This window comes from Diadema setosum, chromosome 15 (assembly GCF_964275005.1).
Source record: "Diadema setosum chromosome 15, eeDiaSeto1, whole genome shotgun sequence".
Taxonomy (NCBI): domain Eukaryota; kingdom Metazoa; phylum Echinodermata; class Echinoidea; order Diadematoida; family Diadematidae; genus Diadema; species Diadema setosum.
Window position 1 is genome coordinate 29971872 of NC_092699.1, and position 60948 is coordinate 30032819.

At 37.6% G+C, this 60948-nt stretch overlaps 4 protein-coding genes across 4 annotated transcripts; 3 read left to right on the forward strand and 1 right to left on the reverse strand.

Moving 5' to 3' along the window:
- The first annotated feature begins 8831 nt into the window (after positions 1-8831).
- LOC140239224 (uncharacterized) lies at positions 8832-12835 on the forward strand. Its single transcript, XM_072319104.1, has 5 exons — positions 8832-8852; positions 9293-9523; positions 10576-10722; positions 11376-11486; positions 12593-12835. Exons 1-5 carry the CDS (start codon positions 8832-8834, stop codon positions 12833-12835), a joined length of 753 nt encoding a protein of 250 aa, XP_072175205.1.
- Positions 12836-19278: 6443 nt separating this feature from the next.
- Positions 19279-23958, forward strand: LOC140238661 (uncharacterized). Its single transcript, XM_072318560.1, has one exon. The coding sequence runs from the start codon at positions 19279-19281 to the stop codon at positions 23956-23958; it is 4680 nt and encodes a 1559-aa protein (XP_072174661.1).
- Positions 23959-28214: 4256 nt separating this feature from the next.
- On the forward strand, positions 28215-48972 carry LOC140238958 (uncharacterized). The gene is made up of 6 exons (XM_072318852.1): positions 28215-28905; positions 44175-44304; positions 44767-44997; positions 46032-46178; positions 46921-47031; positions 47473-48972. The coding sequence occupies exons 4-6, from the start codon at positions 46065-46067 to the stop codon at positions 47716-47718; spliced, it is 471 nt and encodes a 156-aa protein (XP_072174953.1). The 5' UTR covers positions 28215-28905; positions 44175-44304; positions 44767-44997; positions 46032-46064; the 3' UTR covers positions 47719-48972.
- LOC140238662 (uncharacterized) lies at positions 34830-38832 on the reverse strand. Its single transcript, XM_072318561.1, has 4 exons — positions 38790-38832; positions 38131-38551; positions 36447-37476; positions 34830-35459 (listed from the first exon to the last, which is right to left on the reverse strand). The coding sequence occupies exons 1-4, from the start codon at positions 38830-38832 to the stop codon at positions 34830-34832; spliced, it is 2124 nt and encodes a 707-aa protein (XP_072174662.1).
- Positions 48973-60948: the final 11976 nt, after the last annotated feature.

Consider the following 60948-nt stretch of genomic DNA (forward strand, 5'->3'; position numbering starts at 1 on the left):
CAAGGATCCCCTTTAACACTCATTGCGGAAAGGAGATATTATTCATTGCTTTTCCGTACGCCAAGCAACGTTACTCGACTTACCCAATAAAATTAACTGCCAGAGAACGGCATTAGTGGCAGTTGATTGTGAACTCTCACCTTTCATCCCTACCATTTAAAAAAAAAAAAAACCACACACATCTTTTTTAAAGGTACAGTCATCTTGACTTTCACATTTCAACAGCAGTTTGTTTGTGCGAATTGATTATCCAGTCAGTTTTACCTTATCCACTAGGTGAAATCACTGTTGAATATTCCTAGAGGAATTACAGGCAATATGACTGGTGGAAAGAGAAGTATCTGAAATATTGTACAGAGACCTCTGGCCTTGAAATTAGCCGTAACCACTTTTTTGTAATGGAAATAATTGTCAGTCTTTTTCACCCTTCTTGCCACATTCCTACAAGTCGAAATTCCTGGACCAAATTACAGCTGACAAATTTTTTATTTCAGCCAGTGTTCTCAAAGATCTTTAATTGTGAGGAGTTTGACCAAATCTGACCAGCTCTTGTACCCTCATGTAGCACGCCTGTAGCAAGACAAGAAAAATAAGAACCTTTGTAAAAGCCAGCTGTTAAGTACTGGGTTTTCCGTGAAAAAGAAGATACTTGGAGCTATAACAGTTGACCAAATAAAATTAATCAAATTGTAAGAAAAAATAGCGGTGACATGGTCAGCAGTCTATAGAAAGTTGAAACTCTTAGGTGCTATACATCTCATATTTTCAAACATTGACACAAAAAATAAGGCTCATCGAAGAGCTTTTGCAAGGATTCAAGCTTGTAAATAGAATAAAAGTTTCAAACGATAAGGCTCTCAGTTTGAATACGCAGTGATAACGGTGACACTGCAGCTTCACTATGCACCCGCCCATAGAATACCACACATCTATAATTATTGTAGATTACATGCACACTGTGATAGTCATCAGGGTCCCGTTTTATAAAACGTGTTATCAGTAACAACTGCCACATCTCTATGACAAATTTGCTTTAACCCAGCAGATGTAAGGATTTCAGTATAGCTTATAACAACTATCATAACATTGCTATTGATAACTTAAGTTTTATAAAACGGGGCCCGGGTCATGGAAGTTTGATATCATTATAGCAAGATGCTAAAACACTTTTGACAATTCCTTTACAGGTAGATAAAACATTATGTTCATATTCAAATTTAAGAAATTTACGTCGATGTAGGGCAATTTGTCAATCAGTTGCATTATGTTCATATATCTAGTAGGCCTACACATATTTATCAAAAAATATGTATATATATATACAGGGCTCCACACTAACTTTTATTTTTGGTGGCCCGATCAGGCCACCAAATTCTTCATTTCTGAAATTTTGGTGGCCCGACGTGCGTTTTTGGTGGCCCCGGGCCACCGGGCCACCGTTAGTGTCGAGCCCTGATATATATATATATATATATATATATATATATATATATATATATATATAAATGTTTATGTGTATACGTATAAGAATTTTGATATATTTCTTTCAGGATATGAATCTTTGATGTGTGAAAGGTATCAAAAGCGACATAAGTGTATTTTGATGTTAGGATGAACTTAAGTTTGATATTCCGGCATAGACAACAGTTTACCAAGGTGGTTTCTGTAAACCGTCATCAATGTCGAGCCCTAGCTGATATTGCAGATAACTCAATAAGGTAAGTTCATTTATGAAAACACGATTTTGAAGATTACTCAAGGAATTTTGGGTTGTATCAATGGTGCACCACGTACTCTTTCTTGGGAATGTATGTGACCCTGTAAAGTGAAAGCGCCTACCTATACTCCCCACATACACATTTCCAGATGCATACTCAAGAAAGGATACTCAAGAAGGATAACATTTTACCACCCAACGTTCTCCCGACACGCAAACCTTCAAAGCAGACTAAAAGAATTACTGAATAACATGTACTAGGGATTTTCAATATCAAAAGATCATATTATACTCATTATGCGTCAATCCAGTATCGTATGACTGAGGTCCTTCATGCAATGTATAATGTTCATGAAAATCCTGTTTCTTATCAGGTATGCCATGTTGGTCTCTGCTTTTGAGTTTGTTTGTTATTTCCTTCCTTTTTCTCATGTTTTATAAATGTATGATTGATCATTGACTATACTGGGATAACAGAAGTGTAGGTGTGTGCAAGTGACAGTGCGTCGTGCGTGCAGGTGACAGTGCAAGAGAGTATGAATGCTAGTACGCATATAATTTTAGACATAAGATATGCGCTTGACCGAAAGATCAATACAAATAAATGCCCATGTAAAGTCATTATCAAAGAAAAGAACGGGAGGGAATGGAGGAAATCGGATAACATTTTGTATGGTTGAGGACTTACTGAGACTTGGAAAAAAAAAAAGGGAAAATGAATACATAGATCAATGTATCATTCAATCATGATGATTGAATGATGTTATTATTATTATTATTATTATTATTATTATCATTATTATCATTATTATCATCATTATTACTATCATTATTACTATCATCATCATCATCATCATCATCATCATCATCATCATCAACATTATTAATTAAACCAGGGCATTTGTGTCTTTAGTTGATGGCGAAATAGCGTCCTTGGCAGAACAAAATAAAATAAAACTTTAAAAGGAACAAATTCACTTTCCTTGGGTTGAGCTAGGGTTGGATACATCTGCTACACGAATATTCAAACCATCCATATGCAGAACAAACGGGACATCAAAATTTGTTACAAAGTACAGCGACCCAAGTAGCTCTGACCCTGGGTGATGTGCTGGTCTGAGACTGGTACAAAAAATAAACAAACATAGAAGGGGATTTCCCTTCATGCCCTACCAGCTGTAGGTCGACCTAATCACTTGGATGAAAACCCCCAAATTAGGAGCCACTGATGTTATCATAGCTTATCAAAAAAAAAAAAAAAGGAAATGTTTTAGAAGCCCTCACTTTCAAACGTGTAACCTATCACAATGTGCTTCTCCGATAGTATTTGCACCTGTTTCAGCCAACTTTTGATTGGATTTTCCCATTTGTGCCAAAAGGTGATGTGTTTTATTTCAATTAACTCCATATGTGCCTCGTACGCACGCCCGACTCATCGACGGCGTGCCATGTTCGCATATTGTATTTTGTTCAAACGCTCAAACCCTCCCAAAATGGTCAATTATTTGCTAAATGCCACAGTCCAATGAAAGCTTCACTCGCAATCATACACTCCTCACGGACAACTTGTCTTTCATGATGATTGAACAGCAGTGTTCCATTGAGGTCTTTTTTTAAAAAGAAAATTAAACCAAATGTTTGTTGACTATTAGTGTTGATTTTGATACCCTGATCATCACGCGTTTGCCCACAAGAACATTTTTTTCATGCTATTTGTTAGAAATAGAAATATCTCTTGCGATTACTTGAATACGCCAAAGAAGTCGAAAAAAAAACCCCCACACATTCCAAACCAAGATTCTGTTGACGATATCATATGTCATTCAGCGCTAAAATGTTGATTTAATTTAAAAAGACACTGAATTGCATTTTCAGGTAGACTAAACATTACTTACATGTTTCCATGCAATGTCTTTTGTTGCTATAATAACAATCATAGTAATAGCATGGATAAAATATAATAAGATATATGACACATTAGATATTCTCATGGCCACATAAGTGATGATTAGGGTATCATAAGTCAACACAAGTCAACATGCACGTGCATAATTAATTCACTGTTAAGTATAGACAACTTTGGAGTTCCGCGTCCGGTACGCTGTGTATATCACACATGTCAAAATATTGAGATCGCCTAAGCAAAAAAGTCTTTCACAGTTTCCTCACATGAATAAAAGATTTTTGGTTTTTGATTCTTATTTCAACAAGCAAGACTATGTTTCACAGAATGAAGATCTGCTACAGTTTAAAAAGTTGTCTTCGTTATGAGGAGTGACAAGAACAACGTTGACAATATTAACCGTTTTATCAGCGCTATACAACATTTAATTGCCTTTATATGAATACTTTATGTAGAAAGGATTAAAAGCCAAAGTCAAGAGTGAAGATCAATGAATTTCATTAAAATTCAGATGAAGGGCAAAGAATATCACTGTAGGCCTACTGCACATAAGTGATGGTGAGACAGTGAAATGGCTATGGTTTCGGTTCCTTATGTTTGTCCGTCTGTCTTTTTGTCCGTTTGCTGGTTTGACTGTCTGCCTATTTATGTACAAGATAACTCAAGAACAGATGAACATATTTCACTAAACTTGAAGAGTGTGTTTATAATGAGGTAAGAAAGAAATTATGAAATTTGGTGTCATGATGTCAAAGGTCAGAGGTCACAGGGATCATAAAGGACATGAAATAAACTTCATCTGCGAATGGTTCTAAAAATCATTGGATTTTTACAAACTTGCAGGGTGTGATTGTGTAATGAAGTACGACAAAAAAGCGAAATGGCGGAGAGAAAAGAAAATATTGTTGTTTTTCTTTATTTCATCACCTTAAACATGTAAAGTGCAATCCCACACCTTGCTCAAATTGATTTTGATATAAAGAGCAAAATATATAAATATATCTAAGGAGTTATGGAATTTTTAAGTTTCTATGTTTTCATGAATCCTGATTAAAAATCTGTTGGCAGACATGGTAGAAGTGATGATGTCACCACCGCAGAAGTCTGTGGTTGAACTGTACAGAAATCTCCCCCATTTTTACCTCCGCCAATGAAGTAATGTTTTTGCCGGCTTTGGTTAACTTTGTGGTATGTGTACGTGTATATCTATCTGCCTATCTGTTTGCAAAGTAACTCAAAAAAAGTTACGAACGGATTTGTTTGAAACATTCAGGAAAAGTTGATAATGACACAAGGAACAGATTCACTTAATAGATTTTGGTAGTGATCCGGATAACCGTCTGGATCCCGGATACAGTATTTTTTTTTCATTTTTTGGAGGATTATCAAAGGCAAACAGGGCAGCAAACGCGTGAGTTCAAGCTGATAATAATAATAATAATGATAATAATAATAATGACAATAATAATAATTCTTTAATGATAATAATGATATAATAATAATAATAATAATAATAATAATAATAATAATAATAATAATATATTAATAATAATCAGTGTGGACACCGTAATACCAGATGCTCCTGCCATTATGATAGGGCCTACCCAAGCATTGCAACGTAGCCTACCCATGCACCTGGGCCGAAAGGGACATGGTAGGTAAACACATCTTGTCATGCAAGGACGTAAATACTGGACTGGATTCGAACTCGGTCCTCCAATTGAAAGTCAAGAGTCTTATCCACTATACCACAGCTCTCCAAGAGGTTGTGGTAGCTCAATGTTCAACAACGAAATACAATTTTGATGTTATTTGTGTGTAATAATAACTGGAAGAGATGTGAAGGCACAACATCACCTGTTTTATTTGAATGTATCTTTAAAAACATACTAAAGTGCTTCAAATTCCGTATTCTTATTCATGTCTTCTTTTGATGAAACCTATAACATCATACTGATCTGATTTGATACTTTATTGCAGTCAACCTGAATATGAGGCATAATTGCACGTGAATTGAAATTTGGGCTCAGATAGATCGACGTAATCAAATTTCGAAAAGCGAAATAATAATATGTGCATTTTTTTTTCTACAGATTTAGTTAATATTTCCTTTACATCACACTAATATTTACTTGAAACAAAAACGTCTATTCATTAAAGGATAAGGTAACGCGTAACACTAATAAATCATTGCAAGATAATTGTTTGGTATGGAAGAGTGTAAACAAAGTTGGGTAACAATATGATACTGTGAAGATAATGTATTTTGAAACCAAGTGTAAATGAGAAGACCACGCGTGTCACAGAATTTTTCAGTTAACTCAAATGATAGTGTAGTGTAAATGAGAAGACCACGCGTGTCATAGAATTTTTCAGTTAACTCAAATAATAATAATAATAAAAAAATCTCTGATAAAGGAGGAACGAAAGGAGAGGGAGAAAAACAAAAAGACCCCGGACAAAAAAAAAACAAAACAAAAAAAAAAACAACAACAACCCCACAAACGATGATGAAATTTCAAGGAAGTAAGGTAAAAGGGGAGGCGCATTTGAGTTGTTCTTTCCTTTGTAGCCCCCCGTGAACAAAACAAATCAAAACAAAACAAAACAAAAGTGCGTAAGTACAAATTGAACAAAAGCCAGATTTAGATGAGCGCTCCATTGATTTGGTTCCAACCAATCAGAGCACGAGGATTTTGAGTGAAGGTTGAGATCATGCAAAACCACGCCCAATCGTTTTGTTATAAATCTTGTGAACTTGCAGTGTCGTTTCATCAGTCAGCTGGACGGTAAGCAGAACTAGACTCGGAATTTGTCAAGACTGACAAATTAGGTGATCCGATTTTTTTTTTATAAAATCAATGATTCGAGTTTTCACCTGAGATTAGGGACATTGGTCGTGTGATGTTTGGATTCTCATTTTGAAAAGGGAGTCAGACCTGCCATCTTGGGTACCGAATTCCGTATACACTATCAAAGAAGCAGAATGAACTATATTTGACCTTTGACCCCACTTTGCACCGCCAAGATGGCATCTGAGCAAAAAGTGGTTATTTTGTGAAATGATTCTTGTAACATGGTCTTTGCGTGTGCAAAATATGGGAAAGATAAGACATGTATTCACCAAGATATAGGATGAAACATTTATGACCTTTGACCCTAATTTACATACCCAAGATGGTGTCTGATCAAGTAGTTGTTATTTTATGAAATAATGTACGTGACATTAACTAAACATGTGCAAAATATGGGGATGATAGGGGCTGTTTTTCTTGAGTTATTGCAAAGAAAATTGGAAAAAGAAAGAAATATGAAAATACATCGAAGATAACCTTTAATTTCAACCACGTTTTTGGACGTGATCCCGACACTATATGAAAAAAACAAAGAACACGTACGATAGCGCGCAGTCTCAGCTACAACATATTAAAATCTGGGAGAAATTCACCGAAGGGTAAGTGAGCTAGTGCTCGATAAAAACAATCATGTCAATTTTTTAAAATCTAGAAAAATTTCCTCCCATAGAGATAACACGTCATAACGAAGATAAAGAAAGAAATACATATGACCTTTGACCCCGATCTGCACAGACAAGATGGCATCTGAGCAAAAAGTGGTTATTTTGTGAAATGATCCTTGTAACACGGTCTTTACGTGTGCAAAATATGGGGATGATAGAACATGTATTCACCAAGATACAGGATGAAACATTTATGACCTTTGACCCTAATTTACATACCCAAGATGGCGTCTGATGAAGTAGTTGTTATTTTATGAAATAATGTACGTGACATGAACTAAACATGTGCAAAATATGGTGGTGATAGAGTATGTTTTTCTTGAGTTATTGCAAAGTAAGTTGGAAAAAGAAAGAAATATGAAAATACATCGAAGATAGGCTTTGATTTCAACCAAGTTTTTGGACGTGATCCCGATACCGTATGAAAAAATGAAGGGCACATTCACGATAGCCCAGAGTCTCAGCTACAACATATTAAAATCTTAGAGAAATTCACCGAAGCATAGGTGAGCTAGTGCTCGAAAAAGATAGTCATGTCAATTTTCATTTCCAGAAAAACTGCACTCCCATAGAGATAACAAGTAAACTGGTCAAATTTGACAAGACAACTTTCAATCCAATATTACGAGGTGATGCCGTCATCTAATCAAAATGTTGTTATTACATTAATGAAAGACCATTTAATAAGCTACAACATACTGAAATCTGGATGAAAATGGGCAAAGGATAAGTGAGATACGCTCGAGTGAACTGGAAATTTGATGACGTCATTTTGAAAATTTACTCTTTTTATTTTATTAAGAAATCTGATATCTTTTAATCATTTTTCCAGCATCGCCAACCCATGAAATGACATGTACAACTCATCAGCTTTCAGAATATGTAAAGAAAATGAGGGGTCACCGTCCATCCTGACGAGTAAAATCGGATTTAAAATTGGCGGTTTTTTGGCATTGTTGCACTGTATATCGCCATTGACGCGCGCGCGGAATTTCAACTTTGACGGGCCCGTATGACGTCATATTGAGTCGGATTGACTTGAAACTTGGTAGACATATTCCCTGACATTTCAGGCAGGCGATAAATGTGAAAAAACGGGAAATTTCTATTGCATATGAGCTGTGCGTGCGTACATGCGCGCGCGCGTACGCGTCCGTAAATTTTTTTCAATTTTTCGAAAAATGCTTGAAATGGTCTGAAACGTGTGCAAAAAAAATTTGAGCTCGATTTGAGCATACAAATATTTCAACGCGCGCGTACGCGCACATTTTAAGGTATAGATGAATTTTGAGAATATGAGTAGAATGCGCTTGACTTGAAATATGTGTGACGTAAATTTCATTGAAAAATCCCATTCCATTAATGAGATATGATTGAGAATGTGTTTTCATATAATGACGTCATAGTGACGCCACGGTCGACTGATCACTTTGATTTTAGTTCGATTGCCGTCTTTGGGAGACGATACATATATGGCATAACTTTGAAATTGATAGGAAGAGGACTTTCTGAGCTAATCGATGCACAACTTTTGGGGAGAAATAAGAAAAAGAAGAAGAAAGAATCCGTACAAAAACAGAAGGTGATCCGAGAGGATACTCGGATCACCTAATTACAACCAACTCCTTCAACTGTCAACCTTGCAACTTCTTCCACTGACAGCCTTTCATCAACTTAACGACTAATTCACCATGGAGAAATCAGGATCACAGGTAAGCTCTCTTGACTGACTTGTAACATCATAGAAATAATTCTACAGGATTATTCTCATCATTCTTATCATATTAGGCATTGAATTTACTTAACTTGTGTGTCCTAATTGGATCCAAAATCATTTGTCAAGTTATTACACAAACTTTTTCGTATGAACTCAGTGCAGTGCGGCCTCATTACGACCTTGCAAAGAATTTACCACACTCCCCCCAATACAATCAGCAACAATAGACATTGTTCCTAGCAACTGTTAAATGAAGACAAAAATGAAGTGACAGATATACCGCTGCATCAATAACAATAATAGATTACGACAAGATCGACAATGCTCTTGTAAATTCATCTCAGATCTTTTGGCTTTCAGTGCGCGTTAGTTCACTCCTGTTCACCAATTTTCACACCCCAACACCCAATGCCCTCTTTTTTTGCCTACCTTTAGTACGACAGCTCTTCGGCTCTGCCAGCGTACGCCAGGATGGAGGCAGATACGGCGCCACCAAAAGCCTCGCGTTTCGCCTCGTGGGGGATCCCTTGTACCGCTATACTCATCACAGTTCTACTTGTAGCCGGTGCCATCACAATCACTGCAGTGGTCCACAAGGGGAGTCCTAATTGTCCGCAACCAACTATCTATGGTCGCCCGCACGATCAGATCCTTGATCATGATGCTGTGAGTACATCGTTTGCATACATACGTAGATATTATAATGATAATATGTATATAGAATCATATGTCAACAACCATCGTAATTATCTTTAATTCTCTGCTTCTATATGCGTACTGGTTATATAGATGACATCCTTTCTATTAATATAACTTTACTGCTCTGCTGAGGATAAAATACAACTGATTACATAATAATTTAATCATTCACGTCACTCATGTCTTTGTGCTATTATGTTTAATAAGGGCTTCTTTTTAAGTTTTGCACGTAGGAGTGGTTTACTCGCTGAATAGACATATTCAGATGGACAGATAGATAGATAGAAAAAAAGATTAATAATCAGCTCATTTACGAAAAATTACAAACACTTTAAAGAAGAGATATTTTTGCCGCTTGAGCCTGTAATACAACTTGTAGTATCATTTTTGTTAAATTACATTTTCAAGAATGTCGTAACATCCAATTAACTTTTCAATTATCACGCATATCATTTTACTCCTTCTTTAAGGCCTTCATAGATTAAAAAATTTTCATTTGAAAATTCTCATATTAATGGATCGCATGAAAATTAAGAATATTAATTACGATATTACAAGCGAGGTTTGACGGAGAGTTAAAAGCTAAAAAAAAAAATAGTCATAAGTTATGCAAGACTGTAATGATTATGCTTTCTCTAGTTTAAAAAGAATATCTGGCATGAAATTAACCCTAAAATTAATTTATGAACTATATTCTTATCTTATAGCTCCATTTATTTATTTCCATGTTGATGTGACTAATAGGATTGTAATAGAAAACATGTTAAAGATCTTTCTAGGAGATTGCTACTACACGTTTAATTCGTGCTTCTGAGTCTTCTATACATGGAGCACGTACTGCATCTGCTCCTGCGTTTCACATTAAACTGCCTTTGAAAAGTGTCAACATTATGTGTGCTGAACCTGCCAATATCATGACCAAACATGAGTCGCCACACCATAAATAGTTTGTATAACTGACTAGCTCATACAAATTGCCATAGAGTCAAGGACGTGTTAACTGATCAATTGATTTGCAGGCTAGGAACCTAGAGCTGAGGGGCGGAAACGGAGTGTCTGCCTCTGAAACCATGAACTACAACAGCGCCCTCAACACTGTTCTTATCAACGCTCCTGGCAACTTCAGCGGCAGCTCGCCAGCCACGATCGCGATCGACTTCGATCGGGTGAGTCCGATTTCGTGCTGCTTCCTTTCTGTTTTCACATGATTTTTCCTTGACATACAATCATTACATGACAACGCACGCGCAGAGAATGCGAGATACGATAAGTTGAAAATATCCACTCTGTAAGATTGTGTTTCTGCACTGACATTCGTAACATAATTGTATAATCGTATCATAATCGTAAGTGCATGAAATATATGACTAATACAGTGAACCCCCCCCCCCCGAAAAACAATCATTTAGAGCTAAAAATTCACTGAGAAAGAACATGTGGAACTTTTTTGTTTCGCGTGAAGGTGGAGAGGATGGGGGCGCTGCTGTCAGGGGTCAAAGGTCCATGCTACCCCCCCCCCCCTTCGCTTGTACGGGAAGAATCTTGAGAAATCTTCTAAAAAAATTAAAATGATATCTATTTACAAACCTTGTAATTGAGGTTGGATTGTCAAAATGATTAACCAAAAATATCCGTGAACAGAGTTAATATCTGTGTAAGCGAAAAACTTTCATGACGATATCAAACGAAATGAAATATAATTCGGTGTGGTTATGTCTTATGCACTTCAATCGCCTTTCTTTCTGTCGTATTTTTCAACTACTTAGTTCTCATATCCTCCTTTATCATCTATCGTTTTGATATAATATTCTCTCCGCAGAATGTGGTGTTTATCAATGTCCACGATCAGAACTCGTGCGTGGGTTTCGCCCTGGGAGACGAAATGGCGGAGGACACGAAAAACCTCATCAGGAGCAAGGATCACAATCTGGTATGCAAATGCAGGCGATTATGCGTATGTATGTGTGTGTGTGTGTGTCCGTGTGTGTGTGTGTGTGTGTATGTGTGTGTTCAGATCAGTTTAGTTCTGCATTTTCTTTTTCAATACTGTATATAACAAAATTTGACAGTGAATTATGTCATTATGAATTGTTGCAACCAGTGCCAACGCATCAATACATATTGTTGGGTACAATCTTATTAAAAGCAAGCAAGCAAACAAACAAAACGTAGGAGGGGGAAAAAATATGGAACAACATCAAATTGAAGAAAAACTGTATACAATGATTATCACTTCGATTTGCTTTAAAGAATGTATATATACAATATTATATGAAATTGGAAATGCAGGGGACAATCTCCGCAAGTAGAGCTTACCTTTGAAGATAGCCCCAGATAAACTGACGTATAAAATAAGACGATCTTGAGGTATATCTCTATGTCACCATTCACACAGTCAAGTGTAAAATAGCAGTGCAGAGGGTGCACAGTGATGTGAGGTATGTGTGGTGCTGTGATGTTGATCTGTAAATGTGTGTTCAGTGGTACACGACACTATCATGTTTATAAATGTGTAAAACAAATATCATCACCTTAAAGTCGTTATTCAGAAAAGATAAGAACATTTATTATAATGACAAGAATCCATCTATATATCTGGAGAGTATTGCAATGTAAGGATAATTATCTTTGAAATCTCTCTTGCGCGTGTGTATATAAACTCATAAAAGGGCGGAAGGTGTGATTACGGGAAATGGAGGTTGTCATGGGGATATTCTTGTCCGCCACGCTGTCTACGTCTATCGTCATTGGCTTTAGAACAAATTATTTTTTAGCTTGTAGACAGTTTAAGAAGGAAATCTAATTGGACCTTACTGTTTGATAACTAGGATAATCTCAAATATATTACAAGTGTATTTTCGTGTGATAAGCTCCCAAAACATGCTGTAGCTGTTTCACAAATTTTCACACTTACTCATGGCACATGTTTTGTGCTTCTAATTTTGTTTTTTCCGCACAATATTTCTTTGAGTTGAATTGATTGCGCAGGAAAGTTTGAATTTTTCCTTAATTGCGTTGACCATTTTTTTTCTTCAGGTCATCGACTTGGTCTCGGACAAGGCAGGAACCAGAAACTACCGAGTCGCTGGAACAATCCCGGATGGTTATCTCCAGACCGTCAACGGACCTGTCATCCGCGGGATGTGCAGCGGTCGATCCTCTCTGTGGTTGGAGGTGGACACCGATGAAGCGATGTCCGGGAGGCAGGAGAGGGCGATCTGTGCTTACGTTTGCGCGTATGTGAATGGTTTCAGAGTGTGCTACCGGAGGTGCTGGTAGAGCTAGCGTCTTCAGTTGAGATGCTTCTCTCCGATAGAAATCCCTGTTCTAAGAAATCCACATGTATTGCTATTTCTTTTTAATCTAAGCCAAACGATAGATATCATTTTCCCCATTTTATAAATAATTAACGTAGATTTGTTTGTAAGAAAGTCGTTGAAATCAAAGGCTTGAAGCGTTCTGCCAGTGTGTTTCGTAAGTTCCTGAGATATGTATAGTGTTTATATATTGTATATATATATGTATATATATATATATATATATACAGCCAAATAACATTGTAAGATTGGTTTATAGCTTGTGTTACAGAATGGATTTTATTTGAAACCTTATTCATTGACGCGATTTACCGACACTGTGTTACATTTCAATTGAATTCTTTATACCATCTCAAAGTGTATAGGCTAGTTATAGTGCCAATGTGCTTAGCTTGTTATGTATTCCTGTGTTTTTGTGGAAATTAACCAGAATATTGGGTATTATATTTGTGACACTGATTACTCCCCTCCCCTGTCTCGCATAAATGTGCAATGACTAGTATCTAAAGTGCCGCAATTGCGTCGTTTATTATCAGTCGTACTTATCCGCTATATCTGGCACATGAAGAGTCCTGTCGGTATTTCAGAACAAACCCGTTTTTCTCAAATAGATACATTAGCAAATTCAATATCCACTCTGTTCTATCCATCTGCCCACCACTTTGGACATTCATTTTTTTTTTTTACAATAGACAGTAACTCATCGAGTTTTTCAGCCCAGTCAAAACAGGAAACAATCCGACGCAAATTTAAAATAGTCCCCTTGCATAAATCTTGGACTGACTAACAAGACGATACATTTATGCTAAAAATTGAAGAAAATTAAAGTATGTAGATGAGTGCTTGAACTCCAAAAATTGATATTGTCTGTCGTGCATTGTATTTTAATTGATTAACCTGGAACTTGTGAAGTGTGAACATTTTCGTGTCTACAGACATTTTCCTGGATGTAATATTGCTTGCATCGGTAGTAAACTAACCTAATGACCAAATACATGAATTCTAAATGAATTCTAAATGAATTCTAAATGAAACCACATACTGAAAATAGGCCTCCTAATAATTTCATCATGAATATGATCTGAAACGTTTACAAAGGGATTTACAATTTGCTATAATGGCACTGCTATAGAATTGTAGCTTTTCAGGCATTATACCTTTGTGACATGTAAAAAAATATTTTTTTTTTCTCTCGGAACCCTACTAGCTTCCACAGGGTTTTATAAAAAAAAATATATGAAAATGAAGATATCTAAAATAATGTGCGCATGCGCATTTCCATATCAACATTCGTCGTCCTCCATTCTGCTTAACTAAATGATGTGTATACGTAGATAGGTTTCCTGGGCAGCTGCCACGTGTTCAAGCATTCGCTTAAAGTGTCAGTCCTTCTTCTGCATAATTTATTTCTCAGGTAATTTCTTGCAAATATTTTGGTAATTGAATCAATATACACATTTATTTTTTTTCTTCATTGAATCATTGTAATCTATATAGTGATGTTTTCTAAAGTATGAGTGAAATAAATTCTGATTCATGTGTGAAATTATGTTGAAGAAAAAATAAATCAAAACAAAACAAAACAAAACAAATATATGGCGATTTTGAAGTTTGTAGTACATCATGTGAGTAGTCCTGAAATGAACTGTCCTGTAGAGTGAAGAGATGGATATGTGAAATGTCTAGTGTAAAGGAGGTAGAGTAGAGACATCTTGTGTTGTGAATCGGTGTGATGTGAAGGTGGAAAGCCATACGGATGGTCCTGATATGACTTGCAATTGATAGTTCTGAGGAGGAGGGGGGGGGGGGATCACTGAGTGGGGGGCTCTGATAGGAACCGTTTGATTAATTCTTTTGCTATCACGTGCAGTTATGAGAGGGCAGATGAGCGTGTGGACAGCACTGAGAAGGACTGTAGGTTTATTCCTTTCTGCAAGTTTAGTCTTATAATCATTATAGAACAGCCCCAACCAAAATTATGACGATGAATAAATTATCACGGATTTGGGACACGAGCAAAACATGCGCAATTATTTCTTCACTCCAAATTTGAATAAAAATTACACAGATTATTACTCTGCTATTTATCTACATTTCTTCAAGTGATAAATGTTGAGTATGATTTAAAAAAAATTGTGCTTTGTGATCGCCTTTCTGGACCGCAAAATCAATAATAATCTCCTAGGTCTGAGCACATGTCTGTGCCACTGGTCACAATGGTTGAAAGTAAAATCACTCAACTAAAATGTGAATAAGTTTGAAGCAATGCCGAGAGGCACTAAAGAGGATTAAGAACGAGGCGTTGAGAGTTAGCATCGATGACTCTATTAAAGGCCAGAATTCACGAATCAGTCATTTCGTAACGAAATAGGCCATGCGAAATTTGGCGCCCCCCCCAAAAAAAAAAAACACGCACAAAAAAAAAAACACACACACAAAAAAAAAACACACACACAAAAAAAAAACCTACGGTCATTGTCCATGGTTGAAACCATGAACAAGATTGTACTACCTTCGTGAATTCGGCCCTTAGGTTTCCTCTGTTACTTGCCGCAAATATTTAGGAGTTTACCTTGATCAACACTTTGATTGGGGCCAACAGGCAGATAGTGTGATAAAAAGCACTTCGGAGAGTTTAAGTTTATTGAAAAAAAAAACACGATTTTGTATAACTAAAAAAAAAAATGTATTTTTTATCAATATGTTTATGTTGTTCACGGATTTGCAAGAATAGCAGGTTTGCTGAAGCAAATTGCGGTGATTAAATAAAATAACCTTATCTGAACTGAACTGAACTACGATTGCTTCGTGAAATAATTCCATAGTGAGAAGGGGTGTGGAGATATGCATGTTGCCTGAATAATGTATTCAAAATAACATCGGAAGGAAGAGAAGTTTGACTTTGTTTGGGAGGGTGATAGTATTGAAAAGTTTGGCAGTTAGTGAAATAGTGTATTTGTTTTAAGTACGTTTTAGTCAGTTCCTGTAATGATTATGAAAAAGTTGAACATGATTTTTGTTTTTAGATTTTTATGGCAGAGATGGATAGAAAAAATAAGAAGACGCATGTCATTAAAGATTATTTAAATGGTGGAGTAAAAATGATGGTTGTGGAGAAGCTAGTGTAAAGTTTCAGGCTAAGGTGATTAGGAAGGATGGTTGATGACACGGAAGCCACATGGAAAGCTCTTACACATTATTGGTTTAACCGTTTTGGAGGTGATTTGATTTGATTTGATTCTTTTTTAATATTTCCAAGTGTACATTTCCCTCGATTTTCGGTGAAAGGAGGCCTCTGTTTACTCAGAAATGATGCGCGCTTGGTCTTTGATAGGTAAGGAGATTTTGGGGAAGAAGCTGCCTGTGGAAAAGAATATTTTATGGCTCAACCAAAAATATTGTTTTCAATAGGAAGCCTCTATTTTACAAAGAATGGCTTGAGAGTGGTATTATCAGACTGAAAGATATCTTATTTGAAAGGGGATAGAAAACGGTGGAAGAAATATTATCAGTATTGAAATGTAGAAATGGTAAAAGAAGGGCAATTTTTGTTTATTAAAACCTACCCCAGGCTATACCGAAAATCTGGTTGACACAAATATCTACAAATCAGAGAACAGAATGTCTCACACATATCTGTCCCACATAAAAATGTAAAAAAGTAAAGATATTATATGATGCACTAGTAACATCAAGATCTTTTATAACCAATTGATAAAGCAAAATGAGTATATACCCGGTGTTCTTCTTTTTAGGAAAGTGTAGCGGGGATGAAGATAATTTAGAATGTTCGTTTTGAATTTAATTTGGTTAAAGTAAAAGATAGTAAGTTGAAACTTTAAAGTGTGTATAATTCATTACCAGTGAAGATGAATTCGTTTAAGTTGAAAATAAATAATAATTCTAAGTGTGATGTTTGTCAAATAGATGAGGATATAACACAAGCCCTCACTACAGGTAAAATGGATTTTTTTTTTTCAATCATATCTCCTGGCTATTTCATCAATATTCACATGTCTGTATAGTCACATAAATATTACATTCTTATTAAAGAACAATGAAGAAGAAGAGGTATGAAAGTATGAATATAGCTTTTTGGTGTATCTACAAATTGATAGGATTAAATGATTTTGATTGTGTGTTTGATTAAAGTGTTGATTATAGATATTATACTAATTACGTTCTTGCAGACCTTTGATTTTTGATTTATTTGATTATGTTTGTTGTTATCTGTAGTTTATGCATATAATTGACAATTTTGATGCTACTTCTGTTGTTTGAAATACGAATAAATGCTATTTGAAATATAAAAAAAAATGACAGTAGGATAAACTGAAGTTTAAAATTCCAGTATTTCTAGATACCTGGTAATAGTTTACTATGGTGGTTTCGTATTCCAAGATAAACCATTATCAATGTAGAACCCTAATAATGTAGATACAATTCGCAATTGAATATTAAACTTCATTTATCATAACGTCATTTGGAAGACGACTCAAGGAATAATTGCCAAATAACATGCTGTTAGGAATTTCAATATCAAAAGATAAGGTATTGTGCCTCAATCCAGAATTAGAAATGACTGATGTCTTTCATGCCATCTATAATGTTCAGAAGAATTGTGTTTCTTAGTAGGCATGTGCTTGCTTGTTAGTTTGTTTGTTATTTTCTTCCCTATTGTAATGTTTGTACGTGTGTTTTCTTTTTTTTTCTGACGAGCCATAAGCACCGAAAGGTGGGCCTGTGCGCTATGTAAATGGCCACAATATTATTATCATTATTATTATTATTATTATTATTATTATTATTATCATTATTATTATCATTGATTGCTTGAACCGGAGTATTTGACTGTTTAGCTGATGGGAAAAATTCAGCGTCGTTAACAGAACAAAGTGAAATATCTGCTTTGAGCAATCGGTCACAGTTAGGAAATATTCACTTTCCTGGGTTTGCAGCTAGACTATAGGTATACATCGGCTACATGAATATCCAAACCATCCAGCGCGAAACAAAGTGGACATCAAAATTCTTTACAAAGTACAGCGACCCGGGCAGCTCTGACCCTGGATGATGTGATGGTCTGAGACTGGTGTAAAATATTAGTAGAAGGGGCTTTCCCTTCTGTCAGGATGAAACATGTATTTCCTTAGGTTTCCAAGCATGTATTGACAGATCACGATAGTTGTTGTTTTATTATTACAGAGAACAGTGTAAGCTTAGATCAATGGAAGTATAATAGCCAAGATATGGTGGGTTTGAAAATTTGCGTAGTTGTTTGTTTATCGTATGCAAATCAGTAGACCATATGTAAACAGCTGACACGCGACCACATTCCGTGCGCCGTGGTCTGTATTGGACGTACTGTAGTGTCGTACATTCGGTATGGGAGGTTATGCATTGTATAGTGGAGAGATTGGTAAGGTAGACGTGCGGGGAATTAGATACAGCTGAGGGGAGAGGATAAGCAGGAAGCATGGACGACCACGATAGGCAAGTCAGCTCTCATCATGGACAATGACCGTGACAATCGTGCTAACGGTTTACCAGTGGAGGTCGGTGAGCTCTCATCGAAGACAATGATCGTGACGCTCGTCGTGCTGTGCTGAGGGTTTAGCAGTGGAGGTCGACGATCTGGATCCAGCTGGGGAAGGACGGACGATGTCGAGACGTTTTGTGGGGACATCTTGCGTGCGAACACAGACAGTGCTGTATTGGACGTGTGGAGTATTAGAGGCTGCGTGTATTGGTATAGCCAATGCAGACGTCGACTACAGTATCTAAGTTGAGTGCTCACACTAACGATAATTTTTATGTGATTGCATAGACTTAATGCCGACCTCCTTCACAAGGCATTACCCTGTTGTAGAATTTACACATGAGTAAATAAACAAAGTGGTGTCAAACGGTCAGTCAAACATTGATTTGTGTGCACGTGAATTCATAATCGTGTTTACATCATGGGCCTATTAAAGTTTTAGTGTGGCTGTGTAGCTATAACGGTAGTTATTATTGCCATTAGTAGATGAACTAGCAGGTATAAAAAAAAATATAACCACAGAGTGACAAGGTGCAAGGTCACTATGTGACAATTTTGGAGGTCCCACCGAGACCTGCTAACGTTAGATCTATGTTAGGTGGTGTAAGACACAGCCATAGGCTGGTAAAGAAAATTAAAGGCTTCCTTATCATGTGGTTGATTTAAGGTGTTATGTAGTTGAGCATGGTATTGTATGCAGTGTATGCATGTATTAAGGTGTGTACTGGTTAAGAGTAGACCTGGTTGAGGTTGTGTCGAATTCGCAGTTAAAAGTCTGAGCGGAGTATTCAGTGAATTGTTGTGAATTGGGAGTGGATTTTTCTCCTGGATGATGTTCTTTTGGTTGGCTGTTGTTGGATGATACGATGGCAACTCCAGAACAAATTAGAGACTTTGCCACCCTTGGTAGGGAACTTGGTTACTCCGGTGGAGAGTTGAATAGTTTCGTGAATGCTCGTTGTGATGAGGCTGCAGAGAAAATGCGGGCTGAGGAAAGAGCCAAGGTCCGGGAACATGAAATGAAAATGGCTGAAATGAGATCGACAAATTCCAGTAGTAGTACGCATGTGGATTTGAGTGGTTTGCACTTGAAAATAGGCAAGTTTGACGAGAATCGGGATAGGTTCGATGCCTATATCAACAAGTTTGAGTTGTTTGCTGACAGTCAGAAGATCCCTACTGAATTCAAGGCCTTATATCTGATTTCAAATCTGAGTGGCAAAGCCCTTGAAGTGGTGAACAGAATGGAGCCTGCTGATAGAGATGATTATGCAAGAGTCAAACAGGAGTTGATGGTGCATTTTCAGTTGACTGAAGAAGGGTATCGCAGGAAGTTTAGGACTGCACGGCCAGAGAAAGGAGAAAGGCCACATCATTTTGCGACGAGGCTCAGAGGGTATCTGGTGCAGTGGATTGAGTTGTCAGGGATCGATGAAGAGTATGATAAGTTGTTTGATCTAGTCCTACGGGAACAATTTTTGAATAATTGCTCAAAGGAAGTGGTGGCATTTTTGAAAGAAAGGGATTGTGATTCAATGGAGGCGGTCAGTAAGAATGCTGATGTGTATGTAAATGCACATGGTGTGCACACATTTGGACAGCAATCAAAGACATCTGATCAGAATCAGAAATGGGGAGGTTCAAAGCCCTCACAAGGTGGTGTGAAAAACACACCAGGCAGTCCGAAACCCCCACAGCGCCCATTTGAAGTGAGGGGAAGGAATCAGCCATCACAGGGTAAGAAGACCCAGTATGGGGCTGGGCGCGGAGATGGCCCGAGGGGTTGTTATCAGTGTGGGAGTCCTACACATTTGAAGAGGGATTGTCCCATGGTGCGTGTGAAATCAGCTCAAGCAATGGTTGGTACAGAGGTGCTAACTGAAGAATCAGAAATGACACGGTCAAACATGGATGCTAGCACGCCGTCAGCTGGCAGTCCAGGAAACTCAATAGGTAGTTTGAGGTCAAATGACGGGGGTGGCAAACAGCCACAGGCAACAGGGCAATCAGCTGCGTGCATGCCTGTTGGAAATCATGTGCCCGTGGACGGGTATCAGAAAGTTGAAAAGCTGGGAATGGCTTACGGACAAGTAAGTGCGATGATGAATCGTATGCCAGTTGTTTCAGGCAGGTTATATCCTGGTGAAGTTCCAATTTCAGTACTCCGTGACACAGGATGCAGTACATGTGTTGTTAAGTCCAGACTGGTTGAGAGACATCAGCTGACTGGGAAGTGTCAAACAGTGAGGTTGATTGATGGAACAGTCAAGCAATTTCCAGTCGCCAAGGTAGAGTTAGACTCTCCATATTTTTCAGGTGAGATTGAAGCATTGTGTATGCCGGATTGCTTGTGTGAAGTGATTGTTGGGAATGTCACTGGTGCACGTGAGCCCAATGATCCAGATTTGAAGTGGGTGCCCAGAGGGGGCAAAGCATTGAGTGACGATGCTGATCAGGAGGATGATGGTGGTAGATACGTCATTGGAGATGGTGAGCAAACTGTAGATACCAAGGTTGATGGCGTTGATAAGGAAGAGGTTGACAATCTTTCTGAGGTGAAAGAAGATGATCCACAGGTGATGGCAGTCGAAACCCGATCTCAGAAGGAAGACCAGGTGTTGGGCGAGACAGAGTGTTCAGTCAGGAATGATGACAGTGGAGTGCAAGCTGTCATGGCTGTGGAGACACGGGCCCAAAAAGCACGCAGTGCAAAACCCAAGAAGGGATTAGTTGTGGTCGATTCGGTCAAAGTCGCAGATCCGCCAGAGTTTCGTCAGAAACAGAAAGATGACCCCACTCTTCGAGCATCGTGGGATAAGGTTGGTGTGACTGATAATTCCAGGTATCTGTTCCGGGTAGATCAGGGGTGCCTATTGAGGCAGGAAAGAGATCCCGAAAACCCGACAGAGGGGATTGGCCCAAAACTTGTTGTGGTGCCAAAGGAATATCGTGCTGATATCATGCATTTGGCACATGAGTCATTGTTTGGTGGTCACCTAGGGATCAACAACACATTGTCAAAGGTAAAGACACAGTTCTTTTGGTCGGGCATGTATGAAGACATTGCCAATTTTTGCCGATCATGTGATGTATGTCAGAAGACCATCAGCAAAGGCAAAGTACCCAAGGTAGAGTTAGGTAGACTCCCAACAATCGAGGTACCATTTCAGCGTATCGCAATCGATTTGATGGGGCCGTTCACTCCCTCTGAACGTGGTCACACCTACATATTGACAATTGTAGATTATGCCACGAGGTATACGGAAGCGATTCCGTTGAAGTCAATAACGACAGTCGATGTCGCAGAAGCACTGGTGACAGTGTACAGTCGAGTGGGTATACCGCAAGAGGTTATGTCTGACCTAGGACCCCAATTTGTCTCTGACTTGATGAAAGAAGTCTGCCGGTTATTGTCAATCAAGCAGTTGACGAGTTCCCGATACCATCCCATGTGCAACGGGCTAGTGGAACGGTATAATGCTGTGGTGAAATCGTCTTTGAAGCGGTTGTGCACAGAGGAGCCACGCCAATGGGATAGGTATCTTCCTGCCCTTTTGTTTGCTTTGCGAGAGGCACCAAGCTCAAGCCTGGGTTTTTCTCCATTTGAATTACTATACGGTCGGCATGTGAGAGGACCCATGGAGGTTTTGAGAGAGCTGTTGACAAACGATGCTGTCGAGCCAGAAAGAAAGAGTGAGTATGAGTATGTCATCGAGTTGAGAAAGAGACTTGTTGAGTCATGGCAGATGGCACAGGAAAATTTGAAGCAGTCGGCAAAGCGGTACAAGACCTACTATGATCGAGGTGCGAAGAAACGGAAGTTGAAGATCGGAGACAAAGTCTTGGTGTTACTGCCGACGGAGCAAAACAAGCTCTTGGTTAAATGGAAAGGGCCATATGAGGTGGTCGGTGCCAAGTATGACTATGACTACGTAGTGGATGTAGATGGCATGAAAAAGACATTCCACATAAACATGCTCAAGCGATACTTCAGCAGGGTAGCAGAGGAAGAAACTGCTGGAAGTTGCTTCGAGGTGTGCCATGATGGTGGTGTAGATGAGTTGTGGAGTGACGAAGGCATGGAAAACAACGATGATGTGTTCACTGAGATACCAGAAATGCCTTGTCCGATTCAGAGAGAATTCGTTGAGGATGTACAGCTGGATGTTTCCCTAGACGAGGTGAAACAAGAGCAGATCAGACGATTATTGTGTGAGTATCAGGATGTGTTCACAGATGTACCAAAGAAGTCAAGTATTGCAGAGTGCAAGATACACTTGACCACAGACGAACCGGTGCGGTCACCACCATACCGCGTACCCCAAGCGTTGCAAGGTGAAATCCAGAAGGAGGTTGAGATGATGATGAAATTGGGTGTTATTGAACCATCTGACTCTCCCTATGGTCATCCGATTGTGATGGTAAAGAAACCGGATGGAACCAACCGTTTCTGTATCGATTTTCGGCGCCTTAATAAGGTTACGGTTTTCGATCCTGAGCCGATGCCGGTGCAGCAAGACTTGTTTGCGTCACTTGCAAAGAGCAAGTATTTCAGTAAATTGGACTTATCAAAGGGATACTGGCAGCTCCCTTTGAGAGACTCAGACAAGGCCAAGACAGCGTTTCTGACACCGATAGGACAATTCCAATTCAGATACATGCCATTTGGACTTGTCACAGCAGGGGCCCAATTCACGAAGATGATGAGAAAGCTGCTATTGGGTGTTCCCAATGTGGTGACCTATATTGACGATGTGTTGGTGCACACAAACTCGTGGGAGGAACATGTGACCACACTCTCAGCCGTGTTGAGTAGACTGCGGGAGGCCAACTTGGCAGCTCGACCAACCAAGTGTGCGCTGGGATTTCAGTCCATAGAGTTCCTTGGCCATGAGGTGAGTGAGGGGATCCTACAGACGAGCGAACGTCTCACAAAGAAGATTGCCGAGGCCCCAAGACCGGTGACCAAGAAGCAGGTCAGATCCTTCCTAGGCCTTACCGGCTATTACCGGGATTTTATACCCAACTATGCCGATGTGGCATTGCCCCTCACAAATCTCACGAAGAAGGGAAGTCCCGAGAAGGTGAAGTGGGGAGAAGGCGAAGAACAAGCATTCCTCGGATTGAAGAAGAGCTTGATCAAGCCACCCATTCTACACCTACCCGATGAGACCAAGGTATTCAAGTTGAAGGTCGATGCCTCAGACACTGGCCTTGGTGCCGTTCTAATGCAAGAACGGGATGGCGAAGACTTCCCAGTGGCTTACGCAAGTCGGAAACTCCTTCCGAGGGAATGTCGTTATGCCACTATCGAGAAGGAGTGTCTTGCGATTGTTTGGGCCATTTGCAAGTTCGAGTTCTATCTGTGTGGCCGGTCTTTCGAAGTACACACAGATCACAAGCCGTTAACGTACATACAGGCGAAGAAAATGCACAACAAAAGAATCATGCGATGGTGCATGAGCCTACAGGAGCACAGGTTCAGGCTCGTCTCTGTAAAGGGCAAAGACAATGTGGCTGCAGATGCCATGAGCCGCCTAGTGTGAACCTACAACACAGAGTAGACGGTCAAATTCAAATGGAACATAGTAAAGCCAAGATAACCAATTCTGACAAAACATTTTTTTTTATATACAGTGTTTATTGCATATATCTGACGTCAGTACAGTATTATAAGATTTTTCTTCATGCTACAAAGATGCATTATCATGGAAGTCTACTTTAAATGTACAGGCAACATGGTTGGCTGTAGACAGGTGTTAATATGGACATATACATGAAAAAAAAATCAATAAGTTCAGTAACTCCTTTGTACATGTTTTGTTTGCTAAGAACAAAATGCGCAAAGCAAAGAATATGATACTTGTTTTTATTTCTGTTATTTCTTTCAGCGTTGCGACAAGACTACACCCGCACTACATCAACGTCGCTATTGATTAGGTGTAGGGCAATCGCGTTGTAGTGTATAATTATGTACATGTACAGATTGTAGTTTGAGTTGTTATCGCATATGTAATGTTTAATTACATAGCTTGAGTTATTATCTAACTATTACTGGATACTACTATACAGGATCGTACAGGTGATAATTCAGAGTTGAGGAGTGAGATAGGTTTAATGTCTCTCCTTAGACACCAGATCTTCAGACAGTCAAGAGGTTGCAAGGTTAGCATTGATACTCTGTAATTCTTTGGGGCATCATTGACACACATACATGTATTATCCAAATCTGAAACTTATGTATGCATAGTCACGCAAAGCATGATGTGCAGTGTGAGAAAAAAGATCATGCTGTTCGTAGAATTGTTCTATGATTATTATGTAAGTTTAATAAGTCTGTTTGAACTTGGAATGTGTCACTTTTTTATTACAAAAAAAAAAGGGAAATTGGTTTTGTTTGTTTTGGAAAGTTTTATTGTAGTTTTAATAATTTTGGCATTAATTAAAGATAAGTTGTGATATTTGAGAGTTTCTGGTGGTTTATTAAACATTTACACAAGTGCATATAATGTGACTGATTCGAAACGATAGGCACAGTGGTGATCAGTGTATGTTGCAAGTGTTTAGCAATTACATCAGTTTTAGGTGAAACCGATTAGAATTATGTGCTACACATGCGAAGTACATAGCACATTTTATGCAAGCTTATTGTTTGCTTAGTAGTAGTGAAATGATTGTTTGTCATTTGGTAATGTTTCAGAAAGGAATTAGAACTGGTATGTACAAGGTGTAATTGCTTGATGCACCGGGTTGTATATAATTGTAGGATATATGATTGTTTTTTTTTTTATAGTTTAACAAAGGTGATTTTCAGTTGCTAGGTTTTTCTTTGTATAGAACATAACTGTTATACTGTATATGCCAGTGTTTTACAAGGAAAATACATTTTTTTTGTTGTTGCTGATATAATTAAGATTTCCCCTTGAATTATATCTTAAGGTGGGGGATATTGTCAGGATGAAACATGTATTTCCTTAGGTTTCCAAGCATGTATTGACAGATCACGATAGTTGTTGTTTTATTATTACAGAGAACAGTGTAAGCTTAGATCAATGGAAGTATAATAGCCAAGATATGGTGGGTTTGAAAATTTGCGTAGTTGTTTGTTTATCGTATGCAAATCAGTAGACCATATGTAAACAGCTGACACGCGACCACATTCCGTGCGCCGTGGTCTGTATAGGACGTACTGTAGTGTCGTACATTCGGTATGGGAGGTTATGCATTGTATAGTGGAGAGATTGGTAAGGTAGACGTGCGGGGAATTAGATACAGCTGAGGGGAGAGGATAAGCAGGAAGCATGGACGACCACGATAGGCAAGTCAGCTCTCATCATGGACAATGACCGTGACAATCGTGCTAACGGTTTACCAGTGGAGGTCGGTGAGCTCTCATCGAAGACAATGATCGTGACGCTCGTCGTGCTGTGCTGAGGGTTTAGCAGTGGAGGTCGACGATCTGGATCCAGCTGGGGAAGGACGGACGATGTCGAGACGTTTTGTGGGGACATCTTGCGTGCGAACACAGACAGTGCTGTATTGGACGTGTGGAGTATTAGAGGCTGCGTGTATTGGTATAGCCAATGCAGACGTCGACTACAGTATCTAAGTTGAGTGCTCACACTAACGATAATTTTTATGTGATTGCATAGACTTAATGCCGACCTCCTTCACAAGGCATTACCCTGTTGTAGAATTTACACATGAGTAAATAAACAAAGTGGTGTCAAACGGTCAGTCAAACATTGATTTGTGTGCACGTGAATTCATAATCGTGTTTACATCATGGGCCTATTAAAGTTTTAGTGTGGCTGTGTAGCTATAACGGTAGTTATTATTGCCATTAGTAGATGAACTAGCAGGTATAAAAAAAAAAATATAACCACAGAGTGACAAGGTGCAAGGTCACTATGTGACACCTTCATGTTCCACAAGCTGCCCTAAATCCCAGCGAAGAAAACCTCAATATTTTGAAGCCATTGCTATTATCATATCCATTAAACAAGGAAGTGCTTTAGAAACCCTCATATTCAAACGTATAGTACCTATCACATACTATGCTTCATCGATGGTATACCGATAGTACTATCGATAGTATCGACAGTACCTGTTTAAGCCAACTTTTGATGGGATTTTCTCGTTTGTGTCAAAAGCTGATGTGTTTAAATTTTAATCAACTCTTTATCACCTGTTTATGTGCCTCGTTTGCACGCCCGACGCAGTCGACGGCGTGCCGAGTTTGCATGTTGTATTTTGTTCAAATGCTCAAACCCTCCCAAAACGATCAATTAATCGCTAAATGCCAAAGTTCAATGCTAGCTTCACACACGATTTCACTCCTTACAGATAGCTTGTGTTTTGTGATGATTGAATAACAGTGTTCCATAGAGGTTTTTCAAGAATATTCACGCAAAATGCATGTTGAATTGTGTTTTTCTACCCTTATCATCATGAATTTTCCAAAAGAATATCTAAATCTGTTCCACTTATTTTGTTATAATATATATATATATATATATATATATATATGTAGATATATATATATTACTTTTTTACGGTTACTTGAATACGTCAAAGCAGAAGAAGAAGAAGAAGAAGACAGAAACATTCCTAACCAAGATACTGCTGACGACATCATCTGCCATTCAGTGTATTAGTATTAGTATGATCAAAAAAGATACTGAATTGCACTTTCAGTTAATAGACTGAACATAACTTACGTTTTCCCATGCAATGTCTTTTGTTACTAGCTATTAGCAATCATATCAATAATATGGAAAAAATAAGATATATGACACAAAAATTAGATATTCTTGTGGCCACATAAGTGATAACTAGGGTATCATAAATCAACACAAGTCAACATACATGTGCATAATTCATTCACTCTTAAGTGTAGACAACTTTGGGGTTCCGCGTCCGGTACACTGTGTATATCGCAGATGTCAACATAATATTGAGATCACCCAAGCAAAATGTTTCTCACAGTTTCCTCACATACATAGAAGATTTGCGATTTGTGTCTCTTAGTTCAGCAAGCAAGACTTTGACTCACAGAATGAAGATCTGCTACAGTCTAAAAAGTTGTCTTCTTTAGGAGTGACAAGAACAGCGTTGGCAATTAACCATTATCAGCGTTACATGTTTAATATGTCGATAATTACGTTGTTGTAAGGCAATTTATCAATCAGTTTCAATAGGGAGCTTTAGATTTTGACGCGCGGACGTTTGAGACGACGAGTGCTTTGGACATTCTCCTCTCCTTTGCGTCAAGCTGAAAAGTAGTTTTAGATTACGCTGGGACGCAGCGATTAAAAAATAAAATGGCGTCCCCATATGATCGGTGCATCGAGTAGCTCCCTACGTCGCATTTTGTGCGGACGTAGAAATAGCCCAGAACGCGTAGTGGAAAACGTAGACGACGCAAGCTAAAAATAGATCGACTTGACGAGCGCTTCTGCGCATGCTCAGAACATGTTTTTTTTTTTTCCTTTGAACGTCCCCGTCGCAAAAATCTAAACCTCCGTGATGAAAACAACTCGACGCAAGAATTTAATCAATATGAATATAGTATGTTTTGTTTAGATAGAAATGACATCGGTCATTACAACATACATAAATAATTTGGCAAATAGGGGGGTTTTGTTGCCGTAAAAGCCTGATTTGCTACATATACAATCAGCTATCTGTTCACAGGTCAATGGAAATACCCATTATTGCAAAAGGATACCCAACAGCAATATTAGGGAGATACATGCCTTCATCTACACCTTTATTAATTGTGCACAATGCTGCAGCTGCAATAAAGGGCCTATAGTACACCGCCATTTAGAAAAAAAATATATATATATTTTTATGCATCAGGTTACCAGTCTGTTCTCGAGCCCTACTTAGTTTTCACTATTGCGACTTTTATATAGAAGGAAACAGGTTAGTTAATTTTCAAAATATTTGGCCGAGGAAGTCCTTATGACGGATAGGTGTGCTGATTAAACTTTGAGATATCAGGGTTAAAATGAAAAGTAATAACTTTAGCTTTGAATGTCCAGTGGTATATACTTAGCTGGAGAAAATAGAAAAGGTCAAATTAAGGTGATGATGAAAGGCCATCAAAATTAAGCTAATATCTTGTTTTGACCATCACTTTCAGTAGGTAAGTATCTGGTATAATGTATCCATTGAAGTAGAAATATTTTCTGTTGAAAGGATAAAAAGTCAATACTAAGTCACTAGGCAAAATCAATGAATTTCATAGAAATTTAAATGAATGGCCATATATATGTACTGTGATGGTGAGACAGTAAAATTGCTTGAATTACTTCCACTAGCACGTAGTAGCTGAGACCTATGGTAGGCGGAGGCTATATTTTCTGTTCCGTATGTTTGTCTGTCTGTTTGTTTATTTGTTTGTCTGTCTGTCTGTTTATGGAGAAGATGACTCAAGAACGGATGAAAGTACTTTCCCCGAACTGACAGGCTGTGTTCATAACGAGGTAAGAAATAAATGATTAAATTTTGGTGTCATGAAGTCAAAGGTCAGAGGTCATAGGGATCATAAAGGACATAAATAAACTTCATCTCCCAAAGGTACTAAGAAATAATCGGATTTCACCAAACTTGCAGGGAGTGCTTGTGAAATAAAGCACGAAAAAACCCACCACGATTTGATATGGGGGCCATGAGGTCAAAGGTTGAAGGTCATATTATTATTTCAATTCATCAGACAAGAACTCGTTTGTCATCCCCATTTTGCACAAAACCGCCCGCCAGTGCATGCGGCATGGTTTCATTGTTCTCGTGAGCCCCTCTAAATGACAAAGTATTGAGACAACTCGGATTTTCACAGTATGCACTGCCCATTGTGGCTGTCCCTATTTCGTATCATTCATTATAATTCCATTACAATTAAGTTTATCCAGGCTCAGATTGTCAAGACATTTGAACGAGAGTGTCTTACTATTCTATTCCATCCTGGTAGACCTATTCACAAACATCCATTTAGCCAAATGTTGAACCACAAATAATGCGAACATGTCAGGTGTTATATTATTTTCCAGCCTACGGTTAATGACTCTTGGTCTTCCGGGTTTTCCTGGAGAATTCAACTCAGTACGTTGTTCAATGCCACATAGCAATATTCCAATCCTGAGGCGACAACTCGATCGTCATTCCACATATTATACGAATATACATCTGTATGTGCAGCCAGGTTTTGTTCCATTTCCTTTTTTGTGTGTGTGACCCTCTATTAAAAGAGGGTAATGAAACAACTAGCACTTTCACAGTGTTTAAAGACAGCATGTTTCTGCATGAATATGTCAGTGCATTTATTTTATCCCTGGTGCTGCAAACACTGATTTGGTTTAACTGCCATAAATTTGATATTTTTTTTTTGAAAGATAATACAAAATATGCACGGGAATTTTAGTCCAGTACGACGACCCTTGTCCAATGACTTTAAGCCCACCAAGTTTCTCTAAGTTCATTAACCGTATTAAAGGGATTGTACAGTTTTGGTTGAGACCTACTTTCAGGTTTCTAACATTTTTGAGTGAAATAATGAGAAACCTCTCATGAAATATGACAGAGCACGTGATTCTATGAGGAATTCAACGTTTATTTGATGAAAATTGGTTTTGAAATGGCTGAGATATCCAAAAAAGAGTGATTCTGATAAAGTGTGGGACCCACACTTTATTACGATCGCTTTGTTTTACTTTGTTTCTGGATGTTTCAGTAATTCCAAACCCGATTCTCATCAAATTAACTTTGAATTCCTCTTAAAATGGTATGCTCTGTACTATATCATAAGTGTTTTCTTGGTATCTCGCAAAAAGTTAAAAGCCCAATTCTCATCTCCACCAATACTGTACCATCCCTTTAAGTTGTATACTGTTAGCTCCCTTGGTTTCGTAATAGCTCACAATAATTTCAGTACTTCACACAAGGTTATTTGCTGCTAAATTCCATTTTTTTTTGTACTTCTCCAGAGCTGAGATTGTTATACCAGCTTGATTTTTTTTAAATTTTAGTCAATACACCAATGTCATTGCTCCTGTCATCTTCTTGCTCAATCACTCTTGGTTCAATGAGACTCGTATGTATCGTGATTCTCTTCGCAATCACTTTGGTTTTTTTTTTTCTCGTAAATGTATAAAAAGTAATTATTTAGATAATATTTGCTGTATATAATTACCCATTTTGGTACCCCTGGCAGACTGCCAAATACTGTTGTAGGTTTTTTTTTTTTTTTTTACCCATTAATTCTTCCCGCATATTCCAGACATTGTATTTTTTTTTTAGTTCTGTATACGGTGACTCTAGTTTCAAGTAAATAATTTAGACGCTTCACTCTTTATCACATACACTCAAGATGAATGCACACGCACGCACGCTCAGCGCACATGCACACACAGACACCAGCACTTGCACTCAAACCTCTTCCCACAACCCTTCAATTTCTACTCATACCCCCACACCGATAATGATCCCTCATGGTGTGATCTTTGATGATCAAAGTTTGAATGACTCCGAAAGTACTTATTACACAACTGCCGAGTTTAATGCACTCATAAAACAAAATAAATTTCAATCATTTTTGGATTTGTTTAGTCTTCTTCACATCAATGCCAGAAGTTTAAATAAGAATTTTGATTCCATAGAATCATTTCTTTCCTCTTTACAAAATTTTCAATTTAGTATAATTGGCATATCAGAAACTTGGCTTAATACAAATTCACCACCAATGTTTAATTTAGAGCATTATCGAATGTATCGTTCTGATCGTTACTTAGGCAAGGGAGGTGGGGTTGCTTTCTACATTAGAAATAACATTAATATAAAAGTCAGGCATGACTTACATATCGAGGGTACGGAAGATATTTTTGTTGAAATTGTAAACAGTAAAGCAAAAAATATAATAATAGGTAATATATATAGGTCCCCAAGAAACAACATTGATTGTTTTTTAGAAAGTTTTGATCAAATTCTGAGTATTATTTCTCAGGAAAAGAAAGACACTTTTATAATGGGAGATTTTAATATTGATCTTTTAAATAACTCTGATAATCATACAATGCAGTTGCTAAGTTTATTAGCAACTTTCTCATTTCAACCACATATCAACAACCCAACAAGAATTTCTAGTACATCAAAAACTCTTATTGATAACATATTTTCAAATGTAATAAACACAGAATTCACAAATGGTATATTTTATTATGATATATCCGATCATTTACCTGTTTTTACCATCAACAATAGTTCTTTCCAAACAAAACAATACTTTGAAAATAAAAAATCTCAAATGTATTATAAGGAAACAGAAAGTAATATAAATTCTTTGATATTTGATTTAGCGCAGGAAGAATGGGGCGATGTATTTGATGAAAGCAATGCTGATACTGCTTATGAAAAATTTATCAGCAGATTATTGTATTATTATCAGAAAAATATTCCTTTGGTTAAACGGAAACCTTTAAAGAAAAATAGACAACCCTGGATTACCAATGGTATTATGCGGTCTATATCAACCCGTAATAAGTTATATAAGCAAGCAATAAAGAATCAAAGTAATAACTCATTTATGAAATACCGGAAATATAGAAATCAATTAACATTAGTAATAAGATTGTCCCGAAAATTGTATTATTCAACTAATATAGAAAAAAAAAGGATAATCTTTTTTCATTGTGGAAAACTGTCAATGCTCTTATGGGAAAGACGGTAAAAGAAACTACCAACTCTATCATCATTGACAATGAGGAAATTACTGATTTTACCACAATTGCCAATTCATTTAATGATTATTTTATAAATATTGGTCCTAGTTTAGTATCTAATATGAATTCATGTAATACACATTTTACTGATTATTTACCCAATCCTTGTGAAAATTCATTATTTCTCACGCCTACAAATGATCATGAAATAATCAATATTGTTCAGAATCTGAAAACAACTAAATCGAGTGGGCATGATGGTCTTAGTGTTCATTTATTGAAACAAATAATTTTTTACATTGCAAGCCCCCTAACTCACGTATTTAATATGTCTCTTCCAACAGGCATTTTTCCGAACTCATTCAAACTTGCAAAAGTTATTCCCATTCATAAAAAAGATGATTTTAAATTAATGAGTAATTATAGACCAATTTCATTATTACCAAGTATATCCAAAGTTCTTGAAAAAATTGTGTATAAAAGGTTATATCAGTTTTTACAAACCAATAATTTATTGATACCCAATCAATTTGGATTTAGAAGTGGATATTCTACTGACTATGCAATCGCTTACATGTGTGATAAAATGATTGAAGCTTTTGCTGATAAAAAGCATGTTATAGGTATATACATGGATTTGTCGAAAGCATTCGACACCATCGACCATGAAGTATTGATACATAAACTTAATACGTATGGAATACGATGTCACGCTCTGCTCTGGTTTATAAATTATTTACAAAACCGTCAACAGTATGTTAGTTTTCAGTCTTATGAATCACACAAACTTGATATTAAATGTGGGGTACCTCAAGGCTCCATTTTAGGGCCTCTGTTGTTTAACATTTATATAAATGATATTATAGGTTCCTCTCCATCTTTGAATTTTATACTTTGTGCTGATGATACATCCATTATTACATCAGATTATGATATAGGGACACTGTCACGACTCAACCAAATCACCACATCATGACAATCAAATGTTCCGCTCCATTCCTGGCAGATCGCACCCAAACCATCACAACAATGTTGCAAAAGACCACGATTGGGAAGCCATGTCTTGATCTGAGAGCGATAACTTGCTGCGGACCTCTTTATTGGTATTAGCCTTGTTCAAGGCGCATCACATCTCCCCCCTTAAGACGGGAAGTTATGGAAGAACTTTCCAGTCAAACTGCAAACAGTCGTTACAAACATGTTCCGAAACACGATACATAAAAATGCACAGTTGTGTGTTCATACACTAAAGTGGATTCTTCACATAAACAAGCTCAGACTTAATGAGCCTTATCAAAACCTTTCTTGAGCGTAGGCTAACTGTCTAAATATAGATCCACTACCTGCTCGGAACAAGCATGTGCGTATACGCGCAAAACTTTACAACCACAACATTCCTTCTTTTCTTTTCTTTTTTTTTCTCTGCTTGGTCATAAATCATAAAGCATGTATTTTCTTTAGCTTTCCTGAAATGCTTATGAGTATTAAATGGCCAAACATTTCAACACCTAGTCGAAGTCTAGAAATGCTGCTGGTTCAAAACAAAATACACTGTACTTGTATCATGAAACAATATACCATAAGGATGGACAGATCAAACTTCTATCTTAGCTTGATGTGCATATGCTTGAGAAAAAACCGCTACACATACCACTGAATAACCTGCATACACTGATAATCATGCAGTTTGCATAATGAACTTCACACATTTTTGTTGTGATTATATGTCACCAATAATAGAAGTAATCTTCCATTCACTATACTTAGTAACCATTTTTACATGGTGAGCTTGTAGCAATCTGACCTTTGATGAAAACTGACATAACAATGCGTTCAGCTCAACTGTTTGGTCTGACAAACATCTCTACATTTCTGATTTCTTGACACTTCTGTTCAAGTACTGTAAAGCCTTGTTCGTCAAGACAATAAATGCACGTACAGTAAGTACACTTGAGTACAGCAAAACAATGCAATTATGAACACCTGTTATACTCTCTCTGTTTCTGAAACAAAATATCACATGAATATAACCTGGTTATGACTGTATACCTGTATGGTCTCATGAACCTTACACATTCACAATATTATGAATATCATAGTGTCATAATTTCACTCAATCGATATCTATGCTATGGAAAATGTGTATAATTGGTAAATTCTGTGATGCCACAAATTCCAACTCTTGCAAATTAAGCATTTGAAAAGATGCAACAACAGCTTTTGTGTGCTTGTGTGTGCTTTCTGCAAACAGCAATGCAACTTAATTTGCAGGTCCAATTAATACAATGTCTACATTATACACTGTATCAAAATATGCTGCATTACTGAAAACCCTTTTCTTCAGCACATAAAGCATAAAACATAGCAAAACTCATGCTACATCACTAGAAATGATTTTGCCCTATTTTGGTGCAAAAACCATGACAATTTGGAAAACATGCTGCTTTTCCCATGCAGACAAGAACAAATTATGGATACAAATTAAAACAGTGTACACAATGTTTGTGTCATCATTTCAAAACAAGAACACTCTTTCTTTGACATGAGAAATATCCTTCTCTTACAATAACATGGAAACACATTTGTTTTGTCTGGTATTGTTCGTGCTTCCAAGTCATCACTAGTCTGTTATCTCTGGACATTAAGCATATCTGTGTCCTTTTGTCCCATCCGTGGAAAATACGCGTACTTCTATCTCATCCACGGGACAAAGCGTCTGCAATGACATTGTCTTTTCCGCGTACGTGCTGTATCACAAGGTTGTACTCCTGTAGCACTAGCGCCCATCTGGTTAGGCGTCCATTTTTGTTCCTCATTCGCGACAGGAACACAAGCGGATTGTGGTCTGTGTACACCAGCACTGGATACTTTGTAGTGTTCAGGTACACGTCAAAATGACGAAGAGCCATGACGAGCGCTAACGTCTCCTTCTCGACGGTGGAGTACCGTCGCTGATGTTTGTTGAATTTTCTGGACATGTACGCGACGGGATGGTCAACTCCGTTGTTATCCTTCTGCATCAGGGCTCCTCCTCCTCCTGTGTCACTCGCGTCCACCATAAGAATGAACTGCTTGTCGAAGTTCGGCGCTGCAAGAACCGGAGAACTCGCTAGCATTGCCTTCAGCCGGTTGAAAGCAACTTGACAGTCATCTGACCAGTCGAACTGCGAGTCTTTCCGCAACATGTTGGTGAGCGGTGTTGCAGCATCAGCAAAATTATGGCAGAACTTCCGATAATAGCCAGTCATGCCCAGAAATCGTCTCAGCTCTCGCTTACTCTGTGGGCGGGGAAAGTTCAGGATCGTCTCCACCTTTGCTTCAACAGGCTTGACGGAACCATGTCCCACAATATGACCCAGGAACACGACTTTTGCTCGGGCGAACTCACATTTCCTCAAGTTCACCGTAAGGTTGGCACTGGTCAAGCGGTCAAACAGTGCTCTGACTCTCAGAAGGTGGTCCTCCCATGTATGGCTGTACACTATGATGTCGTCGAGATACGCCTCGCATCCCACCAAGCCAGACGTGACGGTGTTGATGAGTCTCTGGAATGTAGCGGGCGCGTTCTTCATCCCGAACGGCATCACTTTGTATTGGAAGAATCCGTCAGGAGTCACGAATGCAGACAGTTCTTTCGCTCTTTCACTGAGGGGAACCTGCCAGTACCCCTTCAAAAGGTCAAACTTACTGACGTATTTGGCATTCCCTACGCGATCAATACAATCATCGATGCGGGGCAAAGGGTACGAGTCTGACTTTGTTTTCGAATTGAGCAACCTGTAATCCGTACAGAAACGCAAAGAACCATCCTGCTTTGGAACCAACACACAGGGAGAACTCCATCCACTCTTACTGGGCTCAATAAGGTCATGTTCAAGCATGTATTGAACTTCCTTCCTCAGGACATCCATTTTCAATGGATTCACACGATATGGGTGTTGCTTGACAGGGGAGGAGTCCCCCACATCAACATCATGCACCACCACACTAGTACGACCTGGTACATCACTGAAGAGGTGTTCATACTCATGGACTACATCCATCACCTGAGCTCTCTCTACTCCTGGAAGATGAGATAATGTGTCAGATAGATTTGCTAACACCTCAGAATTCTTCAACATCAACTGCGGAATTTCCACATCATCACTCTCACTGTCTTCACCATCCACTTCACAACCGATTCCAACTGTGGCAACAGGCTTTTCTTTAGCCTCTTCTACATTTTCAACATACTCCTTTAGCATGTTGACATGACAGAGTCTTCTCCTCTTCCTCCTATCAGGTGTCAGGATGATGTAATTGACATCACTCACCCTTTTCTCAACCACATATGGCCCTGCATATCTAGCCTTCAAGGCATCTCCTTGAAGAGGGAGCAACACAAGAACCTTAGAACCAGGCTCGAAATGCCTTTCTTTCACCTTCCGATCAAACAGTCTCTTCATGTTAGACTGAGCTGCCTTCAGATGACCTGCAGCTAGTTCACGAGTACAAGAAAGTCTATCCTTGAACTGACACACATAGTCCAATAGGTTGGACTCCGGCTCAACCAAGATCTTTTCTTGCAAGATCTTCAAGGGACCACGAACTGAGTGCCCAAAGACCAGCTCGAAAGGACTGAATCCAAGAGATTCCTGGACCGATTCTCGAACTGCAAACAAGAGGAGAGGAATACCCTCATCCCACTCTTTCTCGTGCTCACTGCAGTACACACGCATCATATTCTTCAAGGTTTGGTGAAAGCGTTCAAGAGCTCCCTGGCTCTGTGGATGGTAAGCACTTGAGTTCCTACATTCTACACCTAACTCACTCATCACCTGTTGGAAGATTTTGGATGTGAAATTAGACCCTTGGTCTGACTGCACACACTTTGGAAGTCCTACCATTGTGAAGAACTTCACAAGAGCTTTACTGACATTCTTGGCAGTAATCGTCCGTAATGGAATTGCCTCGGGGAAGCGGGTAGATGCACACATCATCGTCAGCAAATACTGATGACCCGACTTTGTCCTTGGAAGAGGACCGACACAATCCACAATGACCCGACTAAACGGTTCTTCGAAGGCCGGAATTGGCCTTAAAGGGGCAGGGGGAATCTTCTGGTTTGGCTTGCCAACTACCTGACACACATGGCAAGACCGACAAAACTCTGCGACGTCATGTCGCAAACCTGGCCAGAAGAAATATCGAAGCACCTTCTCTTGGGTTTTGTTGATCCCCAAATGACCTGCCAATGGTGCTTCATGGGCAAGAGATATGATCTCCTTCCGGTACATCTTTGGTACCACGACTTGATGAACATCTCGAAAATCTTCATCACTTGTGGCATCAGGAGGGCGCCACCTCCTCATCAAGATACCATCCCTCTTGTAAAACTTCACAGTTTCATTCACTTCCTCATCCTCAGGTACAAGTGACTGTGCAAGACGCACTATTTCAGGGTCTTTGCCCTGCAATTCAACCAGACTCTGACGAGAAATCTCTGACATTTGACCATGGTCCATATGTGCATCATCACTGCTGCTAGACTCTTCAAGTCTAGAGAAGAAAGTATCAGCCAAGATATCCTCTTGCTCCTCTTTCTCCAATTCACGAGCCATTGACCTGGTAACAGCACATGAGGGAAACACATCAGGCATATCCTGAACCAATTTCTCTGTGGCTTCGTCAACCACGGGTGTCTTACTTGGGAGAAAGTGAGGCAAAACCTTCTCTCCAGCGATATCATTGCCGAGCAATAAGGTGACACCTTCGACTGGCAATGTAGGCAAAATACCTACTACAACTGAGCCACTGACAAGATCGCTCTTCAATTCGATATTATGAAGAGGCACTCGGACACTCCCACCTTCAACTCCCCTCACAAACACTTCTGAATCCACAGAAGATTCAACCGAAAATGGCAATGTATTTGCACACAGGAGACTCTGTGATGCTCCTGTATCCCTCAAAATGTGAACCTGAACCTGCTCACTATCAGGCGTCAAACTAACATACCCTGAAGATATGAAAGGTTTGTAATTCTCTGCCACCCGTTCAAACGATGGCAGATGCTCTGTGCGAGTGATAGCAAAAGCATCTGGCAATGCTTTGGGGTTGCTAATCCCCTCTTTTTCTCGCTTCTTCTTCAACTTCCAGCAAGCTGACATCACATGTCCGTCCTTCTTGCAATAGAAGCAAGCCTTGTTCGGCTTTTGATCAAGATCGGTCTTGGGAATGCTTGGAGCAACAGCTCCTCTTCTTGGCACACCCTGGCCTCCTTTCTTGCTTGAAGAAAGTTTGAAAGTACCCTTGTGGGTAAGCACATACTCATCAAGGAGGACAGCAGCTCTCCTGGCACCATTCACTTCCCTTTCCTCCAGGTACTGCCGCTGATCTGGGTGAACACACCTCTTCACCTCCTCTAACAATACCAACTCTTTCAGTTTGTGGAAATCATCAACACCAGACGACCTTAACCAGTGTTCAAAATGGGTCTGCTTGTGTTGCACAAAATCAACAAATGTCTGATCATCCCTTCTCCTATAATTCCGAAACAGTTGCCTGTGGGCTTCCGGCACCAACTCGTACGCCCTTAACACGGAACTCTTCAAATTCTCATAGTCAGAACACTCTTGGATAGTGAGAGACGCATAGACCTCTTGGGCCTTCCCTACCAGCGAGCTCTGTATCAATGTCGGCCACACTTCCTTGGGCCATTCTAAACTCACAGCCACTTTTTCAAAGTGCTGGAAAAACTCTTCTACCCGGTCTTCACGAAATTTCGGCACCAATTGAGATTGCCTTAATGCATCAAATTTTGATGACTTTGCTGAACTGCCGGAAGAAGGTTCATTCGATTTTGCATCGATTGACTTGATTTCGAGTTCTATTTTCTTTGCCTCGACTTCCAGCTGCTTCATCCGAAGCTGGATCTCAATTTTCTTCAATTCACTTTCTGCAGGGGTTACCAAAGGTGTGATAATTTCACCATCATCTGTCCCTGCTTCATCCTCTGACAAAGAGGCAGGCCAGATACCAGTATTGGTAAAAAACTCAGAAATTGTGTCCTTGATCTCTGCTTTTCGATCCGATGTTTTGATCGGGATTTCTAAAATTTGAGCAACTTCCACCAGTTCTGCCTTCCTCAGGTTATTAAAACCTTCCTGAGTGGGTTCATCAACAAAGCTCTGCACGACATCAGCCATTGTGGGAATATCAAAAGCAAAACTTGCAAGAAGGCACAAATCCTCACAAAACTACAAAGCCTTAACAAAAGAAATGCACTGCATATGAGTACACATGTACGCATGAACCCAGTCACACGCGCACAACAGGCAAAAATTTTCTACGATAAGCAGAAAACATCAAAATCCCTAAGCCTTCGAATCAGGCATACAATCAGAACACCACGACATCACATTAGCATGTGATCTAAGGTCATAAAATGAGTATACACACTCACTACAAACGACCACATAGCACGATTGTGCAAACCAAGGAAAATATATCAAAGCCTTTAACCGAGGCTAATCTTCCAGAAAATTCGGCGTGACCCGTAGCCAATGTGTACGCAAGCCCCCACACATACACATCCAGCATACGCACACTCACAAACTGCACTAGCCCTACACACGACGCGCTAGACCGACCGTCTGCGACTACAAAACACGTGCGAGCCCAATGCGCAATACCCACGCTATGCACTATACGCACACAACTGAATCGGTCTACCCAAGACCTTCATGCAAAAACGACAAACGTTCCAAACGTGAGAATCCTCACCAAAATCTGCACTAGGCCTTCACACAAAATGTAGTCTGAAAACTACAAACACAGTCAATGACCGCCAAAGCCTACGCAGCATAAATGTTATACACAACGTGCACAACCAAACGTGAGAATCCTCACCAAAATCTGCACTAGGCCTTCACACAAAATGTAGCCTAAAAACTACAAACACAGTCAATGACTGCCAAAGCCTACGCAGCATAAATGTTATACACAATAAATGTGCACAACCAAACGTGAAAATCTTCACCAAAACGCATGTGGCCTGTCAAAACCAACATGCAAACAATGCAGGCCCAATACATAAGCCTGTCATCGACGCTATACACTTGTCTACATACTAAAAACAAACGTGTACAGCCAAACGTGAGAGTCCTCACCAAAACGCATGAGGCCTAACAGAACCTACATGCAAGCAGGTACATAGGCCCGATACGACATGAGCCTATACACCATCGACGCTATACACTACGTACTTACAGCACACGTGTACAACCAGACGTGAGAGTCCTCACCACAATCCGCATGGAACATGCGAAAGAAAACGGCTTGTCTGTTCATTTTCCCGGACAAGGTCCCAATTTGTCACGACTCAACCCAATCACCACATCATGACAATCAAATGTTCCGCTCCATTCCTGGCAGATCGCACCCAAACCATCACAACAATGTTGCAAAAGACCACGATTGGGAAGCCATGTCTTGATCTGAGAGCGATAACTTGCTGCGGACCTCTTTATTGGTATTAGCCTTGTTCAAGGCGCATCACAACACTTGTTAATCGTTTGAACACTGAATTATTGAATATATTGAATTGGTTTAAATCAAACAAGTTATCCTTGAATGTTAATAAGACAAATTTTGTTCATTTTAGAAAACCCTACTCACAGGATCTTAATGTCAACATATCAATTGATGGGTTTTCTCTTTGCGAGAAACAGGTTATTAGATTTTTAGGCATTACAATCGATTCTCATTTGACATGGAACGAACATATATCCTGTTTACAAAGGACCCTATCAAGAAATATTGGTGTACTATGGAAGTTGAAAGATCTTTTATCAGAACGATCCCTGATTATTTTATATAATTCTTTAATTTTGCCTCATATACTGTATTCAAATATTGTATGGGGAAATTGTAGTATTACTAAACTGAATTCATTGTATTTACTCCAAAAGCGTGCTATTCGTATTATTATTAATTCCACATATTTATCTCATACAGATCCTTTATTTCATCGTTTGCATACTTTGAAGCTTCAGGACATCCACATTTTACAAACAGCTATATTTATGTACAAGTATGCAACAAATCAACTTCCCTCTTTATTTCATAATAGTTTTCACTTAAATTCGAATATACACACATATCCAACTCGCCGTTCGACAGATTTTCACCTTGTAAACCCCAAAACTGTTTTAGCTCAGAAATCAATTAGACATTACGGTCCCGATGTCTGGAATAACCTACCTGATCAATTAAAGCAGTGTACTTCACTGTTTTCCTTTAAAGCTCATTTAAAAAAGTATTTATTATTGAAATATGTTTCCAGTTAGTAGTTTTTGATCAATGTACTTTTTCTTCTTTTTTCTGAAGTCTCAGTAAGCCCTGATCCATGCAAAGTGTTTTTTTTTTATTTTTTTTTCATTCCCTCCCGTTCCTTTCTTTGATAATGATATTGCATACATTCATTAAAGCGTATACCTTACCCCCAAAATAGGCATGCTACAGCCTTTATTCTCTCTTGCACTGTCACCTGCACACACGACGCACTGTCACTCGCACACACCTACACTTTTATTGTCTACTATACCATGCAGCAGTCAATGGTGCTGCGTGCTGTTTTTTTCTTGTTCTAAAGCGCCAAGTCACTATTTTTCTTTTCTGTTTTTTTTTTCTGTAGCAAAATGTGTTTTGTGTATTAAGATTAAGAGTTTTATGAGTTTTATTTTTTAGTACATATGTAATTGGTGTTGTATTACATTGGTATCACATATTCAGATAGGGCCTCATCCACGTCAAGCTCTGCTTATGATGACGGTCCCCTGTATTGATTTCTCCTTTGTTAATAGATACAGTATGCCTTAATATGTTATTTTGATTCATAATTATGCCACTTCAGACTGAATGTTGTTACGCAAATGATTTTTCTTTGTATTGATTTGTATGTATCTGTATCATTTTGTTTTCATTTGCAATTGTATTCGGAGAAAGAAAATGCAGAAATAAACCAAACAAACAAACAAACAAATATTAGAGGTCACAAATGACATAAATAAGTTTAATCTCCCAATAACTCAACATTGGACGCACAGATATCTACAAAACTTGAAGGTTGTGTCGAAAATGAAGTAAGAAAAAAATGATTTGGGGTCATGAGGTCAAAGGTCAAAGGCTATGGGCCACAAAGGATTATGCTTGCTTGCAATATCACAACCACTGAGTTGAGTATATTTCAACACCGTATTAAAGTTTTAATTATAACTCAGAAATTTTAGATGTCACTATATACCTCTATGTTTTTGTTGACGATACTGCCTACGAAATGGCGGAGAGAAAAAATAATGTTTTTCCTTTTTTACATCACCTTAAACATGTAAAGTGTAACTCCACACCTTGCTCAAATTGGTTTTGATATAAGGTGTATAATATATAAATATATAAAGGAATTATGGAATTTTTAAGTTTGTATGTTTTCATGAATCCTGATTAAAAACCTATTGGCAGACATGGTAGAAGTGATGATGTCACCACCACAGAAGTCTGTGGTCGAACTGTAAAAAACTCTCCCCCATTTTTACCTCCGCCAATGAAGTAATGTTTTTGCCGGCTTTGGTTAACTTTGTGGTGTGCCACGTGTGTCTATCTGCCTATCTGTTTGCAAAGTAACTAAAAAAAGTTATGAACGGATTTGTTTGAAACTAACAGGAAAAGTTTGATAATGACACAAGGAACAGATTCATTTAATAGATTTTGGTAGTGATCCGGATAACCGTCTGGATCCCGGATACAGTACTTTTTATATTTTGGAGGATTATCAAAGGCCAAGAGGGCAGCAAACGCGGGAGTTCAAGCTGTATACTACTACTACTACTACTACTACTAATAATAATAATACTAGTAATAATATTACAATAAAAATAATAATGATACTAGTAATAATATCTTGTTATCAAGAAAATCCTCTCAGTGTTGACACCGTAATACCAGATGCTCCTGCCATAATGATAGGGCTTACCCCAGCATTGCAACGTAGCCTACCCATGCACCTGGGCCGAAAGGGACATGGTAGTTAAACAAATCTTGTCCAAGGACGTAAATACTGAACCGGATTCGAACTCGGGTTCTCCTATTGAAAGTCAAGAGTCTTATCCACTACACCACAGCTCCCCCAAGAGGTTGTGGTAGCTCAATGTTCAACAACGAAATACAATTTTGATGTTATTTGTGTGTAAAAATAACTGGAAGAGATGTGAAGGCACAACATCACCTGTTTTCTTTGAGGGTATCTTTAAAAACATACTAAAGTGTTTCAAATTCCGTATTCTAATTCATGTCTTGTTTTGATGAAATGTATAACATCGTACTGATCTGATTTGACATTTTTATTGCAGTCAACCTGAATATGAGGCATAATTGCACTTGAGGTGATATTTGGGCTTGCTCAGACAAATCGACGTAATCAAATTTCGAAAAGCAAAATGAACATTTGTTCATTTTTACAGATCCAATTAATATTTCCGTTAAATATCACACTAATAAATCATTCCAAGATAATTCTTTGGTATAGAAGAGTGTAAATAAAGTGGAGCAAAAATATGCTGCTGTGAAGATATGTACTTTGAAAACACTTGTAAGTGCAAATGAGAAGCGAGTGGCATAGAATTCTTCAGTTAATAAAAAAAAAGAAGATACACGGTTAAGAGGAATAGCAATGAAGGAAAGGGGAAAAACAAGCACAAACTACGGACAAAAGTAAAACCCACGGACGATGATGAAGTTATTGTCAAGGAAGTAAGGTACAAGAGGAGGCGAGCATTTGCGTTGTACATTCCTTTGTAGCCACCCCCCCCATGAACAAAACAAAGGAAAACAAAACAAAACAAAACAAAAGTGCATATCAAAGTACAAATTGAACGAAGGCCAGATTTAGATGAGCGCTCTGTTGATTTGGTTCCAACCAATGAGGGCACGAGGATTTTGAGTGAAGGTGGAGATCATGCAAAACCACGCCCAATCGTTTTGATATAAATCTTGTGAACTTGCAGTGTCGTTTCATCAGTCAGCTGGACGGTAAGCAGAATTACAACCAACTCCTTCAACTGTCAACCTTGCAACTTCTTCCACTGACAGCCTTTCATCAACAACAATTTCACCATGGAGAAATCAGGATCACAGGTAAGCTCTCTTGACTGACTTGTAACATCACAGAAATAGTTCTATAGGGTTATTCTTATCATTCTTCTAATTTTTAAAGCATTGAAGTTACTTAACTTGCGCATCCCAATTGGATGCAGAATAATTTGTCAAGGTATAGATTACACAATTTTTACTATATAAACTTAGAGGGGTTCGGCCTCATTGCGATCTTTCAAGGAATTTACAACTATCCTCCAAATTCAAACCGCAACAATAAGTATTGTTCCTCGCAACCGTCAACTGAACACAAAATGAAGTGACAGATATACCATTGCATCCGAACAATGACCAGATTACGACAAGATCGACGTTGATATTCTAAATTCATCACATATATTTGCGCTTTTAATGCGCACATATAGTTCATTACTGTTCATCAATTTTCACCTCCAAACACCCTGAAGCTATATAGACTACTCCCTCTTTTCTTGCCTACCTCAGTACGACAGCTCTTCGGCTCTGCCAGCGTACGCCAGGATGGAGGCAGATACGGCGCCACCAAGAGGCTCACGTTTCGCCTTGTGGAGGATGCCCTGTACCGCTGTACTCATCACAGTTCTACTTGTAGCCGGTGCCATCACAATCACTGCAGTGGTCCACAAGGGGAGTCCTAATTGTCCGTAACCAACCAACGGTGGTCGCCAGCACGATCAGATCCTTGATCACGATGCAGTGAGTACATCGTTTGCATACATAGATACTATAATGATTACATGTATATGGAATCATATGTCAAGTATATCGTAATTCTCTTTAATTCTCTGCTTCTATATGCGTATTGGCTATATAGATGACAGCCTTTCTATTAATATAGCAACTTTACTGCTCTGCTGAGGATAAAACATGATAATCTAATCATTCACGTCACTCATGTCTTTGTGCTATTATGTTTAATAAGGGCTTCTTTTTAAGTTTTGCACGTAGGAGTGGTTTACCCGCTGAATAGACATATTCAGATGGACAGATAGATAGAAAAAAAGATGAATAATGAGCTCATTTACGAGAAATTACAAACACTTTAAAGAAGAGATATTTTTGCCGCTTGAGCCTGTAATAGTATCATTTTTGTTAAATTACATTTTCAAGAATGTCGTAACATCCAATTAACTTTTCAATTATCACGCATATCATTTCACTCCTTCTTTAAGGCCTTCATAGATTTATAAATTCTCATTTGAAAATTATCATATTAATGGATCGCATGAAAATTAAGAATATTAATTACGATATTACAAGCGAGGTTTGACGGAGAGTTAAAAGCTAAAAAAAAAAATAGACATAAGTTATGCAAGACTGTAATGATTATGCTTTCTCTAGTTTAAAAAGAATATCTGGCATGAAATTAACCCTAAAATTGATTTATAAACTATATTCTTATATTATACAAATGTAGCTCCATTTATTTATTTCCATGTTGACGTGACTAATAGGATTGTGATAGAAAACATGTTAAAGATCTTTCTAGGAGATTTCTACTACACGTTTAATTCGTGCTTCTGAGTCTTTTATACATGGAGCATGTACTGCATCTGCTCCTGCGTTTCACATTAGACTGCCTTTGAAAAGTGTCAACACTATGTGTGCTGAACCTGCCAATATCATGACCAAACATGAGTCGCCACACCATAATATAGTTTGTATAACCGACTAGCTCATACAAATTGCCATAGAGTCAAGGCCGTGTTAACTGATCAATTGATTTGCAGGCTAGGAACCTAGAGCTGAGGGGAGGAAACGGAATGACTGCCTCTGAAACCATGAGCTACAACAGCGCCCTCAACACTGTTCTCATCAACGCTCCTGGTAATTTCAGTGGCAGCTCGCCAGCCACGATCGCCATCGACTTCGATCGGGTGAGTTTGATTTCGTGCTGCTTCCTTTTTGTTTTCAAATAATTTTTTTTTCCATGACATACTGTGATTACATGACAAGCAGGAAATGTGCGATATGATAAGTTGAAAATATCCACTTTGTAAGATTGTGTTTCTGCACTGACGCTCGTAACATAATTGTATAATCGTATCATTATCATAAGTGCATGAAAGGGATGACTACTACAGTGAGCCCCCACCCAGAAAAACAATGATTTAGAACAAAAATTCCGTGAGAAAGAATATGTGATTTTTGTTGTTGTTTGTGTGTAGGTAAATGTGTGTGTGTGTGTGGGGGGGGGGGCCTGCGGGCAGGGGTCAAAGTTCCATAATAACCCCTCCTCCCCTCCCCTTCGCTTATACGAGAAGAATCTTGGGAAGTTCTCTTAAATATATATATATATATATATATATATATATATATATGTATATATATATATATATATATATATATATATATAATAAGTTGCAAACCTTGTAATCGAGGTTTGATAGCCAAAATGATTGATCATAAATAGCTGTGAATAAACATTATAAATCTGTGTGAGTGAAATACTTTCATGACGATATTAAACGAAATAAAGTATAATTCAGTGTGGTTATATGTCTGATACACTCCATGGATACTCTTCAATCGCCTTTCTTTCTGTCGTATTCTACATGCTACTCAGTTTTCATATCCTCTTTTATCTTGTATTGTTTAAATAAAATATTCTTTCCGCAGAATGTGGTGTTCATCAATGTTCACGATCAGAACTCGTGCGTGGGTTTCGTCCTGGGAGATGAAATGGCGGAGGACACGAAAAACCTCATTAGGAGCAATGATCACAATCAGGTATGCAAATTCGTGCAGTTGTGTGTGTGTGTGTGTGTGTGTGTGTGTGTGTGTAAACTCATTGGAGAGCCTCTAGGGCATAATTCGCGTGATTACGGGAAATGCCGGTGGTTGTCGTGGGAGGTGCTCTTGTCCCTCAAACTGTCTCTGCGTCTACTGTCATTGTTTATAACAATTACAGAGCTAATTAGCATCAACTTCAGATCAGTTGAAAAAGGAAATCTTATAGGACCTTTTATGTTTGATCTATAGGATAATCTGAAATATACATTTTCATGTGTATTTTTGTGTGCTTAGCAACGCATCCTTACTCATTGCACATGTTGTGTGCTTCTAATTTTGTTTTTCCGCATAATATTTTTTTTTTTATATGAATTGATTGCCCAGGAAAGTTTGAATTTTTCCTTAATTGCGTTGACCACTCTGTTTTTTTTTTTTCAGGTCATCGACTTGGTGTCGGACAAGACAGAGACAGGAAACTACCGAGTCGCGGGAACGATCCCTGACGGTTACCTCCAGACCGCCAACGGACCTGTCATCCGCGGGATGTGCAGCGGTCGATCCTCTCTGTGGCTGGAGGTGGAAACGGATGAAGAGATGTCCGGGAGGCAGGAGAGAGGAAGATTTTGTGCTTACGTTTGCGCGTATGTGAATGGTTTCAGAGTGTGTTACCGGAGGTGCTGGTAGAGCACCTTCAGTTGAGACATTTCTCTTCGATAGTAATCCCTATTCTAAGAAATACACAGGTATTGCTAATTCTATTTAATCTAAGCCAAACAATAGATAATCATAATCATTTCACTTTTTTATATCGAAAAGGAAAATTAACGTAGATTTGTTTGTAGGAAAGTCGTTAAAATCAAAGGCTTGAAGCGTTCTTCAAGTGAAGTGCATTTCGTAAGTTCCTGAGATAAATACCAAAAGTATACAGCCAAATAACATTTCAGGATTGGTCAGTGGCTTGTGTGACAGAATCATTTCATTTCAAGCCATATTCAAAAACACGATTTACCGAAACTGTACAACATTTCAACTGAATTCTTTACTACTAGTAAATAATCCAACGCAAAGTAGGCTATAGTTAGTGCCAATGAGCTGAGCTCGTTACATTCCTGTTTTTGTGCTGAAATTAACCAGAACATGGGGTAATTTGTGACACTGATTATACCTCCCCTCCCTACCCCCTAAAAATGAGATTGAAGTGTCTCGAATAAGTGTGCAATGACTATAGTATCTAAAGTGCCGCAATGTTATGTTGCATGTTGGTATGTTATCCGTCATACTTATCCGTGATAACTGCACATGAAGGGCATTGCCGGTATTTGAGAACAAACCCGTTTATCTTAACTATATACACATTTATTGGTATTAGATAAATTATAAATGAAACCATATACGGAAAATAGGCCTCTTATTAATTTTCACCAATTCATGATTTGAAACGTTTACAAAGGGATTTGTAATTTGCAATAATGGCACTGCTATAGATTATTGTAGCTTTTCAGGCATTATACCATCGTTACATGCATAAAGCCTTTTCCCCTCTCCACCCTACTAGCTTCCACAGGGTTTTAGTAAAAAAAAATAAATATAGAAACATATACGCATATACACTTCCTTATCAACATTCGGTTGTCTAAGATTCTTTCCCTCCATTCTGCTTAGCTAAATGATATGTATACGTAGATAGGTTTTCTGGGCTGCCACGTGTTCAAGCATCCGCTTGTAGTGACAGTTCTTCTTCTGCATGATTTCTTGGGTAATTATTTTCAAATTTGGTAATACAATATATTTTGGTAATGGAATCAATGTTCCTTTTTTTTTCTCCATTGAATCATTGTAATCTATATAGTGATGTTTTTTAAAGTATGAGTGAAAAAAATTCTGATTCATGTGTGAAATTATGTTGAAGAAAAAATAAATCAAAACAAAACAAATATATGGCGATTTTGAAGTTTGCAGTACATCATGTGAGTAGTCCTGAAATAAATTGTCCTGTAGAGAGAAGAGATGGAAATGTGAAAAGTCAAGTGTAAAGGAGGGAGAGTAGAGACTTCTTGTTTTGTGAATCGGTGTGATATGAAGGTGGAAGGCCATATGAATGGTCCTGGTATGACTTGCAATTGGTAGTTGGGGGAAATCACTGAGTAGGGTCTCTGATATAAACCATTTGATTAATTCTTTTATTATCACGTGTAATTATTAGAGGACAGGGGAACGTATGGAGAGCCCTGATAGGAACTGTTAGGTTATTCCTTTCTGCAGTGTAAAGTGACAAGACTCAAATAGGACTTTATTTCAATAAATGCACCAAAAAATATTCGTCCTATTTTTTCTTTATTCTAAAGGTTGCTATCTAATTGCCACATTAGTTTCAAACATATTTCGTCACCTTTGCCATTTCATGTACAAAAACAAAATTATGCAAAAACATCAATTTATATCTTCATAATCTGTATTTTTGTTAATGGAAGAGATGAATGCACATACATACATATTTTTTTTTGTCATCGCACTTTTATGTTTGTTCACAGAAAACCTGTGCGTGTTCCCTTCGGAATTAATGGAGAGCCAATTTTCACATTTTCATATTTTCCTTGAGAATTTCATTGTCAAATTTCTCCCAACAAAGGCTTTGTTTTTTGTTTTTGTTTTGTTTTTGTTTTGTGCGATCTCTCACTGACCGGCGGCCATCAAGCCAGGGGCTCGACTAATATGATATTTTTTAAAAACTGGTGTGGGTGAAGAGTGTTCGATTCATCTGCCATAGGGTTGGCGTTTGCAAAGAGTGCCTCGTGGCTGGAAAACAGTTTGAGCTGTGTCAGGAGAAACACACAATTTAACGAACGAAAAGGGACACGTCACGACATGAGAAATTAATTCGTCTTGTCTTTGTCATTTTTACTATCGTCCAAACTGAGGTACGATCTGAATACATCTATAAAGTTGGGCTTTGCTTGATCGAAATTCATTTTCAACCAGCTGTCAACCGTTTTGAATAAATAAGCATGCATGACAATCTCTCATTTACACGTGTGTGTTTTAAAACCACAGTCTACTGAACGATTGCATTATGTGACAAAATTTACATTGCATCCTAACCTCTACAACTCAACCTCACCGCCAATGAATGGGAACTCCATTAACGAACATGAACTAATGCTTTTAGCCTATTTTAGCATAGATTGAATGTCGGATACCTCTGTCGTGTTCTCCCCCCCCCCTCCAAATGTCATTTTCATGTGCTTACTTTAATGATGAATAAACCACCTGTTTTTGTGCTAATTCGAGACAGGAACGAATATCCGCTATTCGCATGTATCATTCTACGTTATGGCTCGAAATTCTTGCCGCACATGAGCAGTGTACTGTATTCAGTTTCTCCTCTTTGTAAACATAGGAATTATTCTTTACAAACATGCAAAAACATTCCAAATCTTGAAGTGAATGAAGTTCATTACTTGCATTTTTCATCGTGTGCGGAAAACGTGTACAGGACGTCGATGTTTGGCATTAGCGAATGACATGTGTTTTGTCCCCTTCCCCCCCCCCAAAAAAAAACAAAACAAAAACAAAACAAAACCAAAAAAAAAATAATAATAACACACACACACACACACACACCACAAAACAAAGCAATGCAAAACCAAACAACCAGACCAAGATGTTGAATTGTAGATCTCACGTATTACCGTTTTACAAATTAAAGGGATAGTACAGTATTGGTGGAGATGAAAATTGGGCTTTTAACTTTTTGCGAGATACCAAGAAAACACTTGTTATATAGTACAGAGCATACTATTTTAAGAGGAATTCAAAGTTTATTTGATGAAAATCGGGTTTGAATTGACTGAAACATCCAAAAACAAAGTAACACAAAGCGATCGTGATAAAGTGTGGGTCCACACTTTAGTAGAATCACTCTTTTTCTATATCTCAGCCATTTCAAAACCAATTTTCATCAAATAAATGTTGAATTCCTCATAGAATTACATGCTCTTTCATATTTCATAAGACCTTTTTGATTATCTCACCAAAAAATGTTAGAAACCTGAAATTAGGTCTCAACCAAAACTATACGATCCCTTTAATGATAATGTATTTATTTTTTTTATTTTTGCCGTACTACAGATACTGAAATATACCCATTAACATTCATCTAAAAATCATTGATGATACAGGATACCAGCTTGACGAGAGAACCAGAGGTGGGGCTGATGAAGGGGAATTTCCCTAGAAAGTGTGTTCTATTGAAATCTGAAACAGGAGAAGTCAAATGATATACAGGTGTGAAACGCATTATCAGCTCGTAAACTTTTTTTCGTAAACTTTTTGTTATTGTGGCAGAACTCCCTGTAACTCTTGTAGATTACTGTATGATTATGCCTGTACTCAATACTGTTAAAAAGCGAGGTATACACTCAAAATTGCCGTATACATTAATTTATTGACCTCCCCAACACAGTATGACGTTGTAATCATGCTGATACATCGGCAATATATAGACACAAACAAATCTTACTGTGTTCTCCAGCAATGTGCCAATACAATACAAATCTTATTGTGTATATTTATATAGATACATTATGCACTTATATCTTGGAATGCCATTAAAATGACATAGCCAAAGGGAGTACAGTATACCAACGAAATACGCAGAAAATCATGTACAACGAACAACGTTTTATATCATTTGTCGCATGTTTGAGCACAAATCCACGACGAATGTCTTTATTATGTGGAAGAGCTTTCTTTTATCGTTGCTTTGTTCCCCCCCCCCGTAAAACAAATCAAAGTCAAAGGGGCAAAACCAAAATTAACACATTTCTTTTCTCTTTCTTAAAGAGGTCTTCGTGGATTTACACCCACCACATCATTCCATTTGGATTTAATGAAATATAATTTCATTATTGTCATATTACTACTTAGAATGCATGAACTTTGCACAAAGTTTCTCTCCGTTAGTGCACAGTCGTTGGCAGGGGTTAAGCAGCACGACTCAGTAATAGCAACTGAGATATTCTTTTTTTATCTTGTTATGACCCTTTCGTCCGAATGCCGGGCCCTGCCGGCGCCGCTGCATTACCGGAAAGACTTTCTATTTACGTGCATATCTGATTATACCTAAACTGTACTTACCTTTCAACCTTGATATTGACAATGACATCAGTTGGCCGCATCTTGGTTTGTTTTTTGTTTTGTTTTGTTTTGTTTTTGTTTTTTGTTTTTGTTTAAACTGAACTTCTTCCCCATAGAGCACTATTGATCAGCAGAGTATCATTTATTTCCGCTTCTGACGAATTAAACAACATACCACCTTACATTTAAATCAGATTCTAAAAATTTTGTATAAGATAAACAAACGGCTGATGTTTTTGACGATCGGGACAAATTCAATTGGTCTGGATTTTTCTAAACTACCAGTAGATAATGTATACAGAATGATTTTTTTTTTTTTTTTTGTCAAGACAGTGTCCGTGCACAGTTATAAATCACTCAAGAATGTCCCGTTTGTACTCTTGAAAACTTGTGAACCCTTTCATTGTAGTTTGACACAAGAATTTTCCTCCAGATGTACATTCCTCCTTCATGTCTCACCTTCACAAACTATCTCTACGTAAATGCATAGACGTTCGAAGGGGCTTGTCAGCATGACTCTGTTAAACAACCAATCTAATTTTTTACCTTAACTGTTAGAACACCTCGTTCGTATGCTATTATTGGAGTAATTCTATTTCTGTTATTACCATATAAGCGCCTTGTCTTCTTTTATAATCATTGTTATTTTATGTTACGCATACGAATTTACCTCACCAACGTTAAGTGTAGGAGGATTCCATTTACTTTTGTAGACATAAATCTAGCGAGACTACATGATGTAACATTTGTTTTATTGTATAACATAAAAATTCTTTATTTTTGTCAAGACTGTGTCCGTGCACAGTTATAAATCACTCAAGAATGTTCAGTTTGCACTCTTGTAAACTTGTGAACCCATTCATTGTAGTTTGACACAAGAATTTTCCTCCAGATGTACATTCCTCCTTCATGTCTCACCTTCACAAACTATCTCTACGTTAATGCATAGACGTTCGAAGGGGCTTGTCAGCATGACTCTGTTAAACAACCAATCTAATTTTTTACCTTAACTGTTAGAACACCTCGTTCGTATGCTATTATTGGAGTAATTCTATTTCTGTTATTACCATATAAGCGCCTTGTCTTCTTTTATATAAATCATTGTTATTTTATGTTACGCATACGAATTTACCTCACCAACGTTAAGTGTAGGAGGATTCCATTTACTTTTGTAGACATAAATCTAGCGAGACTATATGATGTAACATTTGTTCTATTGTATAACGTAAAAATGTATCAGTATCATTATTGTTATTATCAACGCACATGCACTGCACACCCCCACACATGCACACACTCACATTTACATTCACGCACAGACATTGCAACGTACTACACAAAATACATGGCCCCAGAACAACCATTCTCAACTTTGCACTCAAATCCTCATGACTCATAACAACGATCATCCTGACCAGGGTATCATGAATAATCACAGTAAATACTACACTATTTCGGATTTCAATAATATGTTCAAATCTTCACTTGATTCCACTGCAAGTCATGTTAATAATTCCCGTAGTAATTCCACAAATAGGAATGATGACACTAATTATAACCCCATTAAAGATTTTAGCTTATTCCACTGGAATGCTAGAAGCTTAAACAAAAATTTCGATTCATTTGAACTACTTCTTCTTTCTTTACAAAATTTTCCCTTTTCCGCAATCGGTATAACTGAAACTTGGCTAGGGCACACGTCTCCAAATTTGTTTAGGCTTGATAGATATAAAATATTTCGCTCTGATCGTAAGAGAGGTAGAGGGGGAGGGGTAGCCCTATATATATATAACGAATTGCGAGTAAAAATAAGAACTGATATTGATATTGAAGGTTGTGAAAGCCTGTTTGTGGAAATCATTAATGATAAAATGAAAAATAAGATAATTGTTGTTATATACAGGCCACCAAATTATAAAACCGAAATGTTTTTAGAAAATTTTGATGAATGCCTCAACACGATTACACAAGAAAATAAGGAAATTTATATTATGGGCGACTATAATATTGACATGACAAAAATAGATACTTTAGCGGTAAAATTAAAAACTATTCTTTTTTCATATGCTTTCCATTCCCATATTGATAACCCAACAAGAATATCCCAAACATCTAAAACCTTGTTGGATAATATTTTTTCTAATAATTTTTCTGTAAATGAATTCATTAATGGTATCTTATATTATGATATATCTGATCATTTACCGATATTCATTATTCTTCGTTATTGTGAAAACGTCAAAAGTATTTCAAAACCCAGGCCGATAATGTACAGAAAAGAATCAGACGAGAATATTGAATTACTTAATCTTGATTTAGTGAAGGAAGAATGGCAAGAAGTGTATCTTCAAAATAACGCCGATGAAGCTTATGATATTTTCCTAGATAAACTTTTATATTATTATCGAAAAAACATTCCTTTAGTTAAGAAAAAAACACGCAGAAAGAACAAACATCCCTGGATTACAAAGGGAATCATCAATTCAATAAAAACCCGTAATAAATTGTATAAACTGGCGATTACTACCCACAATACAAAACATTTTACAGATTACAAAAAGTATAGAAATATACTCAGTAATTTGATTCGTATTTCTCGTAAAATGTATTATTCCGATAAGTTTGATAATCAAAAGGATAACGTAAATGGCTTATGGGAAACTATATATGAAATAACAGGTAAAAATAATAAGGAAACATCGTCCATTTTTTATAATGACAACAAAGAACTCATAAACCCTGATGAAATATCTGATGCTTTTAACTCATACTTTGTAAATATTGGCCCCCAATTAGCTTCAAAAATAAAAAAAACAAACATGTTCATTCAAATTTTATTGAATTTCTTCCACCAAACTGTGACAAATCCCTCTTCTTTACCCCAACAGATGAGGAAGAAATACTGGAGATTGTTAACAGATTAAAGCCAAGTAGATCTAGTGGCCATGATGAAATAAGTGTTTATATACTGAAGAAAATCATCAAACAAATAACCACACCTTTATCTTATATTTTCAATCTTTCACTGTCTTCTGGAATATGCCCAAACTCATTTAAAATTGCGAAAGTAGTTCCAATTTTCAAAAGAAAAGACGACCCTTCTCTTTTAACAAATTATAGACCAATATCGTTATTACCTAGTATTTCTAAAATTCTGGAAAAAATTATTCATAAACGCCTGTACATTTTTCTTCATGTAAATGACCTACTTATACCTAATCAGTTTGGATTTAGAAAGGGCCATTCCACCGATTTAGCTATAATTCAATTGAGTATATGAATATAAGAACGACCCAAGTCCATGGATGACCATTTCAAGTAAACTTAAAAAAACTTCATATTTTTTTTTATTTGTCCAATAATATTCTATTTAACTGTGATGGGAAGGGAACATTGTATATACAATTTAGAACATATGTTATTATGACAATTAACATTTGCATTAATTGTGGAGAGGCCATTTTGTGTGATGGACTTGGGTCGTTCTTTGATTCATATGGACTTGGGTCGTTCTTTGATTCATATACATGATATTCTGCTATAGAGATGAGAGAAGGACGAGAGAGGGCGCTATGATATGAATGTAAGAACGACCCAAGTCCTTCATGTTTACATTCATATAAGATTTAACTCATTTATTTCACGCACTTCCGGGGGTAATTAGGATTTATCATTTATACACAAGATGAGTCCATGCATAAGCTACAATTTCCCATGTCAAACTAAATTTGGCCAAAAATTGGACTTGGGTCGTTCTTATATTCCTATACTCAATTGTTAGATAAGATTACTGAATCTTTTGCAAATAAAAAACATTTTATAGGAATTTTCATGGATTTATCAAAGGCTTTTGATACCATAGATCATGATATATTAATTTACAAATTAAAAAGATATGGTATTCGTGGTTTAGCACTTTCTTGGATTATTGATTATTTATCCAACAGAAAGCAATATGTATTATTTAAGTCATCTAAATCTGCGAATTCTAATATTGTATGTGGTGTTCCCCAGGGATCAATTCTTGGCCCCCTACTGTTCCTTGTATATATTAATGATATAATAAATACATCAAAAACTCTTAAATTTATGCTTTTTGCGGATGATACTAATATTTTTTACTCCCATGAGAACCTCGAAACACTGTTTAATACTCTGAACACGGAAATAGACAAAGTCTCCCGATGGTTTATATGTAATAAATTATCCCTTAATGTCTCTAAAACAAATTTTATACGTTTCAAACCTACTGCTTCACAGAACATTAACAGCAGTTATAATATCAATATTGATGGATTATCTTTAACTGAAGTAAGATCTACTAAATTTTTAGGAATCACAATTGACTCGAGTTTAATTTGGAACGATCACATTCATAATATCCACACGTCTGTCTCAAGAACTGTAGGAATTTTATATCGACTGAAAAACTTCATTTCTCAAAATTCCCTGACTATTCTATACAATGCATTGATCTTCCACATATCACATACTGCAATATCGTTTGGGGAAACTGTGGTTCAACTAAAATTAATCCAATTCTTACTCTCCAAAAACGTGCTGTACGTTTGATTACCAATTCCCGTTACTTATCCCCATCCAATCCCCTATTTCGTCAACTAAAAACATTGAAAATTGAGGATCTTCACACCTTTCAAACTGCTGTTTTTAGGTATAAATATACATTTAATTGTCTTCCAAAAATTTTGATGGCTTCTTCACTCCAAATTTCACCGTTCATTCATATCCAACACGTCAGTCGTCCGATTACCATCTCGAAAACCCCAGAATCATTTTAGCTCAAAAATCGTTAAAGCACAATGGACCAGATATTTGGAATTCTTTACCCCCTAATTTAAAACAACATACGTCGTTGAACATTTTCAAACGAGAACTATAAAACACCCTCATAATCCGGTATACTTCTGACACATAAATATTCATACCACCTGGTCAACAAACACCCTAAACAATGAGTTCACGGCCATAACTGAAGTAACATTCACCTCATCACACTGATACACAAAATAACACTCAACGTACAAACCAAGATTCATCCCAACACAATGCACACCGCACTGCACCGCACGCCCTTCGCACAATTACTTCCCACTCAGTGAGTGGCAAGATTTTCTTTATGTATCTCTTCGTTGTGCCCTTTGCACAATCACCCCCCACTCAGTGAGTGGCAAGATTTTCTTTATGTATCTCTTTACCTGGGGCCATCTTCCTCGTCAAGCTTAGCTTATGATGATGGTCCCCTGCATTTCATTTTTACCATTTCCTATTGCTTCCTTTCATATATGATATTCGTTCTTGAAAAAAAAAAGAAGAAAATGTATGTAAGATCCAAACGTTACGAATATTAGCTGTGTAAATGACTATGTAAGTATTTTGTTGATTTGTGGACTTGTATTGATTTTGAAATGCAGAAATAAAAACTGAACTGAACTGAACTGAACTGAAAGACTCTGAGGGCGATGTATACGCGAGATGGTAAAATGTCATCATTGCGACGCAGAGGGCGCCATAGTACGCCGCCCCAGAGAGGGAAAAGAAAGCCGCTTGTCTGTCTTTCTCTCTCTCTCTTGGGCAGTGTGAACTTTAGAAAAGTTTCCGCCCACTCTGCATCCTGATTGGTTGGCACCCGACGAGTGTAAAAACAACAATGATTGGAAAAAAAGATGCACTTCATTTGAAGACCAATGGACGAGACTCAATGTAAACACTTGTCCTATTACCACTACACTGTTGTTGTTTTGTAAGTGTAATACTTGTCACTAATATCATTTTTCTTTTCAAATCTTGCTAAGTTAAGAGATCAATGCACGATGATCGATTCTTTTCTGATACCAATGGCCAAATAGAGCTTATTTCATTGCTACACTGGCCAAATCTGTTCTCAGGTTCAAAGGTCCGCCATGATTTCTATTCAAATGACAACAAACTGAAATATGATTTGAAAGTCGTCAACCTTTAAACGAAATCTTGGCAGGTCCTCTTTGTCTGTGGAGTTCAAAAACACTTTCATGACAAAGTTCTGTCAGAGAATCTTTGATTTAGCATCGAGCTTAGAGGGGAATACCAATCCAATCAAAAGTTAGTCTGAAAAGAAAGAGCAGGATTCTTTAAACACAACAATGAAAATTTGATCAAAATCAGATGAAAATTAAGGAAATTGTGAAATTGTGAGATTTTGCTAATTTTCATGGACAGTTCTTGTTCAGAGTCAGTATCACAATTTGATGTAGACGTTGTACCTAAAATCGTGGATTGTTAAGTTTTTCGTTCAAACGTAATTATGACCCAGTTCGAAATCCTCATACTTCTGACTAATCATTATTTTTTAAGTAACTCAACCAGTAACAACATTATGTTTTAATTTAGCAGAAAAATTGAATTTTCGTATTGAAGTGATCAGCTCAGTTTATAGAAAAAAACAAACAAATTTTTCAAATTTCATAGCTTTCTTACTTTCAAGCCGATTTAGCTGCGCTTCTCATATTTCACTCTTTCCTTCTATATACCAACTTATAACTGCACTAAAAGAGAATTTCCCTTTACCTAAAAAAAAAAAACAAAAAATAAAAAAAACCTACTTAAAACGCTCTTGACCCTGGTAATTTGTTAAAAGACCAAAATTTGGCCAGAATTTCCCTCGTGTGTACCCGTTTTTTTTTTCAAGCCATTGTTTATGTCAATCATTTCCTGTAAATCAGGCTTGACAAGACATTCCAAGAGTTATAGTGTGCTTTCTCATGTAGAATTATCGGAACAGGAATATGACGTCATAATAAACCGTAGAAATGTCAAAAAACCAGGCAGCCAGTGCTTGAGATGAAACTTAGTAGCAGAGCCCTGCATAGTAGCAAGGAGTAGCGCCCTCAAAGTTCGGAGGTGAGCTATCGATGCTCGTTATCCGCCGACTTCTCAGTCACACATTGCAACGACAACATGGTATAATGTTTACCATGTTTACCATCAGTAAGTCAGGAGGATGGTTTTGGTGATGATGTTTTTGGTGATGAAGGTTAAAATCAGAAGTGAGAAAGTAGATAAACAAGTAGGTAAATAAATGAATAGATGAACAAACGAACAAATACTTGGATCTACACTTCATGACATTTCTTTTTTCAATCGAACAACATCCAGAGCATTTCATTTGCATATATGACTGAGGTACGTCTGCTTCTCACGCAATTAATGCCAATTATGTGCCCTAATATGAAAAGATGACTCCTTATTTCCATCTTGAAAAAAAAAAATTAATTGAAGATCTGAATATAAGAACGACCCATGTCCAATTTTCAGTTGTTTAGTAAGTGTAATACTTGTCACTAGTATCCTTCTTTTTTTAAAAAATCTTGCTAACTTAAGAGATCAATGCACGATGATCGATTCTTTTCTGATACCAATGGCCAAACAGAGCTTATCTCATTGCTACACTGGCCAAATCTGTTCTCAGGTTCAAAGGTCCGCCATGATTTCTATTCAAAAGACAACAAACTGAAATGTGATTTGAAAGTCGTCAACGTTTAAACGAAATCTTGGCAGGTCCTCTTTGTCTGTGGAGTTCGAAAACACTTTCATGACAAAGTTCTGTCGGAGAATCTTTCATTTAGCATTGAGCTTAGAGGGGAAACCCAATCCAATTAGAAGTTTAAGAGCAGGATTCTCTAAACACAACAATGAAAACTTGATCAAAATCAGATGAAAATTAAGGAAATTGTGAAATTGTGAGATTTTGCTAATTTTCATGGACAGTTCTTGTTAAGAATCAGCATGAGTGTGCAAATAGTAAATTAATGCTGTTTCTTCACAATTTAATGTAGACGTTGTACCTGAAATCGTTGATTTTAAGTTTTTCGTTCAAACGTAATTATGACCCAGTTCGAAATCCTCATACAGCTGACCAATCATATTTTTTAAGGAACTCAACCAGTAACAACATTATGTTTTAATCTAGCAGAAAAATTGAATTTTCGTTTTGAAGTGATCAGCTCATTTTATAGAAAAAAAAAAACAAGCAAATTTTTCAAATTCAGTAGCTTTTTTACTTTCAAGCCGATTTAGCTGTGCTTCTCATATTTCACTCTTTCAAAGAACGACCCAAGTCCATCACACAAATTGGACTCTTAACAACTAATGTAAATGGTAATTGTCATAACAATATACAAATTATTTCTAATTTGAATATACAATATTGCCTTCCCATCACAGTTAATTATTACTGGACAAATAAAAAAGATATGAAGTTTTTTCACGTTTACTCGAAATGGTCTTCCATGGACTTGGGTCGTTCTTATGTTCAGATACTCAATTTTGGACACTGGCCTAGTATTAATGATGTCATTTCCTCACAACTTTTTGTAGGGGTTGTAGGCCTATAGGAAATTGTGATTTTTTTTTTAGTTTGTTTATTTTTAACGCAATTACGCCCCAGTTTCAAGTCCTGACACATCTGAATAATAATTATTTCGAAGTTGCTCAACTAGTATATGATAAACATTATGTCTTGAACTTCTGTAGCAGAAAATTGAATTTTCATCATTTTTTAACCTAATCAAAGAAAAAGTGTGGCGTGATGACATTATCAGCTCACTCACTGACATATTCTGATGAACTGTTGAAGATCTGTTTATGGAAAAATTAGCGTATCTTTAGAATATCATAGTTCCAGTACTTGTAAAGCCGACTTAATTGGGCTTGTCATATTTCACTCTCTCCATTCCAACTATAACTTATAAGACTTTGTGTGCCATGTTTATTTCCTGTCCA

Excerpts from the sequence above, each read along its gene's own strand:
- LOC140239224 (XM_072319104.1), top strand. The coding sequence starts at position 8,832 with ATGGAGAAATCAGGATCACAG. Across the intron at positions 9,524-10,575 it reads AGATCCTTGATCATGATGCT|GCTAGGAACCTAGAGCTGAG; the intron begins GTGAGTACATCG and ends ATTGATTTGCAG. Across the intron at positions 10,723-11,375 it reads TCGCGATCGACTTCGATCGG|AATGTGGTGTTTATCAATGT; the intron begins GTGAGTCCGATT and ends TTCTCTCCGCAG.
- LOC140238661 (XM_072318560.1), top strand. The coding sequence starts at position 19,279 with ATGGCAACTCCAGAACAAATTAGAGACTTTGCCACCCTTGGTAGGGAA.
- LOC140238662 (XM_072318561.1), bottom strand. The coding sequence starts at position 38,832 with ATGGCCCAAGGAAGTGTGGCCGACATTGATACAGAGCTCGCTG. Across the intron at positions 38,552-38,789 it reads CATTGATACAGAGCTCGCTG|AGTTGGTATTGTTAGAGGAG; the intron begins GTAGGGAAGGCC and ends ACAAACTGAAAG. Across the intron at positions 35,460-36,446 it reads CATATGTGGTTGAGAAAAGG|CCTGTTGAAGCAAAGGTGGA; the intron begins GTGAGTGATGTC and ends GGTTCCGTCAAG.
- LOC140238958 (XM_072318852.1), top strand. The coding sequence starts at position 46,065 with ATGACTGCCTCTGAAACCATGAGCTACAACAGCGCCCTCAACACTGTT. Across the intron at positions 46,179-46,920 it reads TCGCCATCGACTTCGATCGG|AATGTGGTGTTCATCAATGT; the intron begins GTGAGTTTGATT and ends TTCTTTCCGCAG. Across the intron at positions 47,032-47,472 it reads GGAGCAATGATCACAATCAG|GTCATCGACTTGGTGTCGGA; the intron begins GTATGCAAATTC and ends TTTTTTTTTCAG.